General features: G+C 41.4%; 3 protein-coding genes across 6 annotated transcripts in view; all 3 read right to left on the reverse strand.

The window, feature by feature from the left end:
- The window catches only part of PHOSPHO1 (phosphoethanolamine/phosphocholine phosphatase 1), a 16,185-nt gene extending 13,155 nt beyond the window's left edge, over positions 1–3,030 (reverse strand). For 2 of the 3 annotated variants that reach the window (XM_044444596.1, XM_044444597.1), the window contains exon 1: positions 2,143–2,435. Coding sequence is in view for 1 of the 3 variants with exons in the window: in XM_044444595.1 (XP_044300530.1) it covers positions 2,830–3,013 (184 nt within the window). In the remaining 2 variants the exon portion in view is untranslated. Of the gene's footprint in view, positions 1–2,142; positions 2,436–2,829 lie in introns of those variants that run through there. The other variant, XM_044444595.1, reaches the window with a different exon arrangement.
- An 8,086-nt stretch (positions 3,031–11,116) lies between these two features.
- Positions 11,117–48,677, reverse strand: ZNF652 (zinc finger protein 652). 2 transcript variants are annotated; one of them, XM_044444497.1, is made up of 6 exons: positions 48,178–48,677; positions 28,424–29,546; positions 19,916–20,063; positions 16,775–16,890; positions 14,737–14,881; positions 11,117–13,931 (listed from the first exon to the last, which is right to left on the reverse strand). In XM_044444497.1, exons 2-6 carry the CDS (start codon positions 29,525–29,527, stop codon positions 13,420–13,422), a joined length of 2,025 nt encoding a protein of 674 aa, XP_044300432.1. In that variant the 5' UTR covers positions 29,528–29,546; positions 48,178–48,677; the 3' UTR covers positions 11,117–13,419. The 2 variants fall into 2 exon arrangements, with proteins under 2 accessions (XP_044300432.1, XP_044300433.1); XM_044444498.1 differs by lacking the exon at positions 48,178–48,677 and having other exon boundaries at positions 28,424–29,718.
- A 7,675-nt stretch (positions 48,678–56,352) lies between these two features.
- PHB (prohibitin) lies at positions 56,353–68,409 on the reverse strand. Its single transcript, XM_044444499.1, has 7 exons — positions 68,343–68,409; positions 66,275–66,408; positions 64,135–64,296; positions 62,353–62,495; positions 61,777–61,893; positions 58,906–59,001; positions 56,353–57,451 (listed from the first exon to the last, which is right to left on the reverse strand). Exons 2-7 carry the CDS (start codon positions 66,360–66,362, stop codon positions 57,239–57,241), a joined length of 819 nt encoding a protein of 272 aa, XP_044300434.1. The 5' UTR covers positions 66,363–66,408; positions 68,343–68,409; the 3' UTR covers positions 56,353–57,238.
- Positions 68,410–72,089: the final 3,680 nt, after the last annotated feature.

The raw sequence follows: 72,089 nt of genomic DNA on the forward strand, positions 1-72,089 counted from the left end.
GGCAGATAATTTAGCACGTCAGTCTACTTTTCAACATAAGAAACAAATTTCTAGCACTTCGGGATGAGAAAATTGGCGTATATAAGGGTTGTATATACCTCTATATCCTGCTCCATGAATACAGGCAAATACAGAACATAGGCAAATATGTAAATTGGCTTCATTTACATCACAGAATTCTGCAGTTCTAGGTCCCAAATCCTTCAGAGCACACAGAATTCCACTTATGACACAAAAATCAAGCAGGAAAATCTGACTGTACTCAGAGCTGCCATGGTACAAGCACAACCTTTTCTTCCTGCCTCTAGAAGTCCTATTCTACTGATCTGAGGCTCTGTGTTTGTCAGCTTCAAAATCCATCAGTGCTAATGACTTTAACTGGGAAAACAGTGCTGCAAAATTTACCAGCAGGAATGGGCTTGGGAGCTGCCATGGTTAAAGTTTTGCTCAAGGAGTATTAAGTCATTTCTCATTTATTTATTTCTATACTGCCCCATAGCCCACAGGCTGTCCGATAGGTTTACAGATTTACTTCTTGCCTTAGTTTGCTCATCTAGAAAATGGGATGAACAGTGATGGGCAGCAATTTTATTGAAGGGCAAGGGAAGGTGCTCACAATGTAATGTAAGCTATCTCCCTAACCGGGGCAAATGTGTGCACGCTCACTACCACTGGCAGGCTGTCCCCGCCACAGCAGTGCCCCTCCTAGAGCCCTCTTCCTCCTGATGCTGCAGAACAGGTATCCAGCCCCATATTTCATTGCCACCTCCAACCCACCCCCCCACCTCCCAGGCTCTTCAAATCTGCATGGTTCACTATAAAGACTTCCCGAACCAGTTTGACTGGCACTCATGGCTCAACCAGTGGAACTGTTTTTCCTGACTTTCCTCCTAAGCTTCCAAGTTGTCCCCGATATCGCATCCCTCGTACTCAGGCTCCCAAATCCTGGCTTTAGACCTCCCCCCCCCCCACCAAAAAGAAAAAGAAAAAGATCTTTGTGTTTCTTTCTGGATGTAGGATCAGAAACTGGCATGCCCTCTTCCCATGAAATGGCAACACGTTTATGTTTAGCTATTTGTATGTATTTAGTTCATTCTGGCATTTCTTCCAGGAAACTCAAGTCAGCACAAAGAGTTCCCAGGCAGATTTCTATCCAGGTACAGGCAGGGCACAGAACTGCTGAGTTTCAAGGAAGGTTGCTGTGTCATTTGCCTTCCAGCCTTCCCCAGTCTGGTATTCCCCAGATGCCTTCGACTACAGCTCCTATCACTGATTGGTGGTTGTGCTGATTGGGGCTGATGGGAGCTGTAGCCTGGAGCATCTTAGGCAAGGCTGCAGGGCAAGTCCCACTTGTCTCCCATTCTAATTTTATGAGTTCTTAGACATAGTAAGCATTCTACCCACTGAGGTCTTGCCTCCTTAATGGATAATGAATTTGAAAGAAAAGGGACAGCAACTTCATGAACTGCTTCTCCATGTTAAGGTGCCAGCACAAATACAAACAACAACAATTCAAAAAGCAACAACAGCAGTGATTGTGAGGTTAAGTCACTTCCTCCCAAAGCAAAGAGAAGAAGGCCACAGGAATTCCAGGATAACTTAAATGGCGTTTGAAATGGGCCAGGGAATGCAATCAATTCCTTCCTGCATTTTAGTATCTTCATATGGCAGCGGTATAACCTACACAGACACATCCCCTAATGGCTTGTGACGGTCCTTGGAGCATCTTCACCTCTTGTTCAGCTACCTCCTCCATACTGTCCTAACCTCTTCGAGAGGGGACAGTGTATAATGACAAAGTTGAAACACAGACTCATCATCTCTGGCTCCCAACCCCACGGCCACTCATTCTTGACTGCCCCCCACCCCCCTGTGCGCTTCCATGGCCACTTAGCATGCCCCTCCCTTCTGGCCCACGGTCCTCACCCCCACTCTTCATTAACTTCTAATCCAAATCGGGCCCCTCCCGCAACTTCGCATTGTCCCTTGCCACTCAACAGCACGTGGATTTCTTTGGAGCCTCCCCCCTCCCACAGATGCCTGAGCTCGAGAGGTCCCACCACTTCTACCTCCTCCCGTGTCCCCTTTGCCCTTGGCCAGTTCTGAACTCTTCTCCCCCTCCCCAAAGTGCAGCAGACTCACGTGCGATCTTGGATGGGATCCGGGTTGTGAAGGGGAGTGGAGGGAAAAGGGGGTCTAGTTTCGGTTCAGACTTCAACTTTGCTCACTGCATCGCTCTTTGACTTCGGTCAAATGGGAAAACGCTTTCCCCCACCCCGTCCAACTCGTTTGACAGCACTCCCCCCGCCCTGCAGCACTGGGCTGCCTTGCTCTTCTACAGGAGGGTCGGGAGGGGTGCGGGGAGAAAACAGGAGCGGGGTCTCTTTCGCTTCTCTCTCCCCCTCCCGACCCCCGCAGCGGAGAAGCCCCGCGATCGCCGGTCTCTCGAAAGAGACGGAAACTAAGCCCGGCGCTTGATACATAAGGACGACTGCAGTCCCCTCACGTCACAAGAGAGGCGAGCCAATAGGAACGGCTCCTGGGCACAGATCAAAAGCGAGGAGACCGCAACAGAGAAAGAGCATCCATTAGCACGCCGCCGGCTCTTCCCTCCCCTCCCCTCCCGCTCGCCTCGGGGGACGCTCCAAGGAAAGAGAAGCGCCCCCTTGAAGTTAGCCTGGTGGGAAGCAGCTTTTTTTTTTTTTTTTGGCACTTTGAAATCGGGGCCGCTTGCAGTCCACCCCACCGTCGCCTACTGCCTGCAAACGGAAGGCGACCGAAAACCCATTTAAGAGAAAAGCGAGGGGTGGAGGGAGAGGAGAAACCAACCTGCACTTGTGCCATCCTGAGCCGAGAGCCGCGCGACAAGAAGTGCGAGGGCCAAATGAGCTCTAACTGGGTCGCGAGGCCCATCCTTCACCCGGTCACGCAAGAACTTCTTGCGCCATCCTTGCTGCTTCTGAGGGCAACCCGAGAGGCTTCGAAAGGATTTCCTTCCGATAAGCCTTCCCATCTTTATTGCGACACCTTCATTATCTGCTTAGGTAACCACAACAAGAGAAACAAAACAGCCACCTCGTAAAAAAAAGCACCCTCTTGGAAATGCTGAATAATTGCTGGGGATTCCGGAAGAGCCAAGACAGCTTTCCAAGCACCTTTGTAGCGCTCTGCCAAAAAAGAAACTAGAAAATGTGAAGACTGAGCAATGCATGCTGAAATCTACAATGCCAAGGCAGGTGGCTCCACATCCCTTGCTGGCTCCAGCCATGCCTCCCAAAATTGAAATACAGCGGGGGAAGGAAGCTATGTGCATTTGCTCAGTGCTCATATGTCAAACAGGCAGTGGCAGGGTTCTCCCCAGTCTCCTGGGAACCAGAATGGACACACCATTTTAAGTGTCATTGGGAATGACTTATCATTGGTCATTCCCAATTAGGAGCACCACACGTGAACAAGAGGCTATTGCTAAGACTTAGAGTGTACACTTTTCATGCAGGCAGGCCCAGGTTCAGTTCCAGCACCTCCAGTTGAAGGTTCAAGGCTAAAGGGATGGGAAATCTCTCTGCTGGAGACCTTCCAATTAGTGGATTCAGCAGATCTGCACCATACATCTACACAAACAAACAAGAAAGTCTACCAGCACCAGTTCAAAGCGCTACAGTAGGATGAATGAGAATGCAAGCACAACACAGGTGCTCCCGTCTCCAGTGCCGTGCACACAACAGCAGGATGCAACTAGACCACAGCGAAAGGGCCATAAAACATCAAGTCTGACCTTATGTGGTGAAGCGGAGCTATTCATCTACCACAGATCAACTCTTGCCTTTCAGCCCACAGAACAATAAAACCTTTGTTTTTCTCAGGAATCTGAACCATATAAATGTGCAAGACTGAGTTCATTATAAAGGGGCTTTACTACTCCACAGAATTACAGATTCTTTCTTCCCAGAGCACCCTAGGAACTGTGTTTGCACATTAGGGATCTTGTTCTGACGAAACTAAATGCCACCACAACCATTTCCTTCTTCCAGTTTCAGTCCTTAAGATCTCTAGTACTGTCCTACTTCAAAAATTTGAGATACCATCTGTAAAAATGAAAATGACACAACTTGCCATGGACACTGTAGGAAGAAAGACAAGTTGGCTTACAGAATTAACTTAATCAAATCCAGTGTAACTGGTTCAAGCAACTGAAACATGCCACTCAATGAGACATCATCACATCCCTGCCAAATGCACACATACAAGTTTTAACAAGGTCCATAATCTGAGAAGACCCACTCCAAGACCTCAGATACAATGCTCAGCTGAACAAAGTCCTATCCCTATTTCAAAAACAATTCAGCTTTTAAAGCACAGCTTTTTAATGTTCTAGGTGGGAGAATACTCTCTGTATGTATGGAGAAGCAAATTACTTTTCTGGCTTTAACTACTACCATCATTCATAATTCTTCAACCCATCAAGGAAACATGTATTGGTAGAGATATCATGAACAGGCTTAAGACAACTGGTGCTATACCCAGTATGCAAGAGCAGCGCCACTGTTCAATTTTCTCTTTTCTTCAGTGTAGAATACTTTTCCCCTGGCATCTAATAGTTCTTTCCACTTTTACTTTTTAAAAATACTTCAGACTTTGCAAGGTAAGCATCTACGCCATACAGCCAATTTTAATACACTGTTTTCTGTGAAAGACTTGGAAACCAAAGAAACATAAATAGATTCATTTAAGAGAGAAAGAGTTGCCACAGCTGGAAAGCATCACACTGCTTTGGCTAACTATAGATTTTAGACTCTGCCACACAGAACATTAGATTATAGGGTTCTAAGCAAAGGGTGGCATGTCTAACAAGCCTCCCTCCACCCTAAAATACCATGCACAGCTGACTGAGGCAACACCTAAAGTACCTTTGGTTTTGCAGAGCCTTCTAATTCAGTGCCACATGCTTTGGAGAGATAAGGGAAACCAGTCATTAGAGCCCAGGGTGTGGTCTTTGCAAGGACTATTTTAGCCTTCTAGAAAACTGCATAGTTTGGGGGAGGGGGTGGGAATGTAATATTAACTATCAAAAATGTATGATCTGTCCTAAATTTAGGAGTGTCTCTGAAGGGATATAACGTCACATTGGACAGAAAAGCTAGCTAAGGCCTATCAGAAATTCTGCTCATGGTTATGCATTCCTCTGACAAGCTCCTCTACATATTTGCAAACCCAATTTCTCAAATGTGTGGTCACTCTTCATTCCACTATTCTTGTAAGTTCTCTATAAAGATCTTTCATTTTCACTCTAGTTCTTAAAAGACTTTTTGGAAATGGAAATGGACCCTCTGGCCATGTTTGCAAACATTTCATCACAGATGCCTTGCCCTAGAGAGCCATCAATGCAACACAAAGTTGTTGACTAGTGTTGAACATGCAAACTTGCACAACGGCTTCAACTGGTTCGCTGCATGGAAAAGTCTTATGTTCACAACAGTAAGTGGTATAGAATGGAAAAATAAGGCATTGTATGCTAAATGCTTCTTCAAAAAGCAACAAACTTCCATGCCTATTGTGTAGCAGTTTTGCAAGCAGAACCAGTTTCTTTGCATGGATTACATCCTTTATAGATCGAGGTAATAGTCTGCAGACCAATCATTTTCTTTTACAGACTCATAAAATGAACACACAAACTGAACTGTCAATGAGTTGACTGATTTTTTTCCTTCTCTATCACCAGCGCCCAATACCCAAGTGGCTATTTATTTGGAGGATGAGGTGGTAGATAGGCTTAGGTGAGACTTTCTCACGTAAGTGTCCCAACTTGAGTTTGCATTAATGCCTCAGATGTTTTTGTCTCAAATACAGTACATCCTAAAACATGTTCTAACAGCAACAGAGGAAAGGGTTATATAGATTATCTTTGTGTATGGGAAAAACATGTACAAAACGGCAGACCTTCAGTATCTTTCAGAAAATACACCTGCAAAACAGTTTATAAGGAATGTAAGAAGTGTTTACAAGTATTTCATATAGTTGGGTGTCAAAAGATGTACAACATAATTGCACATGAATGACATTTTGTATTGGGTGCAGAAAGCACAGTTCTTTAGTTTTGAAAATCGTGCTTCTTTCTGTTCAGGTGATACAGATCCACTTTTTCCAAACTTGTGCCTTCTAGATGTCTTGGACTATAAACCCCTGTTGAGGAATCCTGGGAGATGTAGTCCAACATATCAGGAAAATACCAAGTTGGAGAAGATTGATGCAGGTTTATATCAAAAGCAAATGCATGCAGTTTTATACCAAAAAGCAGGACAGAAAGAGCAGAACATAGAAAGAGCACAGATAAATTTCAGTTTGTTTTGATGCAAAGGAGGCAGTACTCACACAGCTTCTATCCATATATGAGTTTCAACTGTTGCGCTTTTTTCCGATGTCCCTTCTATCCAGTTTCACACTTCCCTGCCATTGTAGTCATCGAATAGGAATCATTTACCTATTGCAGGCGTAAGTTGACCCAGTTTGCATGTCACAGTGGCAAAGCTGGGTTAAGCCATGATTTTGTGGGATACATGCATGAGGCTAAACACCTAATAGTCTGGGTTTACACATCAGGCTGACAACCTCCAATCAAGCTGAGTGTTTGTTTCAACTGGCGGGTTGGGGATCCACAACTGAAGCATTTTCTAACCTGGGATGGATTATAGCTATGAATAGTATTGCAGGCACATCATCATGTGCCTGTAAAAGTCACATAAGAGAAATTTGACTGCTGAAGCTTTACTCATGTATGCATGGAAATCAGCACCCACTGAAATGCCCACTTCTGCAAAACTAGTAGCCTGTCTTCCCTAAATGGTCACTCTAAGGAGAAGTAGGAAGACGGATTGTGTAAGAACTCTGATGCAAGATTATAAAAGAAAACAGTTTGTTGCAGACCTTATGTAAAGGTGGTACCTGGTTATGACAAGGTTGATGACTAACGCTCTAGTGATTGCATTTACCCTTTCCTAGTAATTCTTTTGAGCAGCCTGTGTGCTATATTAGAACTGCTCCGAACAAAGCCATACACAACCTAAATACCAGGGGTGTCTAGTTGAGGCCTTGTGGTCTATCTGAAAAAAAAAACAAAAAACCCTGTGATAATTTAGACTCCATTGTGCCACAAACAGAACAAAGGCAGGAGACAGAATGCCCCATGCCTTGGTTCATTATCATATTTCATTCTATACAGAGATAAACTAGCAAGGTTATTTGTATTCATGATTACACAGATCAAGTCAAAGTAATTTCTCTCTTCCAGATACAGTCCTTCCTGACAAACATTTCGGGTTCAAGGAATCACTCCAAGATACGCAGTGCAATGTCTTTATCATTTTCAGGGCAGAAAATTCATAAGGAATTTTTTTCTGAAGAGATGCAACTGATTATGTGATCTAAAGTGTCTGTAGTAATCTTTTTCAAGTGTTTATTAAGCTCCTTCATTTCCTTGTAGTGTAATATTCAAACAGCAGGTTTTCTTGTTTCTTTCATGGCTAGTTTCACATTACATGTTTACAAGAAAACAAAAGAGAAAGGAGCTTTTGTATGGAATGTCAGCTGTTCAAGCAAAGGACAAAAATGTTACATCAACTTACAAATGTTGTGTCAGCTGAAGTTTAAGATCCAGAAATGTTATTGGGAGTGTCTGTTTTGAATGTAAAGGAACGTTGCTTTAAGTATTGCAGAGGCACAACAAAACAGTGAGGATGGATCCTGGCAGCACCACCATTTTTCCAAATCAACTAGAGATTGCATGGTAGCACTTAAAGAACTGGCTGCAGCTTGAGGATTTGTGTCATGTGTTCTGCAGCACAAGGATGAAAGAACTGTACATATCTGTAACCTCTTTGTGCAAAGTCATTCCCAGTTTGCAATTATCTGGAGGGCTGGACAGGCTCTGTAAGAACAGTAAGAACTCTGCACCAAGAACACCCACATCCCAATCCAGAATTTTACTCAAAGTTATGCGCATTATAGAAATGAGCATGATTCATGTAATTTAACAAAAACTATTTCCATTTCATCACTTGGATATTCATAGCTTTTGTTGTATTTTGGCAGAGGCACTGGTGGTAAAAAGGTCAAGAAAGGAGAGAGACTGGAGAAAATGAAATAGGAGGCTTGTGGAAGTGGGTGGTACAGAAACTTTGCATAGAAGCTCACATGCCTTTCGCCCTGTGAGCTAAAAAGTAGTAAAAGTTTCATTTCGGATCGAAGCCTTCAAATTCACAAACTTGCAGAGAATCCTCTAGAGTTTCCTCTAATAATTATACAATCCTACCTATTGATAAACACTGGCATGCAATGCAGCAATTTAATTTGCCTACAAATTACTGGAACTGGCTGTTATGCAGAAGTGACACAGTCTTAACCGAGAGGGCATAGGAAGCTTTCTCTCCTCCAGGTTTTCAAACACCCTAGAAGAGTAAGTGTGTGATACGACAGAAGGCAATTCCACACGAACATTTCATTGGGTTGTCTGAAGTATACACTAACATAGTATTTCAGTAGTGAGAATGGAAGGGGGACTGATACGAATTTTAACTCTAGGAACACATGGGGTTCAAGAATTTATGTGCCCTGAAGACACATACACTCCAATATATCCATTACACCTTCCTATCTGTGTACCCAATTCAGGCCCAAAGGGAAACCACAGACAGAAAGAAACACCTATCATCAGTCAGTTAATTCAGACAAAAGGGGAAAGCAAGCACTAGCGTTCAAAAAGCCCAGCACTCGTCTCCCATGAGATTGATCACTCAGTGCCACCAGTTCTCTCAGAGTAACTCAGTTATGCGCTTAACACAACCGGTTGGCAGCCTAGTGCCTAGCAGTGCAGAGTATACCCAACTAGAATGGCAAAGCAAAGCTATGCTCCTCTTAGTAGAAAGCAATCAAATTAAGCTAAAGAAATGCTAGCATGTGCCCAGCAGTCCACTGCTAGGACATTTAAATGCAAAGGCTACTGACAATGTTCAACTAAGCTCTTCAGTTATTGAAAGATTTCTATGAAAGTATGTAACTGTAAATTAGGAGGATTTTTAATGAGATTTCTGCCTAACTGTAAATACGCAACTACCTATTCTTTTGGGCAAGTCACTTTTCCTTGCAGTTTGTTTTTGTATGTATACTGTCTTTCCATGCTGAACAGTGCAAATCCTGATGGAATAAAACCTTATTATTAATAAGTACTTTTCAGCATGACTGGGAATACTTCTAATAATTCTTTGGAAAATCGTAAGAAAGGTTTTCTGGTCTCAAAGTTCCTGAGATTATGTTTCCTTTTTAAAAAAATACAGAAGTATATAAATACAAATGACAGGAAAAGAGCAGTGCTTTTATTGGCCAGTTCACAGTGGACCTGCCAGAGCAAAAAGGTTTCTTGTTAGGAAAAGCCCAGTAAAATCTGTTCTATAAGCAGCAACCTCATAAGTTTCTAATTTTACATGTTTGCCTAGAGTGCCAACCAACATGTGGTATTTCCAGCATTTATACCCAACTAGATACACATCTGCAGATGGAATTTGAATATGACATATTTGCACTTTTAAATATCCAGATAATCTATTTGTGCTACAATGGATTGACAAAATTATAACATGCCACAGTCAGCTTACCTCTTCAATTGGTTCTCCAGCTTTACTTGGGTTCTACCTGCTTTTTTACTTGGCTGCTACCATGCTGAAAGCCAAATTGTAAAAGCAAACAATCTCACTCAAAATCCTGCAATCGTTTATAATTGAAAGGAATAAAATACTGTATAGATTTCAAATTATTATGAATTGTTTGTGGAAGGAAAGGAGAGGAGGAGAGGGCATGGTTTCACCAATATTCCACTAGTATTTTTAATTCTGTTGAAATTTTTTTGTTGTTCTGCTCTAACATTTCTGAGACTAGAGCACACAATGTCTTTTTTTTTTTAAAGAAGGAAAGCAATTCAATATTCAGTTTAGGCAAAATATGATGATTTAATTTCTAGTCTAGACAAATCCATTTTTAATACAGTTTGCCATTAAATCATGGCAAAAAGCAAGCACTGTGCCAGGGCAAAAGCCATTCTGTGACACACAGATACTGTAAAGTAAGGTGGCACTTGTGTTTGCAACCTGATGGAATATGCATTTTACAAACAAGTTTTAAAGTATTGCATTTGAAGTGTATCTGCAAGCCTCAAAACTAAGTTATGTTGTCAGAATAGAAAAAGATGATCTCAGAAAGGATTGATTCCAAGATCAGTCATATAGAAATGTAGTGATGGCAAATTATTGGTGCCCTTTGTTATTGAAAACTACCACCATTTTTTTACTTAAATAGATGGGTTATCCTTGTTTCCATCAAAACCAATACTGTACTAAGTTAGAGCATCAAAAGAATTAATATACCCTGTTTAAGTCTGCTTTTCACCAGCTTCTGAAATTATTCTGGAAGAGATGTGATGCAAAGGATTCTTCTGCAGCTTCCTTAAAATACTGGTACAACCGTCTCTGAAAATTCCTTAATTGATCTGGTCTATGCAGGTGTCATTTTCCTGGGCCAACCCACATAGTTTCAGAAACATCTTGGAAAATTTTGAGAAAAGACCCTCGGGTTGTTCCTTGACAGTGTAATTACTAAAATCAAAGAATAGTTTACAGCTATTATGAAACCAAAGCTTGATGTGCTTTGATGTATGCACACACAGTATGCTGTCTGTGGCCGTCCCATTCTTTCTGATGTTAAGTGTCTGCTGAACATCTCCGATTCATGTAGAGAACAGACCAATTCCCTTTATGGATGTGTTTATGTGTGTTTTGGAACTAATATATCAGGACAAAATTTAATCAGTAGATTGTAGATCCATAGATGTCTTTATCTCTGCAAGATGTGATGTTATAATGACATATGTTGAGGGATGCCAACCTCCACACAAAGGGCTTAGCTACTGCAAAATGGTAGGTGCAAACCTATCCACGCAAATGTGCAGTAACTTGATCTGCCGACCAACTTCATCTGTTTTTATATTAGGAATATAACTCTTAATGTATATAACATTCCCAACATTCAAACACTGCACACTTTTGAAGAAGGAAAAATACACCCATCTCACATATTAGGATTCATAAATAGCAGCCAAATACTGTAATTTATTGAGAAAACCATTTTTGCAAAACTGGATTACAACTGATTTTACCAAGGTGTTTTTTCCCTTTAAATGTATAAAAGTAGATTTAACTGGCCAGATTGTTGGCCTGTAGCATATCTACACAAAATTGTGGGTTTGCAAACATGACATGGAATGTATAAAACCATCCAGGGTAGCAGAAGATGGCGAACTGTTAAGAATTAATGATTCACTTTTATAGCTAGCTTTACTACCTACAAAAGAGAAGGAACAGATAAATGTTATCACAGCATCTTTAAAATACTTCTTTTTCAGAAAAAGGATGGGGGGTTAAGAGGCTTTCATTCAAATATGACTAGGTATGAAAAAGACCTAATACTATATTTAATGCAAAACCAAAATTAATAGATGGTAGAAATATAATTAAGAACCTCAGCAGTGCAATGACAATGGTCTTTCATTTATTCTGATGTAATATCCCTTAGACAAAACACCTAATTTTTTAAAAGGAGAAATGACATGCTGGGGTCAGCATGATGGTCTTTGGGTGGCTGAATTAAGTTTAGGGAAATTTAAACTATTTAATCATGAGGTTATCTCTGCCTTCTCCTCAAGGTGCCAATAGCTATTTCAGCTGCTTAAATGGTACTGTATTTTAACTTCCATTATCTACATCTGAATAACTCATGACTCTTTGCATTCGAACTAGTTCGCCACAATTTAGCGCCACTGGAGATTGAAAAAACACAACTATCAACTTGCTTAACATTCAAACATTTCTTTCCCATATATCTGTGAAACCTGAAGTTAAACCTGAAAGCAGTTATCTATCCTATATAATATGCATCATCATCTACACAGAAGACAGCATCAATGTGTGCACATACTCTGTGGTAAACATTTTTCAGCCAACATGGCAACTGCTTTCCTACCAGATCCTCAAATTCAGGTTTATTATTATTTATTATTTATTTTTTACAAAGTCCAGCCAAACAGCACCTTATTTGTGGTTCTCCACTTATCGCCTAATGAACTCAAGAAAAAATAAGCAGCATCAAATATGATTCCCAAATCAAGTCATACCTTATACACACTTCTATATAATGAACTAAGTTCTAACGTATGCCCAAGAAATGATAGCATACTAATTTGAAAACGCCACTTCTGGTTGAGTCTCTTCCCTCTGCAGCTTCATATTTAAATCCCCCCCACCCCAACCCTGAAAATGAAGAGTATGTTCTTTCAAAACGTTTCACGCTTCAGCCCAGCAGAGCTGAGTGACAAACGTTTATGGGAATACAGTAGTTTAATGATTTTGTCTAATAAAGCCCACGTGACACAGAAAGATAACCGTCATGTTAAGAACAATCCCCCACCCCCACCTATGAATAAGTTATATAAAGTCCTGAAATCATCTCCACTTTTGAGGCAGCCTTACCAGAGACTTCTTGGGTTCCTTTCTCTCCCCTACAAAGCACCTTTTTAGAGTAGTACAGATGTAAGAATAAGTTTTACTATAGAAGCTATCTGCATCTTTTTTTTCCTTAAAGAATCACATTTGAATGATTATAAAAAATTATCTATTGTAACAACATAGGTCCAGCTACACTGAAAAAAATTACACCGCTTATTCGAAATACATTTCATTTTAGAAACAGGCTACTAAATAGGTCTATACAAAAACTCTAAAATAATTTTTCTGTATTAAAATAAAGAGTGTGTTAGGAGAACTACTCAAACGAGATTAAGTTTCGCTTACTGTCTTTTTGCTATAATGCTTGATATTCTGCAACCATGTGGCTGGCTCACTCAATAACCAGCACACCTACACCCATCCACACAAGCGTGCACACACACACGCACACACACACACACACACACACGAATGAAAGCTGAAAAGAAATTAACAATACACAGTGATAATTAATGCTCTGGGATTTAGTCTCACAGTCTTTCTGATTAGTACAAAGGAAACCAGGCCCATCTCCTCTTTGAGGAGAAAGTCCAGGATATAAAAGCAAGCATACCTCATCAGCTGATATGAAATTATAAAAAATTCCACAAGTCTCAGTTATTCTGAAATCTATAAAAGTCAACAGTAAAACGTGCAAGCCAATTTGGGCTTCTGTCCTATTGGTTCCCCTGATGACCACTCTGCTGTACAAACAAGATGAATGCAAAGTACTTTCCCTTGGGGCTGCAAAAGATGCCACAAGTTTTCTTCGGGGGGGCAGAAGAGCACAGTTCCAGGTTCTCAAGACCAAGAGAATGGCGGGCAGAAGACAAAGCAGTTAGTGGTGCTGTACTGAACTGTTTTTTTCTGCTAGGTGTCGCAGAAAACTGTCCTCACCTTGGCCCCTATGATTTAAAGGCTCGCTCTTAAACAGAGCAGGAGGTGGAGGTAAATGGGGAACAGGGGGGACAGGAACAGGGAGGTGATGTGGATGGTGTGGGTGGAAGTGCAGGTGAGAATACGGATGGCGGGCAGAAAGTGTGCTCACTGCGTTCATACTGATTGGTGGAGTAGGGGCAGGAGCATTTGGTGTGTTTGCAACAGAGGGTACAGTGGTGGCAGGAGAGGTTGTGGCAAGTGGGATCTGGACAGCAGGTGGCACATTAACAGGACTGGTAACACGGAAGCACTTCTCCTTGTGTGCTTTAAGCATGTTGGAAAAGCGGAATCGCTGGCCACACACATCACATGGATATGGCTTCTCCCCTGTGTGAGTTCTGCGATGTCTCTTCATGTTGGGACGACTGGTGAAGCTTTTGCCACAAATTTCACAGATAAAAGGCTTCTCTCCTAATAAAAATTAAAGACAGAACTGAGGGATTTTATTTCATTTTTTGGTGCGTTAAGCATCTCAACCAGACTCAAGACTTTCGTTTATATAATTTTAATAAAAAGCACAGAACACTGATCTCCGATTAAGAAAGTTCCAAAGATTGAGAAATATAGTACCTAATGAGATGGATGAATCATATTTTACATTCAGAAAAAATAACATTGTTTCTTAGCTAAGGAACACCAGCACACTACTTTGGCTTCCACACCAAGTACTTTTATACTCTCCTAATTTCCCCATTTTCCTGCCTCTCACTGTAAAACTGGAGGAATCTACTCTCTCTGTTCTGTATAATTTTTCCCCAGCATTGTCACCTTGTCCTTATCTTTTAGCACTTATACTCTGATACATAACTGAAACTATCCTTGTTCCCCAAACTCCCTCTCAGAACACCTGTATTATGTTAAGGACTTTCTCCTTAAAACCAACCTTTTCCTGAGAAACCATTTTTTATAAAACTTAATTCCCAAATGAAATGTAATCTGAACACAGAAAATTCTATTTTCTGAAATGCTACTCTTGTTTCCCCGCCTTCTCTCCTTTCCTACCTGCCAAAATTTAAAATGGCACAGCAATCTACTCTTGTTTACCTTGCCTTTCTTTCACCATTGTGTATTGAGACCACATCGTCGTCGTCGTCATCATCATCATCAAGCAGTGTTGTTGGCTGACAAAGTAAATCTGATTTCACTGCTACTATAGTTTACTTTGACCTGTTTCATGTTGCACAACTTGATCGAAAACAAAAATGCATTCTCTTACCAGTGTGGGTTTTCATGTGTTCATCAAAGTACTGTTTCATGTTGAAATCTTTACCGCACCACTGGCACATAAACTGCTTGTGTCCAATGTGAATGCTCATGTGGGAGCGAAGTTGGTACTTGTACTGAAACCTTTCATCACAGTTCTACAGCAGACAAAAAGAAACAAACCTTTCTTTGTTGGAATCACATGCAAGTTACAGGGCAGTCCACAGTTAAGAAATTCAATTAGTGCTCATTTAAATATATTTTATACATCACTTCACCACCCAAGTTTCAAAGTGGCTAACAATACATCTTAGCACAATTAAAATAAATATTAAAAATTGGAATGCAATGCTGCCCAATATGCAAATCAACTCTGGAGATTATCTGGTCTCAAAATGACAGCCACACTGTAAGTCAAAATCTTACAGGGTAACTGTTAACAAATGAATTAAAGAAAATTATTCCTCAAAGCAAGATGGAAAACAAAAAAGTGACTTGGATAAAAAGAAATGAAGAGATTTTAAAAGATATCTATTTAAAAGCCAACTTACCAAGACTTAAGCTCTTAGCATCAAAAGTAATTTACAATTGGACTGATGCACATACTCATACATAAAGTTAACAACCAAGTGCAGCTATAAGGCAGAGGAATACAAAACCTTGCTTACATTTTGTATGGCCCCTCATTCATTTGTGCAAATAAGAAAACAGTGGAGGAAGGAAGCAACATTTTTATAATACTTTTCTTTAAGCGGAGTCTCTGGCCAAGTTCACACAAGATGACAACCCACTCTTCAAGTAAGCTATGCAAAGCTAATGGAATAAACCATGGTATGCCTAACAAATGACTGGGCTCTACGTGGGTTGTCCCCCTTGCTCTTCGCGCAGGTATTCCAGCCACTGCACAATCCATCTGCTCTCCTCTCCCCACTCTGACTGTGAACACTTGAAACCTGAGTATGTTCCTGTCAAAACCCCCTGTCAAAAACACTGTTTGAAAGAAAGCCTTACTTCTAATAGCTTTCAAAATGAAGCCTTCCCATTAATGGGGTGGGTTTCATTTTTCCAATTTCCTGAACACTTAGAGTCTCAAGAAAGGGTGAAAAATGTGGAGAACACTGAGAACTATCTGATCCAACCTGAAACCTAGAAGATCTCACTGCAAACCTCGTTATCTACTCATTACCCCTAATATAAGCAAAGACCTTCTCATGACTTTGTTTTCACAGGAAGGCTTCATTTTTAAATGTTAACAAAGTAAAATAGTTGTAGCCTCTATGGATGCCAGCTATCATAACAGTAGGCACTTTTCAGGAAACTGATCAGGCAAGGCTTCAAATTTTAGGTACTGCAAGTTTGTAGAAGTGCACATTTCTGGAGCATAAAGAAGAATTTTTTTAATATCCAGGTGAATCAGCAAAATCCTCTTCAATGTGCCATTTGAGCACTTTGAGGGGTCTGACCCTTTAGAGTTTGTGAAAAGTGGAAATGGAGAAAGAACTGGGGAAAGTTGAGTTCTGATTACAGTGCGGGGAAATGAACCAGTGACAGTCATTCCAAAGAGCTGCTTGGGCACTTGATGTAAAAGCTGTCACTGGGAGTAGCCTGGGCAAGCTTTAAAAAATAGAGGTGCTGCTACTCTTGCCAAGTGACTTGCTTGCTACCTCCTTGGACCCACAAGGGGATCGGTGTTCTGAGTTTGGATGACATGCCGACCTACTGTGAAGCCAACAACCCTGAGAGCAAGTGATGCCTTATCAATGTGGCTTGCTGGCCCAGAATAAGCCCCCCTGCAGGAAGCAGTCCTGATTTCCAGTCACAGAAAACCCAGTGATTTGAATTTAAACAATCACCATGAGTCACCTCTCTATTAAGGGAAGGGCACCTCTGCACTCATAACCTGCCTATGGTGCTAGACTTGGACAGGGTTTTCATCTGATGTGGCAACATTCTTATCACATATCTGACCTCAGCATTCATTCACTACAATGTTCATGCTTTCCAAATTCCAAATCATTTCCATTTCCACACTGAACTGGCATAGTTCATACCTCACATCGGAAAGGCTTCTCTCCAGAATGTTGCAGGGAATGAACCTTCAGTGACATACTGCGTTTGAAGGATTTTCCACAGGTTTCACACGTAAATGGCATGTCTTTAGTATGTGCTGAAATGTCAGATTAGGGAACAAAAGTTTATATGCCAAAAAGCAGATAGCTTAGTTTACACAATCACTTATGGAATACTGTATCCTATGTTCTATCTACAATTCCACAAGAATGGGGTAGTAATTTTTACCTCTCTAGTGTGGTGGGTTAAAGCATGATGTAGGAAAGAACCGCAAACCCACACAATTCAATCTTAAATACTCAGGCAGGATCCACCATGCCAATGTGTGAATAATGCTAACTGATATTTTCATTAAAAGAAATATAGTAACCTTCAAGCCAAATTGATTAACAACAAATAATATCATTCTGATATAAATAAAATAAAAGTATCACAATAAAAATCAGTAATTAAAAGCTGCAGTTAAACTCAGAACCTAAAAGCTTGTTCCCGTGTCTTAAAGTTGGCATAATGTTGCATGTACCCATTAACAGAGGTATCCAGAGAACTGGCTGATCCAGTTATATTAGATGGATTTCAGCTCTTTAGGTATGAGGAGACACACAAGGTACTTGGATGAATTCAAACAACTACTTGCATGTTCAACCTTTAGCCCATCTAATAAAGAGCTCCTTTAAATTCCTCCTTAAGAGAGGGGGTGGTACCAGAGTCACTAAAAGTAGCAGCCATCATGTCATAACTACAAAAATTTAACCTAGACCAGAAGTGGAGAACAAGTCAGTAACATCTCTTTCTTAAGCAAGGTGCTTAAGCTCATGGTTGATCAACTTCATGTGTTCTTGGATGAAGCTGATTTTCTACAAGGATTTCAATCTGGCTTTAGGCCTGGACAGAAACTACCTTGGTTGCCCTGTGGGATGATCTTTGCTGAAACAGAGATGTTGGAATGGGACCCTAGTGGTTTTATGGGACCTCTCAGTGGTTTTGGATCTTGTTGAATATGGCTCCTTATGAAGTGGCTATCTAGGTTGAGAGTTGGGTGCCTTGTTTTACAGTGGATCCATTTCTCCTTGGATGGTCACTTCCGGAAGGTGGTGCTGGAGGACTGCTGCTTTTTTTCATGGCAATCACATCACAGTGTTCTATAGGGTTCAATTTGATCCCCCATGCCATTTATCATCTACATGAAACAGCTAGGAGAGGTTATCAAAGGATGTGGATTGAAGCACCATCAATATGCTGATGACATCCAGCTCCACCTCTCCTTTTCATCAAACCCAGGAAGGAAGACTGTCCAGAACTGGTGCCTGAACAAGGTAAAGGACAGGATGAAGGCGAGCAAATTGAAACTCAAACCAGCCAAAAAGGAGGTACTGTTGCAGGTAGCTAATCTGCTGGGCTGCGAGGGAGGGGGTCCTGTAGAGGGGGGTCTAGGTTCTCCCTGAAAGATCAGGCACAGAGTTTAGGGGTGCGCCTAGATCTACCATTGCCATTTGAAGCCCAGCTGATAAGTACTTTTTTTAGCATATCTCTGAAAAGAGATAGCCTGGCAACCTCCTGGTTAGATTTCTGTAGTGCACCATATGTAGGGCTATCTTTAAAGACAGTTCAGAAACTTAAACTACTTCAAAACAGAGCTGCTAGTTTACTAACTGGGGCAAGAAAATACGATCATGTGATGTCACTACACTGTCAGCTTCTAGTCCATTTTCAAACCAAATTCAAAGTGTTGGTGTTGTGTTTAAAGTCCTAAACAGTTTGGGACTGTTTCCTTCTATAAGTACCTGCTCAGACCCTTAAGTCTTCTTCAGATGCCCTCCTGTGGGTAACCCTGATGAAGGAACCTGGACAGGTGGCTACAAAATTGGGTGCTTTCTCAGTTATGAAATGAACTCCTCTAAAACGTATGCTTGATGCTTACATTGTTATACTGTCATCAGGCAAAGACCATTCTTTTCTCAAGCATTTTAGGGACCTATTCTAGATTTTTATGGCTGTTTGCTTTTTTATACTGCAATGTATTTTATATTTTTAATTGTTTGTTTAGCATTTTGATCTTTTAACTGTTTGCGATCTGCCCAGAGAACAATGATTAATGGATGCATTAGAAATGCAATAAATAATAAAAATCTGACACCAGTGTCAAAAGAACCTACAAGTTCATAGGACAATAGTTGATTTGGACAAAATGACTCAAATGAGCATACATCAAAAGTAGCAAAGATGAAAATCCTATACATTTGACTATAAGGGCTTCTTTCTGCCTCTAAATTAGGATAAAACCCGGAACATACATTAACTGCCCACTTAGATTTTTTAAAACCAAAGAGAAAAGCAGCTTTTTACCATCAAGCCCTCTCTACCCAACACCAATTCTATGCTCAAACTTCCTTGCCAACTTATTTTGTCAAACTAATCCCTCAGAACCACATCTTAAACAAGGGCCAGATTTTGCAGAGAAGAGGTTAAACTAAGAAGGCCACCATCCACTTTCCTTTGGACTCACTGAGAAGCAGATACTGGCAACCTTTGATGATATTCCTCTCCCCCAGTTATACTGACCACATTGTGCCACATTTGTGATGTAATTCTTCTTAAATTGTCTCTGGACCAAGATACTTGATCCACAGGCAGCAGGAAGGTTGTTAGTCCTAATCAGCAATATAATACAAATCTTGGTGATAATTTCATCATACAATAATTAACTGAACAACAGGATATCCTTTTTCAGCATATGCAGCTACATCAAGATATAGAATCTCTTGGCTACATGCAGGTTGAACCATAAAACTGCTTTCTCTCAGCTTCATTTACAGCTTTCACACATCACAGCTCCTGCACTGGGCAGATTTTACAAGCCAACTGAAAATGGACAGTCTGCCTTTAAAAATTCCAAACTGAGATGCCAATGGCTGATTGCTGTGCCTCCACAATTCTGGGCCTCAGCTGCAAATAAGGGTGGCAATGGATGAGGGCACAGTATTATGCAGAGTTATGAATACCATTTATTTATTTATAAACATGGCAGGGACTCACAAATACTACAGGGAAATCCATTGAATAGCCCCAGAATCCAGTAGCAGAAAAGTAAGAAAGCCTATATATTGGCTGCAAAAACTCACCAACCATGTGCTTTCGCACGTGAGCCATAGTGTAGAACTTCTTTTCGCATATCTCACAGGAAAATTTTTTCTCTGCATATCCATGGACAATCTTGATATGCTCATGGAGGGACCATAGCTTCTTGAACGATTTATTACAGGAAACACACTGAATGGATGGATGGAACAAAGAAGCACAATTCAAATGGCTTATTTCAGATGGTACAAGGAAGCTGTAACCAAACTGAAACAAATATACAAGAAAGGAGACCATATTTTTTATACATTATTTTGTAGCAGCCACTAAATACCACCCACTCCAGTTTTCTATATTTCTTAAGATATAACTTCAGTGGATAACCAAAAGTCCATCAATGTACAACGCCATCTGCTGATTCCTTGAGAGCAGAACAACAATTCAGATTTCAAGAACCTGGTGGTTATGCAATGGTTCAATCAATCTGGCTCTGATGGAGGAAAACATCTTCTAACACTGGTGCCAGAGTAGGAAATTAGACTGAATTAATTTAGTCTAAGTTTAAACCAGTTTAAACAGGTAAACTGACTCCTGTTTAATAACTAAATCTACCTTACTACTTCTGGGTTAGAAGCAATAATATTCTGATAGAAGTTTGGAAAGTCCGTATTATATGACCAAAATAGATTATTCAAAGTAAACTGTATCTGCATTTTTTATTCAGGGTGCAGAAATCAGGGTGCAGAAATCAGGTAGTTTGGATGAAGGATGGAATAGAGAAGACATTCAAATGTTTTCCTTTGATCAATGATTTATAGCGGACCACACATAAAAAGGATAATTTGATTTGCAACAATGAGACTGGTAATTAGTTGCAAAAGGGAGTAATTCTAACAATTCTGTATTTAATTAGTTAGTGGTTCATTACCTTTTTAACAATTTATATCTCACTTTTCTCCATTAAAAATGGATCCAAATGGGGTACAAAATTAAAATCAGATAAAAGCTGCAGGTCACACAACTAAATGCAAATAAAATATAATGATGCAATTTGCATCATCATGATATGCACTGAGAATGTATATAGCTGTTGTTGTTAGTCGTGAAGACGCGTCCGACCCATCTTAATACAACCTCTAATGGCCCAGATATGCATCGAACGAAAGGGTAGTCTAAACTCAAAACAATGAAAACTCTGTACCAAGAAAAACTGAATTGCCATTTGTATAGATTATTTAAAATACACATCAAGTATAGTTTGTACAAGTTGAAGAAGCACCATTTTTTTTAAAAAGACCAGTATTTGGAGAAAGTATGAAATAATAGCACTGAAAGTTTCTACCTCAATCACTAGCATTGTGGCTGGATTCTTCAAATGGATTGGCTTTCTACATAATCCAGATTAGTGTAATCTAACTTGTGACTCTCAGCTAATTTGTTTGCGCTTTCCCATCCAGACTGGGTGTTTATAGACAGAAGTTGCAGTTCCAACTGAAGAAAGCATGTGGTTTTTGAGCAAGAGGTTTGTCCAGGCTAAAACAGGGTATAACAAAGTTGGAGCTGGTAAAGCAGGAACTTCTGGGCCTCAACCCACTTGGCTCACACGTGCCAAAAATGTCACATCCACTTAATAGTCAGGATAGGTGTAAAATCAGAAACTGGCAAAGGATTCCTTGGAGGACTAAGTAAACACTCCAGTACTAGATCCCCAACAGTGATAATGAGCACAGACCCATCATAATATCTGAGGCATTCTGAAGCAAAAACAGATTCTTTGACTATGGTTTTTATCCTCAATGTGTATGAAGAACACCAGCCCAGTTAGTCTTCCTCTTGTGGAAAAATCACCATCTAACTGACAGAAGCTATAGAAAAGACCCACAATCAGAGCATCTGAAGGTTCCCCTGTAGTTCACAGATTATAATGATGAACAAGCTGCTGGCTTCAGAGTACTAGAATCCTCAGGTTGCAAAGCAAGCAGTTGCTAGTCCATGGTCTTGCTGATGCTAACCAACCTGTTGAGTCCATATTTTCATATTCTTCCACAGATACTGAAGATGAAACTCAAATACTTTGGCCACCTAATGAGAACAATTGACGGCAAAAAGAGAAGGGGACGGCAGAGGTTGAGGTGGCTAGATGGAGTCACTGGGGTGGTGGGTGTGGGCTTGGGTGGACTCCGAGGGATGGTGGAGGACAGAAGAGCCTGGAGGAATGTTGTACATGGGGTCATAATGGGTTGGGAACAACTTTGTGACTAAACAACAGCAAATCTCTACCGGGCTCCTTGGAACAACAATACCTGACCTTAATCCACCTCATAATCACAAATCCATCCCCTAACCCCAGAAAGAGGTAGATATAGCAGTTTCTTCCTAGAATTCATCCTTCACTGATATGGGAAGATTGCCCTAAAACGAACTGGCTCTCCAAGGGATGCAATTCTAGAAAAACCTGTCATGGTGTAGCAATCCTGGTAGAGTAACTCTGCACTACAACACATGACACAATGACCTCTCACACAGTTTCCAGATTAAAAGACATTATGGTAACTTTCATACATTTATCCAGTATCATTTTTAAAACCAACATGCTTAAGCAAATTCAAAGTGCTTATCAAAATATATTGGGTAGTTTTATCCAAAATGTTCCAGATACTTTAAACAATCACATTAGAATCTAGTAGAGGATAAAGCCACAATGCATCAAGTAGCACAAGATGAACATCAAGCATTACTTGCAACATTAATGGGTCAACCTGATTCATATTTACTCAGAAGTTTTCTACACTACTATGCAAAGTTTTCAAACTTAAATTATGTTTTAACAAGGTTCACATATATTCTTCATGCATTTGCTAAACAACTGTTCAAAAATGACTGCTAAACTATGAACATTTACAGCTACAGGAAGAATGCAACAGGACATTTATACCTCTGCCAGTTCTCTTACATCCCACCAATTGTATAAGTAGTTCCTATTACTTGCACAAGATTGATTTAATGCTTCCAGGGCAATCTGAAATGAGCAGAAACACCCATGACTGGAAAGAAATAGATAAGGTGATGCTCACATAAGGAAGCTCCACTGAACTGCCTCCTTCTAGCAACAAGTGCTTTCATCCATTTTGGCTTTCCTCTAAAAAGCACTAAATCCTCCTTACATAAACAGTGGGTTCCACTTGCACAACAAAATTGGCAAGACTCATTGCTTGCAGAAGGGAATTGGTGGGCCAGAAAGAATTGGCTGGAGTGTAAGCACTCCACTGGATTTTGTTCTATATCACTACTTACACGATTTTATGTTTATAACCAGATTCTGAATCTCTTCATTGTACTGGATATAGTTTGCATGTTTTCCTTTTTTAACTATAGAGGGAATGTCTTCAAAATATTTCTATACAGGTTTTTTTTAAAGATCAGATCCCATGACAGTTTGTGAAGTATGGAAGCACAGGCACCTGCAGAAATTATACCAGTTGGTCTTATTTTCAGTGTTACTACTGCTAGTGACTCAGCAGACTACAAGCAGTTTCATTCAAGAAGTGAACATGAAATACCCATGTTTAGTTGATAAAATTGTATATATTCGTACTTAAGAATGAACAAATGGAGAAAATTATGGTATATAGCATGCTGAAGACAGACTACATCCTGGCCTCTATGAACAATTTTATAATGAAGTGAAATCTAAGAAACATTTTTCTATGCTTGACTTACAGGCTTTTCACTGTAGTCTCTATGTTTTCAGTGATGTTCCAGAATTTTTTCAATATGTTTATAGATCTTTTTCCTGGTTAATCTGAGCCCATTTAGCAAAGCATATTTACACCTTTATAGTCCCAAACAAGATTTATTTTTTATACTTTTTTTTCACAATTAAGGTATTTCTCAGTGAAAGCTGTTAATTACCAATTGTCATGGTGGCTAACAATTATTACGGTCATAAGCTATCAAAAAAGGTTACCTCATTTAACCATTCCATTAAGAGTAACTATAACCCTTTTTCAGACTTTTTTTAACCCTTAGCCCATGGATTATTGTATAAAACTTAAACTAAATAATGAATCTAATTTCTGCTTAATATAACATTGCTGGCCAGTTTCATACACTATGACAACCCATAGTGAGAGGATGAATACGCAGAAGGGTGCCCAAAGGTGTCAATTTAAGTCACAATGATGCCAGTGACCTTAAGGCAACTATTCTCAAATGAAGGAATTTCAAAGGGAGGCCGCAAATACTGGATTACAGTTTATCTAGGGTTTCACTTCTATCTCCTGTGCTTGGTATCAAGATTTTTTTTCCACATTATGTGTTTATTAGCTTATCAAATGCCATGATATTTGGTTTACTAATAGCATTGTAAATAGCTATTGTTAAAAGGAACCACAGTCTGTATTCTTCGCATTTCTCATCTCAGTGCTTACAATTCTGCTCCATCCCAAAGACATGCCAACTTAGAATAAATCTTCATGCCTCCAATGACATGGACCCAATTTCATGAACATTTCTACCATAATATACCTATCTGTCTTTAAGATACTACAAGCTTGTTTTTGCTGAAACAGACCAACTCAAGTGTCCCTCTAGAAATAAGGCAGCATTATCAGGAAATTCATGCTTCATATATAAAAGGAGAAGTGACAAATTGTCAGAAAATGAGCAATAAAAAGTCTGAACATTTGCTAAAACGAAATGCAGATTTTATTTAGTTAAAACATTTCAGACAGGAGGATTAATACGCAAGGTTATCTATGCTGTAAGAAAGGTCTTCCCATGCATGTGTGTAGGCAGGCACCAAAGAATATGAATATATTTTCCATTTAAAAAGACTTGAGGAAAGGTTGCAATATGATATAGATTTTATATAGTTTAATATAGAAAAAACGTCAAGGAAAGAGATGGTAGAGGTCTATCATTGAATAGAGAAAATGGATATATTTTTCCTCCCTCTCTTACAATACTAAAACTCAGGGTCACCTAATGAAACTGACTGATAGGAGGAATCACTTTGTCACACAATGCATTTATAGAATTCATTGTTATAATATATAACAACTAGCTTACAATGACTTTGGCTGCGGGGTGTCAACAAATTCGTAGAGATGCAGTGATCGAGTTCACGTATCACCAATAACCGACTTAACAATCTGTAGGTTGTTTAGTGCAATGGAAATAGGTGCAGGAAGGAGGAACTAGTGTCCATGCTCACTCCTGCTGGGTTTTCAGCAATGCATGGTTTGTTAACAATGAGTTGCCGGTGACATGTGAACCAGATCAAAGGTTATTACTCATGACAGCTACGTGCATCCTCCAGCTTCCAAGGTAGTAACCACTTAACACCAACAGCTGGGAAGTACAATGAGAGTGGGCTGTAGTAGGTTTCTCAAAGACATTTTGTTTGCTTTGCTGGAACAAAATACCAGACTAGACAGGCCTTTAGCCTGATCCAGCAAGGCTCTTTGCATGTTCTCATGGCAACTTTTAGCATGCCAATTGTCTAATGGCACTGAATTGTCCCACTAGCACATTCCTGTTTTTATATATTCATTCCCATTTTGTTCGCATAACAGAGAAGGGATCCATTTATCTGAATTTGACAAGCTTACTTTTCAGGAGTGCAGAGAAGTCAAAACTCAGTGTTTCAGGTTCTGTATAGAATCTGGATGGAAGAAACAAAGATTTGCTTCCTATGAGTCTGAGCAAATATACTTGAGCTGTGCAGTGAAGAGAAAATATTTCCTGAGCTGCTTTTAAAATTCCTCGCTGTATTTACTGAATATGTGTTTTTAAAAAAGGGAAAGAATTTGAACTGTCAAAAAATCACTGCAATTTTGGAAGGAGGAAATGTCCTGAAAGAATTTTTGAATGAGTTTTTGTTTTCTTTTACATGTATCCTATGGTTCTGCTAGTGGGGTGCACAGTATTTTTGAGATTTATTTTGTATGTTTAATATTTTATGTTTTTATTTTAGCTGTAGTTCTTCCTTAGTGGTATTATATATTGTAAAACTAATTTAAAAATAATTTTAAAATCCCCTCACTGTGATAGGAGCTGGGAGTCTAGCATAGCAATCTGTTCCTGCTTTGTAGCACCTTGAAGTGTTTCATCCTAGATTAATTTGTACACAGCTCTGGAATGCAGGTTGGGCTGAATGTAGATCTAAACTTAAGTGTGAGGTCTCTGGTGATCTACAGTAGTTAATTATTTTTGAGTCACTATTATTTAACAATCTGCTAACTGGAGCTACAGTATATCACAGAAGTGAGTACACCCCTCACATTTTGTAAGTATTTTATTATATCTTTTCATGTTGACAACCCTGAAGAAATGACACTTTGCTACAATGCAAAGTAGTGAGTATACAGCTTGTATAACAGTGTAAATTTGCTGTCCCCTCAAAATAACACAACGCACAGCCATTAATGACTAAACCAGCAACAAAAATGAGTACACCCCTAAGTGAAACTGTCCTAATTGGGCCCAAAGTGTCAATATTTTGTGTGGCCACCATTATTTTCCAGCACTGCCTTAACCCTCTTGGGCATGGAGTTCACCAGAGCTTCACAGGTTGCCACAGGAGTCCTCTTCCACTCCTCCATGATGACATCATGGAGCTGGTGGATGTTAGAGACCTTGCGCTCCTCCACCTTCCGTTTCAGGATGCCCCACAGATGCTCGATAGGGTTTAGGTCTGGAGACATGCTTGGTCAGTCCATCACCTTTACCCTCAGCTTCTTTAGCAAGGCAGTGGTCATCTTGGAGGTATGTTTGGGGTCATTATCATGTTGGAATACTGCCCTGCGGCCCAGTCTCCGAAGGGAGGGATCATGCTCTGCTTCAGTATGTCACAGTACATGTTGGCATTCATGGTTCCCTGAATGAATTGTAGCTCCCCAGTGCTGGCAGCACTCATGCAGCCCCAGACCATGATGCTCCCACCACCATGCTTGACTGCAGGCAAGACACACTTGTCATTGTACTCCTCACCTGGTTGTCACCACACACACTTGACACCATCTGAACCAAATAAGTTTATCTTGGTCTCATCAGACCACAGGACATGGTTCCAGTAATCCATGTCCTTAGTCTGCCTGTCTTCAGCAAACTGTTTGCAGACTTTCCTGTGCATCATCTTTAGAAGAGGCTTCCATCTGGGACGACAGCCCTGCAGACCAATTTGATGCAGTGTGCAGCATATGGTCTGAGCACTGACAGGCTGACCCACCACCCCTTCAACCTCTGCAGCAGCGCTGGCGGCACTCATACATCTATTTCCCAAAGCCAACCTCTGGATATGATGCGGAGCACGTGCACTCAACTTCTTTGGTCGACCATGGTGAGGCCTGTTCTGAGTGGAACCTGTCCTGTTAAACCGCTGTATGGTCTTGGCCACTGTGCTGCAGCTCAGTTTCAGGGTTTTGGCAATCTTCTTATAGCCTAGGCCATCTTTATGTAGAGCAACAATTCTTTTTTTCAGATCCTCAGAGAGTTCTTTGCCATGAGGTGCCATGTTGAACTCCAGTGACCAGTATGAGAGAGTGAGAGAGATAACACCAAATTTAACACACCTGTTCCCCATTCACACCTGAGACCTTGTAACACTAACGAGTCACATGACACCAGGGAGGGAAAATGGCTAATAATGCCCAATTTGGACAGCTTCACTTAGGGGTGTACTCACTTTTGTTGCCAGCGGTTTAGACATTAATGAATGTGTGTTATTTTGAGGGGACAGCAAATTTACACTGTTATACAAGCTGTATACTCACTTCTTTACATTGTAGCAAAGCGTCATTTCTTCAGGGTTGTCACATGAAAAGATATAATAAAATATTTACAAAATGTGAGGGGTGTACTCACTTCTGTGATATACTGTATATGCAAAAATATACACTTAGTATTAAACAAGTCTGCCTACCACTAATGTAAGGTGTATAAAAATGTGTATTCGAAAGGGTGCATATAAAAGCAAGAAGCCACCCAGTACCTGTGTGGTTCAAACCCCTTCCATTTGCTATACACTATGATTTTATTTACAGCTTTCCTACATGAAAGTGATTTCCATGCAAAAAAATATTCAATTGGGAAGTAACACCCAGTTTCATACCTCTCCTTAAGTGCTCACCAACGTAAGTTTTTCCCCTTCCTTATCAAAGCAAGCCATGTCTTGCGATGACCCACATTCTGCAAGCCATATTACCAAAATGCTTTAGTACACTGTTAGAACCTGAATTGCCTGGAAGCACAGAAAACTCAACTTTACATTTACACTCATGAACACTGGAAATCAATTTCTGCTCATACTAACAAGTGCACATTTGGCAAATTCCCCTGCAGTATCACATAGAAAAATCCTAAAAGTCAGCAGTTATGCCCTCCCCTCCCCCACATTCATGCAGATTAGTTTGCTCAGGTGTGCAAAAGGAAATGCTGATAGAAGTAGAAAGGCTTGGGACCTTGCTCTTCTCAAAGGATTTCCCCCCTTTCAAAGTGTCCAGGGGACAGCAGAAGGTAGGGAAATCTGGCAAGCAGGCAAGAGAACCTACCTGAATGTTTTTTTCACAGTCTGTTTGCTGGTGAAGGGAGAGCTCACTTTCTAGAACAAATTTCTTCCCACACTTGTCGCAGATCTGCATGCGCCTGTGAGTGACGTTCATGTGCTTCTCCAGATACCAGCGTGTGTTAAACACCCTGGGGCACTTCTCACAGGTCAAAGTCTCCTTTTCTTCACACTTTGATTTCTGCACAGGTGCCTTGGGCTCCTTTGCAGCTTTCTTCTTACGCTTGGGGGGCTCAATGCTTTTTCTACGGCCCCTTGTAGTTCTGGAAGTAGGGGAAGTTGTGGCGGCTGCAGCAGATGCAGCTCTCCTTGTCCTCCTTTGTGCAACACTATCTTTCTCCTCTCTTTGCTCTTTTTTCTTCTGCCTCTCATTTTCCTCATCATCATTACTGTCTTCAGTGGCCTCTTCCTCCCCACTGTCACCCTCCTCTTCCTCACTGCTGGTCTTAAGAACAGCAGTTTCTTTGGATTGGGAGGGGACCCCCTTCTCCCCTTTTGATACATTTAATGTTTGGTTGTTAAGGTTTACCTCTACTATTATCTGCTCCCTTTTGTAAGTCACTTCATCTTCCTCCTCGTCCTCCTCCTGCAAGTCGTCAGAGTTCTCCCTGTCTTCTTTCACGGCTCGGACCTCTCCTACTGTTCTGTCCTCCCTGAAATATGGCTGCTCTTCTCTTTCATGGAGATGTGGTTTACTTGCTTTTGGATCCACTAGTACGGAGTAAGGGCTCCCAGATTCCCGTTTGTACACTTTGGTGGACAAATCAAGTTCCTGGCTGGCACCATGATAGAAAGTGGGTGGCACTTGACCTCTGTCCTCTTGCGCCATCCCTGCTACAGGTGTGGTGCAGTTTTTAGCCATCTGCTGGCAAGAGCTGGCTGCTTCATTCATGGGGGCTCCCGATTCATTGAGCACCCTGTATTCCCAAATAGCAATGAAGTAACTCCTCTGGAACAAGATGAATTGTCGGAAATAACTAACACATGACCGCCTTTGGGGAGCAGAACACCAAAGCACGTGTAGGTCAAGGAACTCTGGTTTTACAGCACAAGGATTTCGGCAGCAGTTCGCAGGAAGAAAGCTGCCCATCAACAGCTGAACATTTTGTCTAGAAAAGAAGGAGAAAATTAAGTCAGTGGCTTAAACATAATTGAAGGAACTTATCCCTGAAATCATTTATTGCCTAATCTAAGCAGAGTACAGGATTTGCTGCACAAGTAGTTAACCATTTTCATTAATAATGGCCTATTCATCTTATTGCCTGGAGAGCAGAAGAAAGGTTTAATTCTTCTGGCAAGAATGTACCTTTCATCTGATCCTCAGAGCAATGGAAGGCTTTGAAATACAGTTCCAAAGAAAAGGTTCTGTCTGATTTAAAGATGGCATATCACAATTTAGTTAAAGCTAGCACATAAGAAATAGTTTTTCCTACCTTAGTCATTAGGCCTAATAATAAACATGCACATCAACATTGCATTCTCCCTATTCAATGTTTTTAACATAATAAAAGCTTGCCTACTTTTACAGGTCTACAACCAAATTGCAACAAATGCTACACAACTGAACTTGACTAACTGGGATGCTGAAGTTTCTTTTTTCAGTTTATATAATCAATCAAATCAATTCTTCTTTATTGAAAATACTTGAAAATATATTAGTTTACCCTGCAAAAAAATTTGGCAAGTAAAACAAACAAAAAAGAGAACTTTTCACATTAGAGAGCCAAAAATGCTATGCAGATTCTATGTAATCACACAATCAAAATGCAGAATTTAATATATTGTATAAAACGCAGCATATCCTGTAAATATTGGTTTTCATTTTTAGATGCTAAGATCACTTAATACTGATAGATAGTGTCTAGTCCAGAAAAAAGGTATGCTACAAATATCCTGATCTACATCCCACTTCCCCAACCTCTGGTCACGTCGGTTGAAGCTAATGGAAATGCCACTCCAAAGCACCGAGGGGTGGTCAGCATGTTACTTGCCTCTGTCCTTCGGAAATAGGAACTTAGGAAGCTATCATAGATCAGGTCATGCTATCTGTCCATCCAGCCCAGTACTATCTGCTCTGATTGGCATCAGGTGCCCAGATTCTTGGACATGGGGCTTTTCCCTCACTTGTTTCCTAATCCCTTTCACTGTAAATTCTAGGTATTGAACTTGGGACCATCTGCATGCAAGGCATATGCCGTACTACTAAGTCACAGAGAACAGGAGTGGGTGGAAATTCCAGTGGTAAGGAATGAAACAGGTTTTTGGTCCCCTCCACTGTTCCTCTCTTAGTCTGGCAGATACACAGATAATCAAATGCATGAATATTAACTTAATGTGCATAGTCTGTGTGTAGATTGTGGAATTTCTTATCTCCAATTTGCTATACTACTTTTTTACAGCTCAAAGAAAAAGCCAGACAGCAATTCCTAGAGTTAATCATCACAGTTTATGTAATTAAACACAGACACACCATTTATACAATTAAAAACACAGAGACCATACAATAAAATATAGTACAGCAAAATATAGAGAAGAGCAAAGATCAAACAATTTTCAAAAACCAACTGAAACAAGATATTTTTTTTAAGTAATGGGGGAAGATCTCAATCTTGAAACAGCAGGTATGGCCAGTGTACCAGCTAATGGCACTCTGGGCCATAGTTTGAATTTAGAAGCAGTGCTGGACCCTACAGTACCACTAAGCTACAAGCTTACAGGGGAGTACACCCAGTACCAACACATCTGAATCCAATCAATCTATCAGGTCTCCTCACCACCAACAGCTGCATGATTTGCACTGAGCTTAAGTTTATTCATCCTCATCGCTGACCAGACATGTGCATTCAGGAATCACAGTTTCTTGCCTGGGTTTCATAAAAGGATAAAAATAGAACTTGGTATCATCTGTGTAATGCGACATTAAAGTGGTTTAATGAGGCACAAATCAGAGGTGTAGAGCCAACCTGCCTTTAGAGACTTATATGGCTATCTCAAGGTACAAAGACACTCACCATGCAACCATTTCCTTTATAGAATGTAGGAATTTATGTAGAGGAAACATCATGAAAAGTGACTCTTAAGCAAGGGGAAAAGGGCACATTTGCTCCATCACTAAGGCAAAGCCATTCTTCATCAAGGCTGTACAGCAGCCCTGCAGAGGAATAACTCAAATGGAAATGCTGCAAAAAAGTACTGGTCAAGTACCAGAGAGTTAATTTCTGGCCATGATATAATAAGGGGTCCAGATTAATTCTGCCCGGCATGTACAAACCTGCCCCCTGCCAACTGCTAGTGCAATCTCTTCCCTTCAGCAACTGCAGCATTACAGTGTTTCCAAATAACTACCTTGCAGCACACCCATTCACAAACAGCTTAAGCTTTTACCTTGCAAAGTAAATCATGCTACATAACACTATTTGTTTACTGCTTGTTTCTAGATCAGGTAACATATAGCTTTAAACAGAACTGCATGTGCTCTGTGTGCCAAAAAATGCACAAATGAATTATTCAAATATAGCAGATTGCATTTTTGAGGGCATATACATGAATGGGCTTCTAGCAATGGTCAGTGAGTTTTTTAAAAAGTAGATGGTCATGAACATCAGGAACAATGGGTATTTGAAACAGAGTAAGATATTCTCGTCTTCTGAGAAAGACAGAGAGCTAAGTTCAGTTTTCCTAACCAAATAATCTATCTGTTCAATAGGTAGTTTGTTTCTCTGGAAATGTAAATCCTACAATTCTCACCATGCTGGGAGTTTTCAGTTGAATCATGCACAGGATACTTAAAGCAAATGATTTGCTTCTCATCCAATTTCTTTCAATAATAAATAGCCAAGGCACTGTGATTTAGCAGTGTAGTTTGTGCTTGCTTAGTTACTGGCCTAGAAAGATGACCCAGAGACTATGTTGTTCCCAAACATCTGCACTAGACTAGGATGAGGGGAATGCTAGATGGATTTCTAATAGCATTCCAAACCCTTATGTTCAAAATGATTTACACAACTTTCCCACTGGGCTGGTTCACATTATCAAAACAAACCACTGTGGCTTCTTGGGTGTTGTGGCATGTGGCAGGGCCTATCTGCATAATCACCACTTGGCTGTGGCTTCTGTGGCTTATCACGTCATCCAACTATGCACAGCATGTCTTGCTAGAAGACTTAAATGTTCATTACTATTCAACAGTCCATAGGTCATTTGAGGGTTATTTTACCCTTCAGCAAGCTGTACCAGTTGGGTTTGGAAAAGCTGTAGCTGGATGCTGGTTACACAAATCATGCCTGGCATATGACATGGCTAACAAGAAGTCACAGAGCCTTGTTTTCATTATGCAAACTGGGTCGTTCTCCCTTCTTCTTGCCTTTCTAAATTATGAATTCTAGTAATTAATTTTGTCCAACAAAAAATTCAAACTGAGCTGCTTTCCAGTGCATGGGATCTTAAGACCTCAAAATTAGGAATCTGAGTCCAAAACCAAACTCTAAATCACCCAGCTAAACTATTACTCCAATTCTAAGGATATATGTCATCCTATACCAAGGGGAGAAGGGGTTTTGTCAATACCACAGTAATGAAGGGGAAAGTTAAAGACTCTTTCCACCATCCTAACACTGAACTTACTTGGCATGGTCCTGATCCTGAATGTCCTCTCTAAATGCTATTCAATAAAAACAGAAACAAGCCTAAACATATCCCATGGATTTCTGTAGTTTGGTCTTCATTCCCTGTGAAAAACCTGAACGATGATCTATTGTACAGCATTTTTAAAGCACCTGGCACATTAAACAATGCATTATACTCTATGCTGAAGCCTTTGATGTCTGTGAAACTGTTTGGAGAATAAGCAAGTTGGTAGAAGGTACCCTAAATATTATTTTCCCCATGGAATACTTGTTAGAAACCATCCTTCAAGGCAAAATGAAGGGTGATGTATTTATTTGTATTAAGTATAATAAAATCCACATTATTTAGTTAATGATTCATTATTATTGTATCAAGTACATTATTATATAATAAAACTTATAATAAAATCCCTACATTGTGATCCACTAGACAAATTTTCTGCCTACTTCTGTTAGCACATGCAAAAATCTGAAGTAAGAGACTTACATTTAGCCTTGTTGAATAGCTTTAATAGGCCTTGAGGACATATCACCACCACCACCACCATCATCTCTATACCACCCCATAGCTCAAGTTCTCTGGGTGGTTTACAACAATGCCTCAAAACAGTACAATAAAATCCAATAAAATACCATAACATCTTATCAGAAGAAACACAGAACATTTAAAACAGTTAAAAATATATAGTGAACAATGCCCGTTAATAAAAAACGACTGGGGCAGGTAGTACACTCAAGCCCTTGGATAACCAAGCATATCTTTCAAAGCTTTGACATAAAGGACCATTTTAACCTGGCACTAAAAAGTTGACAAAGTGGGTGCCAGGCAGGCTGCAGTAACAAGGTCATTTCATAGCCCACCCCCTTGTTGCCACCCTTAGTTATTAAGGTCTTCCAGATCAAGGGAAGATTTCTTAAGAAGTGGTCTCACGACTGCCTCTTTCAGGAGGCATGGGATCACTCCATCTTGCAAGCAGGCATTAATAACTTCACTGGCCTAAGTGGATGTTCCTTCCTATAAGCCAGGAGGAACAAGGATCCAAAACAAAGGAGGTTGCACAAACCTGACCACACACCTTGTTAGCATTCTCAAGCTGCATCAACTGAAACACAACCAATAAAACTGGACCAAGCTGTATTCATATCATCTCAGCAGGTTCCACTGCTTTAACGCTGGAGCCTAAGCCCCAGTGCAGGCAAAACATATTTTTTCCCTAGATGTGCCCAAAAACTAAATTAGAGCAAGCCTCAGATGTCTCTAAGATGTCCTTGAGACCAGCATGTAAAAGCTCCCAGAATACCCTAAGAAGCTATGCTGGATGGCCTTCAAATCCTGGTACATGCCTACAACTGGGTATATTTAGAGGCAGTGGGGTTGGAAAAGAAACAATACCTACAGCTTGAATGTAAGGCATTTCTCATTCCATATAGAGTGAAACACCTTGCATCTTTGTTGCAACATCTTGAGCATTACATCACTTGCATGGGAAATTAGTACAATCCTCCTATAGTTGTTGAAATCTTTTGTATCTCCTTTCTTGAACACTGGAATGTATACCAAACATTACCAGTCTGTGGGGCATTGTTTTGTTTTCCATAGTTATTGGCACATTCTTGTTAGGATTTGGACCCATTCAGTCTCTACAACTTAGAATAATTATATTGTTACCTTGTCTACTCAGGAAACTGTATTCCTTCCAAGTGTTTACAGAGCACCTTTCACTTCACTTTCTAATCCTGAAGGTTCTGACCCTATTTCTTTCAACTTCTGCTTTTTCTTCTCAGTTATCCTTAGCAATTGTATTTCTTCCATCGTCCATCTTAGCCCTTCATTTATTTTTCTGTAAGAGCTGTCTATTTGCATACTCCTATAGTGGTATCTTTGGTTTCAGTCCATAGTTCTTCTGACTTTTGGTCAACTGAGTTGTGTACACAAATTCATTCTCTATGTGGACTTTAAATTCCTCAGGAATGTTATTTAAGTTGCATCTTGGCACTATGCTTCTGATAGTGATCTTTTTCAGTTTTGCTCTGATTTTCGATATTAACAATTTATGGCCACACTCCCACAATCTTCTCTAAGTCATGCTTTGACAGCAAGAATACAACTTGTACACCCATTACTTCCGATTATATAGTTTCTTTGATTTCTATTTGGCCATCTGGTGAGTTCTCTGTGTAGTTTTCTGTTTGGTTGCCTGAAGTTTGTATTTGCAATAAAGAGATGGCTGGCTTCAAAGAACACTATGAGTTTTCTTCATGTGTTTCTTATCTCGAGGCCAAATTCTCCCAGAACATTTCTAATCTGCTTCTTTCTTGTTCCAGTCACCTAGGATTATAAGCATTATCTATTGTTTTGGTGTATTATCTATTGCCTCTTGGATGTTTGTATAGTTTTCAATTTCTCCTTCTTCAGCATCTGTTGTTGGAACATAGATTTGAACATTGGTTATGTTGATAGTTTTCCAAGAATTCTGGTATGATTTGGTCAGATTTTGCATTATAGCCTCTCACTGCCTGTGCTACCACACTAGTGCTTCAGTATTAGAGCCATTCCGTTTCTTCTGAGTTTGTAATTTCCAGAGTAAAACACTTTGTGTTTGACTGAAAGTGTCCCATTCTAGTCCACTTTAGTTCACTCCTATCAAGTACTGTGATTGTTTAACTGTTGCATTTCTTGCTTTAGTTACCATTTTGTCTTCATTCATACTTCTTACATTTCATGTTTTATGTTCCAGTTGCATGCGTTGCACAGCATCAGCCTTTTCACATTTGTGCATGTCTACCACTAGATTTTCTTTTTGCTTTGATCTAGTTGTGCCACTATATTGTTGTTAGTTGCGAAGTCGTGTCCAACCCGTCGTGACCCCATGGACAACATTTTTCCAGGCCTTCCTGTTCTCCACCATCCCCCAGAGTCCACCTAAGCTCACACTGACTGTTTCAGTAACTCCATCTAGCCACCTCATCCCCTGTTGTCCCCTTCTTTATTTGCCCTCAATTGTACCCAGCATTAGGCTCTTCTCCAGGGAGTCCTTCCTTCTCATTAGGTGGCCAAAGTATTTGAGTTTCATCTTCAGGATCTGGCCTTCTAAAGAGCAGTCAGGGTTGATCTAAATTATACTATCTCATGGTTGGCAAAGTAAAAACTTATGAAGAAACTATTCCTGTCAACCACTTTTATTACCTTCATGATAAAGTCAGGTTGCCTACCTGTAACTCTTGTTCTTTGAGTGGTCAAAGAACTGAACATTCAAACAAGCCATCCACTGGCCCTGCATCAATGTCAGCCAGCTTCAATACCATGAATTCTCCATGACCCTGTGTCCTTTCAGTATGGGGTCAGCCATTCACTGGCCTCCCCTCAGTTTGGATTCAAGGGAACTGAGAAAATGGGTAGGAAACCCTCCTAGATATAAACAGGAGGTGGAAGAGATGGGATTCCCATCGAAATGAGTCTAGCTTGGAAATCTTCCTGACAACAGGACCCACAGAGGTGCAAAACCCATGTGTGTGATGCACAGAGACCACAAAGAAGAATTTATGGTGATGTTTAAAAACTTTTTCTCCCATTTGAAAGGGAAAAAAAATACTTGACTAAGTAAATAGCTCAAATTCAAAATAATAGTCTACCTAATACTCTCCAGTAACAGCTAAAAAATTTCCTGTCCTGTTTCAGCAGTCCATAGTTTAGCATGACAAGAATGACCTGTGGCTCACATGCTTGCACTCCCCTCTCCTCCATGTGTGAGGGAAGAAGAAATACTTCCCTTCCATTTTCAATTACCCTAGTCCAAATGAGAAATGGTTGTATTTAATACTGGAAATGGAAGCTTTCAATCTCACCCTCTTGTACCTAACCCTAACCCCTGCAAACATTAATCTGAAACCAACATATTTAAGTGTTCCCAATGGCTGTTGTTATATAACCCATGGCTGTTGTTAAACAAAACAGGGCTGTTGAGGCATGCAAACTGGGCTGCAGACAAACCTGACTTTGTTATATTTTGAACTAACATTTTAAAAGAATCAAAATCTATAATGATTAATAATGTACCAGGATGAAGTACACAGAAGCTTGGGGACACAGAAGCAATCAGAGTAACAAAGCACAATTCAGGCACCTTTCATCATGCTTGGACACCGCCTCAGCTGAGAGTCCAGTCTTTCCAGTTACCAATGGCCACTGCTGAGGCCAGCAGAGGGAAAGACAACAGCAACTCTTCTTCTGTGCTTTAATGAAGCTCCATGAACTGCTGAATTTATTACTTGTTAATCTTTGTAAGCAAGATGGTAGAATTTGAGCTCCTCCTTTCCTTTCTTTTTCCCTCTTAGTTTCTTTTCTTTTTGTGTTGTATGGTAAGCCTATGGGCACGAATTATCTTTTTTCCACTGATATAGTACTTTATTTTTCCACAGAAAGCTTTCTCTTCCATAAATTGTTAACAACAAAGATGCCAACAACAAATGGAGTATTATTTAAACTTGGTGGTTTCAAAGATTTTCAGGTGACTTTCTTATAAAGTGAGAGAATACATACATGTCACTGAAATACATATATGTCTCAGTATGAAATGGAACTAATAAGCAGTAATGAGCAACTGAAGGTTCCAAACAACCTCAGTGGAAGAGAACTGAACTCTGTCAAAAAGGATGTATGAAGGTTGGCTTATCATTCACTGTTCTTTGGGTTGTTACAATGTATTAGTGCATCAAAAGTTTTCAGTATCTTTATTTCCCAACTCTAAGTTTCAATGTAAGCAAAGTAGATGCATTTGTCTTTTCATTTTTTTACAAATGCATTAATAAAAATCTCTACATGTCACATTTAAATCACAAAAAGCATGCCTTGATATTTTTCCTTAAAGTCTTCTGGTGTATTGGGACAAAAAATAACATGGAATACTTTATTGTTTCCTAAATACAAGCCAAATAAACATGTTAAATTAGATCATCTGCTAACGCAGGAACAGGCGACTAGTAGCCCTTCACATTTTGGCCTACAATTTTCATCAATCCTAAACAGCATAGGTAATGGATGATAGGAGTTATTGCACAAAACATCTAGAGGTCCACAAGTCACCCACCACTGCTCTAGGTATCCAGAAGTTTGTAGATGCAAACAGCATCTTTTGATTTGGAGTAACTGATTCTATTAATATATGCAAATTAGTTAAATTCAAAAAATTTCAGAAAACCATCAACTATTTATTAGTGATACCTTTAAGCTGTTCTAGGAGCCTTTTTAGCTGAAGAGTACAATAAAATGCCTTAAATAAATACAAGAAATATGGAGTGATTGAAATGCACACTCCTACTCTTAAGAAGCATATTTCTTGGTGTATTTTATACAAATAGAGGGAAGTGGATATTTAATTATTACTACTTACATGGTGGGGGTGACAATGACATATTATAGATTACTAAAGGTCATTATAGGAGATAATGCTTAAACTTTGTTCTGAATATGTAATTTCAAGTTTATAACATATTTTCTTAATCACTTTGCTATACAACTCATGCAGACCAAGTTTGCACATAATGCCATTTGAATTCTGGGTTGTCATAAGTTAAAACCTAGCCATGCTAACAAACCATAGTTTGCTAAGTATAAATGCAGAAAGTGAATCCATAGTCTGTTGCTTGTGCACTCTGGATTGTTAAAAACATGGATTGTTATGTGTGAACCTAGAACTATGGGTTGTTTTGTCAGGCTACAGAGTATAAACGGTTAAAAAACCCCAGTCACTCTATGTTCCAAAACTACAGTATTACAGAGGCACTTAGGATACAAGAATGGAGTAGGTAAAAGAGGAAGGAAACAAACAAACTAGGAATTGACAATGCAACAACTGGCAAGCGATTGTTCAATCATCTTCCAGACACCTTCATCAGGTTCCCACACCATAGCAATGCAAAACCCTTTTCAGAATATGGATTATCAGACCAAAAGTTCATCTAGTCCAGCATTCTGTTAACATGGTAGCTTACCAGCTGTCCACAAAATACCACAAGCAGGACATGAATGTAACACTCCCCTCCTGTTCAAATTCCCCAGCAACTGCCTTTGATACTATAAGGCGCATTTAGCCTTACAGCACTAACCTTCTCTTCTGTGAATTTGTTCAATCCCCTCTATCCAAAATGGTTGCCAATGAAACCTAGAGTTCATAATCCAACAAAATCCAAGAATTTTCTTCCTGGGTGCTGGGTTCATACAACCTAACAACCCACACGCAAAGTTAAGTATGAGTTGAGTGTGAGTTGTCAAAAAGTCATGAACTGTATTGTGCGAATCTAGCTGCACTAACAAATCATGGTTTATTAGTGTGCTGTGTTCATACAACAACCACCCACATTTCAATAACCATTCATGGTTCAACAACAATCCACACACAAACCTGAGTGTGGATTTGTGGTATGTGTACCCCATCAATGACAACATATAGTTCAATAAGAACAACTCATAAGATAATGCAAGCCATACTCAAGTTTGTTATATGTGAACCAGGTCTCTGCACAGGGTAACAAACCATGGGTTAGCACTTTGTTTATAACTATCCTTTCTTTGAGACTCTAGGAAGGTAACAGTCCTATAATAAGAACAAATAACATTTCACTAAGTTGCTATCATTGTGCACCACCTTTCCATGCTTAAACTGAACCTTTCCTATGTACACTATTGCGCTGCAGCCCATGGTCAGATTTGCATGTATCCTACAACTCTCCAGGAACATGAGAAATGCAGAAAGTTCAGCTTCTTGGGAATCTTAGCTTTCATTTTTAAAAAGCTTCTGTGTTTTTAGGCTTGCATAACAATCAATATAGGAACCACCTGTTATTATTTTCACCGCTTTCTCTCACATTTTGCCTATCCATAAATATAGGGGAATGTGGGGATGAGTTAAATTTAAACCAAAACCATTATCCAAAGATGCAAAATCAGATCCTAGCAGTTTTAAGGCAAGTAAAAAATTTGGATGGAGGGTGGCATCACTGGTTGTTCTTAGTAGAGAATTTGAAGAAGGAAGCTGTCTTATACAAAATCAAACCATTGATTCATGTGGCTCACTACAGACCACCACAGCCTTCCCTAACATAATGCCCGCTAGATGTCTTGGAGTGTAGCTTCTATCAGTCCCAGCTGGCATAATCACAGATGACAAGAGTGAGAGTTCTAAATATCTGAAGGACATCACATTTGACTAAGAGCAATTTCAAGTAGAAACTTTTCCCAGCTATTATGTGAAAATGTCAGGGACCTTTTCAATGCAAAGCATGTGTTCTACCTCTGAGCTACAACTCTTCTCCATTTCTACCCAGACGCTAAATTTGCACGCTTTTATGGCAGAGCATCCACAACCTTCCCATAGTATTGGACTAGATCAACATTTTTTCTAAAATGGTATGGCTTTTGAATGCTGTTTTTAACTCTAAAAGACTCACTGAAGACAAATTCATACATTATCCTCTTGATGATGTTTTCAGATGCTAAAGCCCATGTTATCTTTACTTAGTGGAGGAAAAAGTGGAATTGCTCTCCTGCCCTCCACATATTCAGAGATCTGAGAAGAGGAGTCTGCTCTACATGTGTAGACTCCCTCCCTCTGCCCCAATTTAGAGTCTGTATTTGAGACCTGCATCAAAATTGTGGTCAGCAGGAGATGTACAACTGTGGACAAAAGACATAACTCCATTTTTATTCTTTAAATAAACAGAGGAACATCCAGGTACATGCACACTTATGCCTGTACTCCAGCCTCCAGGAAAAATGCACAAGTTTCTTTCTCCTTTAATGACTGTTGGTCTGTTTTTCTTTGTACAGTTTTTAAAAAAGAGAAAGAATTGTTTCTTCCTTTCACAACACTGGAACTGAACATCACCCAGGAAAGACCATGGCCCAACAAAAGTTCTCTACCAGAAACAGCAGATTATTTTTAATATTCACTGCCATACCACGCCATTTAGTTTTCTATTACAGTGGTGCTTCGTAGTTTGAATGACTCTAACTTCAAACGATCATTTCCTAAGTTTACGAGTAACAATGAATGGATGCCAACTGCAAATACAGTATTTGGCAAGCTTAGCAGTTTCAAAGTTGCAATTAAAGCTTTTCAGGTGATTATCTCAAACATATGTATGAGCGAATACATGTCTACAAATACACATATGCCCGAGTAACCTGGTTCGGATGATGGAACAAACCATAGTAAACAAATCATACCTGCTTGTACACATGCAGGAATGAGAATGCTCATTCTCAACTGATTTTGCTTTGCTGAATAACCTAGAATTTTCTGTTCTTTGGTGGTTTGACATGACAACCAAATCTAGAACTCTAGGTCACTAAAGGAGGAATGACTGAGAGTTTTAACCCATGGTTTAATGTTGGGTTAAAACACTTGTTATTCCCTTACCAACCCAGAATTCCAGGTTCAGACACCACAGCAAACAACCTTTGAATGGGGACATTCCTCAGTTGTTCAGCAATGCAGATGATTAGAAGCTAACATGCTAACAGTTAATAAACCAAAGATTGTTTAACTGTCCAAACCAGTTTAATGTTAACTAGTAAGTAGTGACAGTGAAACTGATGGTTCCCCAACATCCTCAATGGAGGAGATGAACTCGAAATATTTCAGTGGTTATCAGGACACCATGCCCAGTTCACTACATTGCTAAATTTTTTAGTGTATGAACAGATATCAGTACCTTTATCATTTCTTAAATTTAAGCAGGATTAAGAACATGCTATTGTCTTTACATTTTTAAACACTTTTCAAGAAAAAAATCTTCAAAATATAAAACAGTTTAATCACATTAATTTTAATGAACCCTTGAAATATTTCAGGTCATGCACTTGTAGAGTACTGGGACAAAATGTTAACAAAGGGTAATTCTTTTAGCTTTGTTATTTAATACAAGCAAGATAAACATGCTAAATTAGACCACTCTAGAGCACCAGAAATTTTTGCTAATTCCAGCTGAAAATATTCCATGCAAGTTACCCAAATTTTCCAGAAAATTTTCCAATTCAGATTTTTTCAGGAATCCAATCAGTACACAACAATGAAACAGTGACTGCCACTATAAAAAAGTCTCACTCAAACCAAAGTGTTGCTGTATTATTCACTAAGACTGCCATGCAGTGGCTGGAATTCTCCTTCACAAACAAGTTCAGATAGGTACATATGAGCCAATCAGACCTTCCATGTCATGTAATGTTTGCTTTACTTTGTAAACTACAAAACTGGAAGCATGCTAGCTGCTTATCCTCTGCTTCTGCCAGTTCAACACTCACCTGTGAAATACTGGGCAAGAAAAGAAATACAGTTTGTGCACATTGAGCAGCTTCCAAAGCTAAAAGAAAAAGCAAACCAGAGCATAGCAGTGGGGGCACAAACAATGCAAAGGGGACATTCCATGGAAAACTATCCTTTATTGATACAAGGGAAAATAACCCACCATGGGCCATGTGTTGTGGAAGCTGACAACAACAAATGCAATAAATCCAGCAACCCAACTACAGAAGTCTGTGCAAAACTGTAGAACATTAGTTCATAATCTTGATGTAATCTCAGTATTGTTTTATTGAACCCATAATAAAAGATAAAAGAAAAAATATCCTCTACACTGCCCCTCCCTACACACAGCAAAATTAGGTGATCTCAGAAAACAGAAACAGATCACTATTATGGGTATCCTGTAAAGAAATGCTCTCTATAACCACATAAATCAAAGACAGGGAATGCTACTATTTTCTGTCATAATATCCTATTCTTTTAATCCTGAAAAACAGTCACTGTAGCTTAAAATAAAAAATAGTAAAATGAATATACCCCATAAAATGGTGAAATTACATAAAATATGTAAAAAACAACAGAAACACCAAAGCAAAAGTATTGGGGCTGAACCTAGTTGCAGGTTAATGGCAGACTCTTAATTGTGGATTAGCTTATAGTTTGGGATATCATGTTGCAACCCTTAATTGGGAACTGGATATTCAAACCTACTGTGAAGCATGCCTTGCACACACCAGGGCAAATAATGGATTAATTAAGACACTTTTTGCTGCTGTTACATGTGAACTGGGCCATTATCTGCTGAGGAACCTCTGCATGCCTGCCATGTAACTCCTGGGTATTGCAAAGCATTCTGACATGTTCTGAGGCACATACTCTGTTCATTCCAGGTTTTGGCCAGAATTCTTAAACCTCATCCTCTCTGTATGTGAACCAATAAAACATCCTAGAATGTATGCAAGTTTTCTCCATGTTTGCACATTGCAAAAGAAACATTTTAGTGGTGAGCACATTTGAAAGTTTTCTGCCATTACTGATCTTATTGAGGAACTTTTTTCTAAACACAGATGTAAGGGATAATGAAATAATGTTGCAGCACTTTATTCTGTTTCTCACACTTATACTATTCTTCTTCCCAAGAGCTCAGGAAAGCTTACATAAAGTTATTCCATTTTCTCCTCAATGCTTTTCTGAGATAGGTTAAATTCAAGAGATAGCAAGTGGGTCAACCATAACGTAAACTTCACAGCTGAACTGGAAATTAAACCTTTATCTCCTCAGTCAGAATCCAACATTCATTCCATTTCACCATGCCGGTACTCTAGCACACATACCTAGCACAGCTTTTACATAATATACAAATAGCATGCACTTCACACACAGAAGATTCAAGTTCCTGTATCTTCATTGCAGGTGTCCATGGTGACCATTTTAATATGTAAAACAAAGATTTATGTCAAAAATAATTGTTAAATGCCCCCGAGAACAGCTTTGTCAAAGCTGCCAAACATGGCTTTATGATTTTTTTTAAAGACAGGGCTTTCCTATTCAAACATTACAACAGTCACTGTATTGTGTCTGCTGTAAATATCCCACTAATCTAAAGGAGAAAAATAAAATAGGATTATTTTAATCAAATTTCTCCATGCTATTTTATAAACTTCACTAACAGCTTGCTTCTTCCCAACTGCCAAATGAAAAGCAAAGTAACAAATTAACCTGTTTGTAGCCTTGCTTTGTCATTGACCATAGATGGTGCCTTCTGTAGTTTGAGAGCAGACATCATCCAAGGGATTGACAAGCGACAGTCATAGTAGCATACCTGTGTACCTCTGTGAAAATCTTGGGCACACAAAAACTACAAAAGGTAGCAAACCAGCTGCTCCAGTGTGCTAGGCACTTTGAGGGCCTATCAGTGAATGTCATTATAGAGGTTACAAAAAGTAATCTCTGGGGGGGGAAGATGGATTAAACTGAAAGAAAAAAAAGCTGTGGCAACTACAAAAGGAGTAAAAGTTGGCATAAGAGACTGAGCCAGTGATGGTAGTTCCAAAGGGCCACCTGGACACTTGCTGGAGTGACTGTCACTGGCAGAGGCCTGGGCAAGCTCAGCAAAAGTGGCAAGGATTTTTTGCCATTCTTGCTAAGCAGTTTGCTCACAGTTCTGATGAATCTACAATGAGACCAGCTGTCTAGGTTTCGACAACATAATAACTCAACATGGGTACAACAACCCCTAGAACAAGTCATAGCTTGTCAGGGTGGCTTGCTCCCCATAAACAAGCCACTCTGCAGAAAGCAATCCAAATTTGCACAATATGATATTCCACCATGGCTAGTGACCCATGATGGGTTGTTATGTCCTGCAAACCCAGTCATTGTATTTTGCTCCTGCTACAGTTTTCTATATTAGGGCCATGGAACATAATACAGTACAGAGTTGAAGGGGGTGGAGAAGTGAAAGTAACTATATTTTGGACTGCAGAGATTGCTTTTATTAGGCATTTTAGCTTTTATGAACCTTTCTGCAGTTGTTACAAGATCAGTTCATAATAATGCAGTATATATTCATTTCATATGGACATTTTCAAACCTTGTCATCATGCTGGGTGTAAACAGTCAAGACAGAGTGACTGCAGCAGTCAAGTCAAATGACAGACCAGTCAGAAATCAATACATGCCACTATTCAATTCATGTGATCATCAAATACATACCAGTGCAAGTCCTAGAAAAATTAAGTACGTATTTAGGTAGAGGCATGGAGAGAAGAAAATTGGCATACAACATGAGCTTACACAAGCCTGCACCTTCTGCATCCCCTTTTAAACTACTCATGTTTGATGCAATCCATGAACCGCAACAGAAACTCAAATGAAGTTCAGAAACAATGCTGCAATAGATTAAAGAGAAAGTTTATCTCAAAGTATAATCACTACAGTCTCACTGTCAGCATTGCCAAAACATTCCCAGGACTGAATGCTGCGCACAATCCTGCCCCGAACAATTCCAGGCATGCTCACTGTACAATTTGTTACTCTAGCAGTGTCTATGAGTATTACCAACATGGCTAATAATACAAGGTATACAGCCCCCCAGCATCAGGAAGCAACACAAGAGAAAGTACTATTTACCCTCACTCCTAAATTTCCCAGGTTGCAGAAAATAAATGTCTCATTTCACCCCATGGGATGCATCCTTCCACAGCATGTCCCCATACTAAAAGATATTCCAGCAAATGAAGATATAGCCCAGCCTCCCAAACCTTCTTAGTCCATCCATACTTTGTCTAACCTGGGTATTACAGTAATTGTTCTCGTAAATGAATAATACAACACAACCACTGTCCATCCTAAAATCTTCCTTAGCACAATGTGTTAGTAAATAAACAGTTTCCACCAGTGCAGCAGCTGAAAGATCCAGTGCATTTAGCTAACATGCAGAGGCTGGCATTGTTTTCTGCTAACCCTGGAAGTATAATTGACTGTCTTTGCTTTCCCCAAAACATAGCTGATGTAAACCCAGGACACAAATGAAACATTATCTCAAAATTTCACCTGCTTGTAGTCTTTTTCCCCCCAGTTCTACTCAGCTCACTATATATACCATCAATATAGTACCATCTGTGCATTTACTGTCAGTCTTCCAGGGAATGCTGTTTCCCCTGGCAAAAATAGCACTACCCACAAACCCACTGACCTCAATAGATTGTTCACTTCCCACATATTACTGCCCTTAGAGATAGTGAGACAACTATCTCATTTTCTAGTGTGGCAAATGATGCGTTTTGACTACTATTGCTTACCAGTACCACTCTATGCAATGTTTTGAAACTTGCAATGTATAACAGATACATGGAACAAAACAATACAAGCATTGTAAACCCTTCCTATTAGAAATATGGATGCAGAATCTGAACTAGGCTATCAATTGCCTCCCATGTGATTGCTATGCACCAGGCATAAACACCAGGAAGAATGGAAGAAAAGAAAGAAAGAAAAATCTAGTGAAACTATGACTAGATGAGATGATCTCTGGGATGTCATATACTCCTGAATGCATGCATATACCTTCATACCAGCCTACACCAATCTTAATCCTGTTCGCCAGCCACTACCACAAAACTGATGCTATGAACCCCAATGCATATATCCCATAGCTTATCGAAGAACAACACCTCTTCTCTAACACCACTACCAGATTCCACTCCTCCCTGTAGGACACACAAGTGATGCTTTGAGCAATCCTTTCTCCATTCTCATGCTTAAGGTATCACAACTGTTGCCAACTCCATCCATTGTGTAAATACTTTGGATTATTTTCCTAGTTGCACAAATGTTTTTCTGGGGCACAGAATGACTCCAACACACCCTCCCTGGCTATTTGTGCTTCAGTAATCACTTAACATCCAGAGAGCAACTTACTTGGATAAACCATGCTAGTCTTTTCTCACATCAAGGAGAGTGAATGTTCACGTTAAACACAGTACTGTTTATTCCAGAACAATTCAACTGTGTTGAATCTTCATAATTTTCCAACCTATCACTACCACAGCAGCATTTCAAGAATAAGAAGTATGATCAGATTAAGAGTGTTTGAAATTTTAAAAAATATGAAGCTGTGGCATTGTTTAGAAACATAAGACAATTTTTTAAAACTTTCCTAGGAGTTCAAATAATATTGTATAGATACATCACCCCCAAGGGATGCTTCAAACTACAAGGCCATATTCTATGAAGGCATCAAACACAATTTCCCGGTTGCATTAACTACACATACTATGCACATGATCTGTACATAATTTCTCATGCAGAAATTGAAAATAAGTTTTTTTTATCACTTTTACACATCTGCAGCATATTTTCAGAACTGGGGCTGGGTGACTATCACAGATACCTAGGCTTCTTGTAACAACCCTATTTTAACCATAGTAAACCACTTAATTAGCAGTGGTTTGGCTGCAATTCTGTATACACTTATCAGGGAGCAAGTCCTACTGAAATCTGTGGCGCTTACTTCTGAGTTGACATGTATAGGAATGTGCTATTTGTGGCCTGGAAAAGAAAGAGACACTGCATCTGTCGGAAATGATATTTTAACTCTAGCACAAGAAGAGGTAATAATTCAAATATCCATAGCATTTAACAGATAGAGACATCCAGAACATGTATTCTGCATTATGGTATTTTATTTTATTTTTAAACTGCTAACATAAAGGTGTAAGGAGCACTTGAAACTGCTTCTCACTCTCAATTCCTATGATACCAAACGTCAAAAAGTATTTCAAATGGGGCAACATATGCATCCACTCTAATCCTTTAAAAAACAAAGCAGGTGCCTATCAAAGGGTGTCTGTCTACACCTACTGCTCTCTTCAAACATCTTCTATCTTGCCTTTCCTAAATTCACACCCACTCCAAATTCAATTCTTCCAAAGAAGGGAGCATCCAACCGCCTCCTTGGTTACCTTCTCTCCACCCAGAAAGAATGCGACGGTGGAGAAAAATGTTGTCTCCGACCCGTAACAATTTCAACATCAGCCACAAGCCTGCCTCAAAGCTATGCTTTCTGACCTAAAATCATGTCAACTTTATCCCGATCAAATCGAGTTCCGCACTAGTCACCCAGCCTGGAAGGACACTTTGCACACGCTCAGATGCATGATAAAGAACTGGCTTTATCATTGCTTACGCCTCCAGAAGTGTACCCTAGCACTTTACGGAAAAGCGGGAGATGCGCTTAATTAAAGGAATAACCAAAGGAAGATCTCTTCCTGCCTTTTGCCAGCTGGGCCTCTTTCCCTGCGCGGACTCACCCAGGCCGGGAGCCTCCTGCGCTGCTGCCACCGCTGTTGCTGCTCCATCGCCGCCGCCGCCGCGCCGCCGCCGCCGCCGCCTCCACCGCGGTCCATGCCTTGGCGGGGGAGGGGAGGGGGGAAGGTGGAGGGCGACCAGGCCCTCCTTCCTTCCTGCCCTCCCCTCGTTTGAGCCCCCTTCCCCGCCGACTGTTCCTCGGCACCAGGCCTTGGTCCCTCAGCAGCTGCCTCGACCGCGGACCTCCCTGTCGCCTGCCTTCCTCCCGGCCGCGCCGCCGCCGCCGCCGCCGCGCCGCCGCAGCGCTACGTGGCCGTCACCGCAGCCAACCAAGTCAGTCAGGCAGTCAGCCTCGCGATTACCCCCCCTTTCGCTTTTCCTTAAGCGTCGCTCGCTGGCTCGTCGTAAGGAAGACACCGAATGCGCTTGCGTAGAGGTCCTACCGCGAGAGCGCGCGGCTTTCCCTGGCTTCCTTTTCCAGGGAATACTCTTTCTCTCTTCCCTCCACCCTCCTGTCGCGCCCCCACCGCTCTCCGGGTCCTGCGCGCGCATAGGCGCGAGGCCCAGAGCGAGCGCCAGTTAAAAACCGTCTTCTCTGTCCCCTCCCCCACCCCCGGGCGAGTGATCCCGCTCGCGTGAGAAAGAAAAAAAATGTTGGCTGGTTGGTTGGGCAGATGGCGCGTGCGTAGTAGGAATTAACGTCTCCGCGCTCGTTCAGTCGGCGCCGCTCCCTTCGCCTCAGGTGAGAGGAAAAGTGGAGCAGAGGAAGAAAGCGAAACAAACAAACGGAAAAAGCGGGCGAACGCTTTTACGCATGCGTGTCGAGGATCGCTCACAGTCCCGCAGAATTTCGGCATAGCTTCATGGGCATAGGTGCAAACGATGGGCTTGATAGTCGTTATTTGTTGATTTATATTTATTTACATGGGGATCTCCGCCCCCCCCGTTACAAGTTTGTTTTTAAAGGCGGATCTCAGTTCTTCGCAGAATAAACCGCCTTTTTGAGCATTTTGTCACTAAAGCTAGCTGCTTATTGTGGGTGGTTTGAAAGGGTAGCGAACCGTTTTTAGAGCAGCTTTTCTCTCCTTGACCGGAATTGCTTGGATTTGGGGAAGAGGTGGGTAATAGTATTAATCTAGGAATGGGTGGAAAACGATGCTTCAGTGACTTCCTGAGGAGCTGGGCAGAAGGTAGATTTACCTTTACTTCAGGAGAAAGATCTCTTAAAAAGCCCTGGTGGGCAGTGTGTAATTCTATGCATGCTTAGAAAAGTAGCTGTTTGGGGCACACTGGGATTTGTAAGACTTTTTCTATCGCACCCCTCATGTCATTATTTAATACGTCTTTTATCATCATAGCTTTCTAGTATATATCTAAATGGCACCTTAAGTCCACAGTCCTATACATGTATAGACAGAAAATTGTCAGCACTCCCCAGGCTGCATGGTTGACTGCGTATGCTGGAATTTGTAAGATTTTTTGTTTGCTTGCTTGTACATGCAAAGCCTTACTTGCTTTCCCTTACTTATTACAATTATTTTTATTAAAGAAATCAAAATTACCAATAATCAGATTGCAGTTCCTGGCCCTTGGATATTTCTCAAGGTGTTTTTCTCTGGTCATTCAGTTTCCATATCATGAAGTGAAAATGGGTATTTGTGCTTCAGGCAGGCCAAGAGGTCCTCTAAGCTTCTAATTCTTGATGTGGACTGCACTTTTCCCTATCTAGTGACCACATCCTGTTTATATCGCCAGTGGACTAATCCACACAACATACAAATTCAGACATGCATGTTGCACCCACTGTAAGTTCATCTCTTCCTGCAATTTGATATAGTGAAGTAACCTTTTGAATGCCGAGACCATTTTCAAGATGACTCATTTCCCAGCTCAATTCACTTTTTAAGATTTCTGAGGTGAAGTGAAACCTGTTTTTCATTCAGGCCACAACTCTGAGAAGCCCACTTGGTAGCACAAAATTTTCTTGTAGCAACAACTTGTGGTGAGTTTGTAGTATTAACACAAATACTAGTGCGAATGAACGCTAAGCACCCCCAAACCCTACAGTAAAGGTAACATATGAATACTTGAACTCATGGTTTGTATGCAGAAGGGTCCCTGGCAGCTCCTGGTAGGGCTTGGAAAGATCCCTTCCTGACACTCTGAAGAGTTGGTTAATGTGAACTAAAGGTAGTTCCCAGGTTATGGATGAGTTCTATTACTGAGATCACACTTAAGTTGAATTTGTATGTAAGTCAGATCACGTATATAAAAAATATATAAAACACAGGAAACACTTCCATTTACACTAAAACATCTTAAACACAATACTGCATTTTAATAATGATAATACAGTAATAAAGTATAGGTACTGAAGAGAAAGAGACTATGCAGGTATACAGTACAGTTCTTAAAACTGTTTATATAGATAGAAAAAATAGTAAAAAAATCATTAAAGGATAACACTTCCTGAGCGAACATTAAGTCAAACACTAGCTGGATGATGGAGATGGGACTGGTGCTGAAGAGTCAGGGTTTGATTGTGCTGCTGCAGTTGCAGGGAGGTAGTTAACACTGGAGTTGCTTTCTAGTTCTGACTTGCGGCTCGCTAGTGCCACTTTCTCCCTCCTCCTCCCTTTCTCTTTCCTTCCTACCTCTCCTCAGCCCAGCGACCTTGCCTGACAGAGTGACAGAAAGTAGGTGCCTATGAATGCTGCTGCCACTTGAAGATGAAACAGGTCTGTGTTTGCTCATTCGTAAGTTCAGGTTGTTTGTAAATTGAACTTTCCTGACCTGGGGAATAGGCAGTCTCTTGTGCATATTCAGAGCTTTTATTAATGCTTTATTGTTTTGTGCTTTTGATTCTTCCATAGTGTTATGAATTACAATAGTGTAAAAAAGCATCTTATATGTATATTTTAATATATTAAGAACTTATATCTTCAGATTTAAGTATATTGATTCCAAATAAACTTGTCTCTCTTAAAAAGCAATGATGTGGAATGTTAGGAGAACATACCAATTGTTTCCACGAGAAACAGAAGCTCTCTCGGTTCTTTGAGAAGAATTCCTGATTAATATGGACATTAAATAATGATAAGAATATAAGAAAAGCTATGCTGGATCAGACCAATGGTCCATCCAGTCCAGAACTCTGTTCACACAGTAGCAATCCAGCTTTCTACTGAATCCCTCAAGCAGGTTGGGTACAAGAGTTCTGCATGTCCATGCTCTCCAGCAACTGGTATATGCATGTACACCACCTCTGATATTGGAGGTAGCACACAGCCAGTGACCCTGGTAGAAATTGATAGCCTCCTCCTCCTTCATGAATTTGTCCAATCCCCTTTTAAAGTCATCCAAATAGGTGGCCATCAGGCCTTCCTGTGGCAGTGAATTCCATAGTTTAAATATCCATTGTGCTAAGAAGGGCCTTCCTTTTATCTGAATTACCAGCAAGCAGCTTCATCAGATGACCCTGAGTTCTAGTATTAACTGAGAGGGGGAAAATGTCTCCTCCTCCATTTTCTCCACACCATGCATAGTTTTAAACACCTCTTCATGTTTCCCCTTACATTTTTTCTAAGTTAAACTATGCCAGTTGTTGTAGCTGTTCCTCATAGGGGAGCTGCATCAACCTCTTGATCATTTTAGTTGTACTTCCCTGCACTTTTCCCAACTCAGTAATGTCCTTTATGATGGCACTATCAGCTTGACCACTTCAGTAGTGCACTGAAGCAGTCTGTTGATTAATGTGACTGGCGCATGTCTGGTGCACATCTGACCACATTGAGGAAAATGTATACATCACATCAATGCTCAATTTCAGAATGTCACCTTGTACTCAAGTTATGGCTAGCCAGGGTTCAGACAAGCCTGGGTAGTTATGAGTGAGTGGGAAAACTGGTCCTCAAGTGGCCACCTGTTACTGCACTAAACAGCCTGGGACACTCCATCCCTGGGTTGTACAAAGCATCTAAATATAGAACTGTGAGTTGGGGGGCGGGGCAGGAAGTATGGAACAACACACAGTTGTAACCCAGTGGAAAGCCATGGGCTGAGACGTTGCTCCCCCATCAACCCAGAATTCCAAATTCAGATATTCTGGGCAGCTAACCAAGGATGGAGAATCTCTACATTGTTTAGTTCACCAGGAGTGGGTGGCCAGAAGCCAGCTGCTCTGATTGCTGCTCTGATTGCTGCTCATTCACTGCCACCCAGAGTTTAAATCCTGGGTGGCCATGACATGCAATCCAGGCCTGTGCTTCCTTCAGCGACCAACTTCCTTCTACAAGGCATGCTTCTTTCAAAGCATGCTTCAGATTCCTATTACTACTACTACTACTACTACTACTACTAATAATAATAATAACCAGTTAATGAGGGTTGCCAATCCATCCATGAATTGATAATTCCAAAAATACTGTCTGGATCTCCTGATATCCTTCCTCATACTCCTTTAAATGTATCTTAACATGCTTCATTGTGAAAACTTACAGAACACCCTGATGAATAGAAGCAGTTCTGTTCTGCCCAGTGTCCTGGCAGAGGCCACAACTGGGACCAGGCACTCCAAGCAGGGCCATTCAGCTAGAAATAACTGCTCTTTAAAAACTCCTACAGGGGCCTGAGCAGTGCTCTGGGGCATTCTGGAAAATTACAGGAACGGCTATGTTTTGCTGCCAGTGCTGCTTGGAGCACTACTGCCTGAACCAAGACAGACCTTCAGGGCCCACTGACCAAAAAGGGCGCCCACTAGAAAATACTTTGCCCTGAGCTTCCTTGATCCTGGAGGTGGCCCTGCCTGTAATCCAAACTGCCAACATGTGTTCAAAGTGTCCCATGGGTGATAATGCAGTTCCTGTTGTCACAAGGCTGTTTCGGTTGCCTGCTATTTCCCCCTACCCCACCCCCTGCATGCTTTGATCTCAGTTTTGACATGAAAGGGCATGTTGCCTGGGCAGAGAAAGACAGGACAATCCATGGCAAACCCACACCTGTCCTTGTGCTCCAGCAATTTGCCAACACAGCAACATGTCTGTGTCTTAGCTGCAGATCTTTATCAATTCTGCAATTTCCCTGTCGTCTCCTTAATGCTTGGAAGTTAACAATGACCTAATCCACCTTCTGCAGAGATGGTTCCTGGCCCCTGAATATTTCTCAAGGCATTTTTCTCCTCAGGCATCCTGGCCATGATCCCAACAGATATTCTACCTTCCATATCCTCCCTGTGGTTTCACTTGGCAACTGCATCAAGCCTTAAGTTCTTGTCCTAAACTGCTCCATGTGTTTGTTTGCCAAGCAACAGCCGTCCCTGCTCTAGTGCTTCTATAAATGCAGAAGCTGGCAGTATTTTCTCTGGGGCACATTGGAAACTGTCTTAGAACAGCTCAGACTACCTAACCATCTGGCCTAGTATTGTCTAATTTTAACAGCAGTGAGTTTCTGGTGTTCTCCCTGTTATGAACAACATACTCCTTTTAACTAGAGATGCCAAGAATTGAACCTGTGATAAGGGATGCACAAATGAGCAAAACCTGAGCTTGCAGAAGTTCTCAGAATTGCTACCCAAAGCTCATTCCAACTCAGATCTGCACAATTTATTTATTTAGCCTGACAATCCATGTGCATTTTCATTTGCATTTTTTCAAATGTATGTGTTGATTGTGCACATCTTTGGAATGCATGCATTTTCTAGCATTGATTATGTGCATTTTTGAAAAGTATGCATTTTGTGTGCATTTTCAAATGTATGCATGGTTTTGAATGCAATTTTATATGCTCATTTTTTAAATGTATGCATGCTAAGTATTCCCCCCACAAATCACATTACAAGCTAGGTGGCACAGTGCTTTAAACCACTGTGCTGCTGGGCTGGTTGACTGAAAGGTCACCGGTTCGAATCTGCACAATGGGGTGGGTTCCCATTGCTCCATCCCAGCTCCTGCCAACCTTGCAGTTCAAAAGCATGCAAATACAAGTAGATAAAAAGGTACCACTTTGGTGGGAAGGTAACAGCGTTCTGTGCACCTCAGTGTTTAGTCATGCCGGCCAAATGACCATGTAGACTGTCTGCGGACAAACGCTGCCTCCCTTGGCTAGGAAATGGGAGATGACCACCGCCCCTTAGAGTCAGACGTGACTGGACTTAACGTCAAGGAGAAACCTTTAACACCTAAGCATCTGTATCCATGTTTGGTTTAGGACAGGGTGGTCCAACATGCAGTCCATGGGCCACATGTGTCCCCCCCCCAAGGCCTTGTCCTGCAGTCCTCTTGCTGCATGGAGCCCCCTCCAATTCCTCTCCATCTGGATCCCAGCAATGGCATGGACATGATTGTGTCAAGCTTATCCAAGGCCACTGGCCCATTTTGCTCTCTTTCTGAGGATCAGAAAGACAGCAAAACCCCATTTCTTGCACTGACCCATTCGTCTGCTACTCGTATATTTGCTGTTAAAAACATGGGAAGAGCCATGCTGGATTGAAGTAAGGAATCATCTTGCCCAACATTCTGCTCATGCAGTAGGTAAGACAATCAGTTGCCTATGGAATCCCCCAATCAGAACATGGATGCAACAGCACCCCCCCACAAATCTATGAATGTTTCCCACTTAAAAAAGAGGTTGGACAAAGAACAAAAATTGCCTACATTCCTATATATGCATTTCCCTGGAGTAAGCCATATTTAACATAGCAAGACCTACTTCTGTATAAACATGCATAGGATTATGCCTGTGTCTTTATGCCATGCATAACATCTGTGAGGCTGCTGTGAACACTTGGTCAAAGCCGTCCACGTATGGATTTCGGACATTTCAGCTAGCATAACTTCTTACCAGGGAAAAGCCACCAACCACTCTCTTGGCTTTCAGAAAGCAAACAAAATTCATATTTACACTGAATTCAAAATTCATATTCACATGTGCTAAGTAATGTGTTTAACAATTTTAAACTTTTTATTAAATTGTGCACTGCAGTGTTTAATGCAAATGAGTAAACACTGCCAAGGCCACTGAAAGAAGGTGCCTGTATTTCTTGTCTTGCATTGTCTTCCAGTTGGCATCAGCCTTCCTAATCCAAGCAATCTAGCCATCACCAGATCCTAGATAGTGTGTTTACCTTTAAAGCCCTACATTTAAAGAGGTTGGATCCTTGGTACCTTAAGGCAGGAATGGGGGTAATTTACCTCTCCAGATGTTTAGGACTTCAATGCTCAGCACACCTGAACATCTGCCCTGATGTCTCATAAAATCATCAAGGACAATGAGACCATCCTCTTTGTAGTGGGGTGGGTCTGTTCCCAGACTGCTTTTGCAAAGAGACCCACCTGGTCACTTTCCTAATTGCATTCTGCTAACAGGAAGCATCCCTGCCATGTTTTTGTTTTGTTTCTCATAGACGTATGCCCTTGCTCATACAAAACTATTTCTGGGTGGTGCTAGTCTAGCAATTATGCTTTCTGAACATGTGTGGAGTTTTAAGAATATAATTTGGCCCTTGCCCTTGCCCAAGGATCACACACCTTCCTTTTTTGCATCACCAGTTCTGTGAGGAGACAAAACTTGAAGACTATGTGGCTTGTTTCTTGGCAGAAAGGCTTTACTACCTGCCTTCCTACCACCCACCAGAGCAATCTGGCAGGTAGGGGACATGCTACCAAAGCCCAATGGTGGTCCACTTAGTTTTCACATAAGGCAGAAGTGCTAATGGTGCAGCAACAGAGAAAGCCGCCTATGCCAGGTCAGGTCATCAAGCTCAGTACAGTTCAGAATGACTGCCCTATTGGAAATTGAAGCTGTAAACTTGGGCATGCAATCATGCATTCTACTTCTGAGCCACAGACCCTTCTCCAAACCACTGGGAAGCATTGCCTACTGCAGCAAACATGAAATTGCAGGAAGCAGTGGCTTGAGAGGAAAGAAGCAGCGACTGGGAAGAGTGTTTCCTTTTATGCCTTGTATTCAAAATGCACCCTGGAGACCTGCTGCAGTGCCGGTGCTTGAAAACAGGCCTGGAATGGGAACTAGTGCCAGCTTCCTTAGCATATACTGGATAGAAAGGGGCAGTGGGGAAACACTCTTTCCCAGCCTGGTAACCACCAGATGTTTTGAGACTGGCAAAAATCAAACACTGATGTTAGTTGACATTGCCTTATTGTAAATGCAAAACCACACAGTTAAGAAGGGACACTTTATTCGTTAGTTTACTGAAGGCTGGTTAATACAATCTAAACCTTTGCAGCTCCATTACTTAGTGAACATCTTTTAAAGGAATTAAAAGAGCCTTGATAACACACTACTGAATGAATCGGACCATCAGTGGAATAAACCTTCTCTTACAGTCAGGGTGAGAATGTGAAACAGATGCCTGCTATTTGCATCATCAGTCTTTTCCTGTACAGTGGCAGATAACATCAGCATGGAAGGCCAGAGGAGAGCTGATCCCAAGAAAGGAGATTTAGGTGAAGGGCAGAAAACCTGTAATTCCATGCAGAAATGTTCTGCTCTCAGCTGAAGAGGCCTGAAACCATTTTGCATGTTATACTTGGCCCTGCTGCAGGTTAACATGGGTTTTACGCATTTTGAAATTCAGCAAAGGTAGCTTTTTATGCTGATATGCCCACGTGTGATACTCAATCTGACAGGAAAGAAGGGGTCGAAGAAAAACTGCTCCACTCTTTTCCATAAACGGCAGCACACCAAAGTTGGCTTAGTGCTGAAGGTATGAGCCAGAATTAACTTAAAATGAACTGAGAGGGCAAATTCTGGCTAAAAATAGATGTTCTCTCCATAGGATGCACTAGGATCAAGTTAGGCAGCACAAAAACACACACACCCCACTTAGCTTCCAACTCCCCACTTCTTTGTTCCAAATACTGTTCTGCCAAACAGAATAGGGTGAGAGAAAGATTGTTTTTTTTTAAGATCAAGGGATTTTCAATTCATTTTTTATTTCCTTTTCCTGTATTTTCAGCCCCCATACTGGGAAACCTCAGTGATTGCTTTTGGCTAATTGGTTATTTTATAGTAGAAAAATGGTGGGGATGAAGACAATCAGGACACTCATTGGGGTAGCTGGAGCAACATGGACTGCCCTGATGGCAGGTAGGTGATATTACGAGACCGTGAGAGCTGGTAAGCGATGTCTTCTGCTGCCTCAAGCTTGCGCAATTCGATGAGGCCATCACCTGCGGAAGCCAACGAGTTGGCAATCAGCTCAGCCGCTTTTGAGTCCCCCTCAGCTGAAATGATAGCTGCTTTCTTTTGCTGCTCTGCCTGGGGAAGGAGAGGAGAGAACAGACAATGGCATTAGGAAAAGGGGGAGGGGATGATCTCTGTAGCACCTACTTCTAACAGTGAACTCTCATGGTGAGCAAGAGAATTTTAGCTAAAATGGAGCAAGTGAGAAGATGGGGGGTGGATATTTGTAGGCTTGAAGTACATCAAGATTTGCAAAAGTAATACTTAAAGGATGCACACGCAACTCTTTAAATCAGCAGTCTGGTCAGGGCAAAGAACGCTCAAGAACCGCTGGTATTGACAATCAGCTAGAAAAAGAATGGTGGGATGAGATGAGATGAATGGAGGTAGACAAGGCTGGCAGGAGCCCTGAACAGCAGAACTCCCAACAGGAAGCGAGAATTTGCTGCAACCTTTTGTTGCAGCTTCTACTCATCTCCATTAACAGCCAAGGAATTTCTACAACCTCATAAAGTGTGGCTATGGGCAGGGAAGCACTGAATGAGTTGACAAGACAAGGTAAGCAAGAGAGAATTTTATACCTATGATGGGCTGTTACATCATGCAAACCCTAACTGATTCCCTTAGGATGGGTTGCTTGAAGGCAACAAGCCCCACCCCTCACCAATAATCCATGGATTGCAATAAGGGTTGCTGTACTGACAAACCCATGGTATCAGCAGGTGCCACGGTTTAGAAAAGTACCCAAATGGCACCTCTGAGCAGGAGACAAGCTCATTTTCTTCTCTGGTTCCATCTGACAGCTATCAAAGGATTCCTCTCCTTATTTGTACTTGTTCTGCCATGAGATTCTCTTAAGTTTTTTATCTCACCCTTCTAAGCTCCTGCACCCCATCATGCTTCATGCTTCTAGTCTTCACTTTTAGAACAGTCCGCCTATTCCCACAACTATTTTGCCTGGCTGTCCCCAATGATGCTCCCTCATAAGCTTGCTGTTAGTCTACCTTGCATCTTTCTCCCATTCTTTCCTTCAGACTTCTGTTCCCTATTTGTCAAGTTATCTCTCTCTTTGTCTCCTCCAACCCTCTTCCCTAGAAAAAGTATTAACTTAAATGACTCTAAAAGTTAGACTTTGCTCCATGGATGTGACTAGACGGAAGGTTTCAGAGTCATCACCAGTTGCCTGGGAACTTGCTCCTAGCTACCCTGGGTAACTGGTTGGTGGACAAGATGGGTCTTTGGCCTTATTCAGCAGGGCTTTTCTTATGTTCCCAAGTTCCTGAAACCCAGGTGCTCTCCAGTCTGAAACTACAATTCCCATTCCCTGACCACTGGCCATACTAGCTGGGACTGATTAGTGTTTTAGTCCAAAATACCCAGAAGGCACCAGATCCCTGCTATAAAGTATTTGTACAGTAGAAAAAGTGTGTGAGAGGTGGTAAGATCCTACAAATGAGCAGTGGATAAGGAGGTGAACCATCTCTCCATGGGAAGATGCCAAGACCATCTGGCAAGTTCAATGTCCTCACCTTTTCCACTATGAACCTGGCCCTCTCGGCTTCTTGCTGGGCTACTTGCTTCATTTCTACAGCTTCTGTGAACTCTTTACCAAATGTCAGATGTGTCTAAGAGGGAAAAAAGAAACACACTCCATAAACTATGACAATATGCCCTCAATAAAGAAGGAGAAACATGATCAATTCCAAAGGCAGTTGGGACCCCAGCTGATGTGCAGCTTTCATTTAAGCATCAATCACATGAAAACTTGCTTGGCTGCAGCTGCTGGAATTGTTATGTACTCAAAGCCATCAACCAAGGACAGGATTTGGAAATTCTTCATGACAAAAGCCAGTCAAGCTCAGATGATCATATCCTGGCTTAATAAACTAAGACATACACATTAACTCCTATAGCATGAGTCCAAATAAATCACAAAGGCCTTTGTTAATATGGTTTCTTGTTACATATAACCTGATAAAATACGGTTAGTAATTTTAGAACAAGGCAAGACACTGGTTACAGTGCTGGACTAGGAACTGGGAGACTGGGGTTCTAGTTCCCATTCAGCCATGATGAAGCTCGGCTGACTTTGGCCTAGTCACTGACTCTCACCTTAACCTTCCCTGTAAGGTTGTGAAAATATAATAGAGAAGAGAAAAGGATGATTAAAGCACCATGTTTCCTTGCAGGAAAAATGGAGGGATATAAATATAATAAACAAAACTATGGCTTCATATCTGGGCATTTCAGAAGCCACGAATCACAGTTTCCTGGTTTGGATATAACAGAAAATCATAGGTAACTGAAGACATCCTGGTTTGTCACTTGCTGTGCAAAGGGAGAGGACAACATTCCTCCAGGCCTTCCTGTCCTCCACCGGCAATTTTAATTCCAACTGGTGATTCATCTAGCCCCGCCTTTCTCATGATGTGCTCTGCATAGATGTTAAATAGGCAGGGTGACAGTATACAGCCTTGCCGAACTCCTGTCTCAATTTTGAACCAATCAGTGGTTCTGTGTCCAGTTCTCACTGTTGCTTCTTGACCCACATACAGGTTTCTCAAGAGACAAATAAGATGGTCTGGTACTCCCATCTCTTTAAGAACTTGCCACAATTTGTTGTGATCCACACAATCAAAGGCTTTAGCATAATTAATGATTTTACGTTGTATTTATTACGTGTTTTATATTGTAAGTTGTCCAGAGATGAACCGAAATGGACTGGTTAGAAATACCCTAATCAGAATGCAATGATTTGAATGCTGATGTGTTTCCCACAAGAGGCAAGATGCACAATGGACAAAGGATGTGTGTCTTGGTATGTTCATCTTGTTTGCATAGCTTTCCCCAGGACTGATGGCTACTCAGAATTGGAAGCAATTAGGGCATAAGCAGAGATTTTGATACTTGAGGGGCTTGGCTTCCCTTACATTTGCTTATAATTTTTGGACTAATAATATACATTTGCTCCAAATTGGTGCACCCTTTATTCTGGCTCTCATTACTGCCTTAATCTTCTGAACATTTATTACAATTATGTGTAGCAAAAGAATTCTGTGAACTTAGTAGTTTTATGAGTGCAACAAACATTCTTCAAGAGAAATTCCTAGCCTTTCATGGGTTCCCAGCAGGGTGAAAGTTAAGACAGTTAAAATGGTTTTTATTTGTAATACAGATTAATGTCCACCCAGTAACCCATTTTAGCATCACCACGACCAAGCATAAAACCATCCAAGTATTGAAATGCATAAAAATACAAAATCCACCCTTTTTATTACAGTAAACAACTATCCAAAACAACCACACATCATCCAAAAGCTTGCTGGATATTTTCAGAATGATATTGTACATTCTGAAAAAATCTAGAATGGATATCGTTCATCAATGTCCAATGAGTGTAAAAAAAAGAAGCACTTCTATACTTCTATAAAGAATGAGTACAGAATAAGTTCATTGAACACAGTGCTGGACTGCATAGAATTTCTTTAAGATCAACATTGTCGGGCTGCAAATCACAGGGTTGCATCCAGACTCAGCTGAAATCAATGGGATGAGACTTTATCTAACCACACAATCCTAGAGATGTTGACACAGAAATAAAAGCATTAGGTTGAACTCTAAATTTCATGTTCTACACTAGAACCACCACTGAAATGCTGCACTTGCTCTCCAAGACAGAAGCAGTAATAATAGTAATTTCTAAACTCCATCATTCAACTGTCCAGTTCTGAAACTTTCACAAGGCTGTTTTTCAGATTTGAGACACATGCACAACATTTGACAGAAACTTCATCTCCAGCCAAACATTTCATTATCACCAGCAGAGGGAGCCCGTGAACTTGCTCTTCCCGAATTGTTGTACTGTAAGCATCCTTCAAAATAAATGATCCGTGTCTCTGCTCAGCTCAGTTTTCTCCAACCTGGCACCCTCCAGAGGTATAGGTTCATCATTACTATAACAGCATAATGAGAACTGCAGTCCAACAGATCCGAAGCACACCAGGTAGGGAAAGGCTGGCATGCATTGTGCAGGCTGACTGCAATGCCCAACTGCATTCGTAATTAAAAAATCAGGTTCTATGCTGAGACAATAATCCTTTTTCAGCATTTGCTCCTAATAGAGACCTTCTTACTACATCTGGGCTCTTGCTGCAGCCCCTGGGTCCCAAGTGTGGCATTTAAAGGTCCCTCTCCTCTAGCCTAGTGGTGAGCACCTTGTGGCTCCCCAGACGTTGTGGGACTCCAACTCTCATCAGTCCCAGCCAGTACTGGCAATCATGTAGGATGGTGGGAACTGTAGCCCAGCGACATCCAGAGGGCCACAGATTCCCCCACACTTCCTAGTTTTGACCATAATCCACTTTCCATCAGCAACGCCTCTAGCACAGGAGGTCTCTTACCAAAGAAACATCATCTAGGATGAGTCCAAATGTTGCTGCTCTTTCTGTGAGGTCTTCGCTCACTTGTCTGGAAACAAGCTCTCTCTGCGTGATCAACTCACCAGCATCGAAACGAGCCTGAAACAACAAAATGTGTAAACAGCTTGAAGAGGCGCTGTGAGGCCTTGCACTCTTGCAACCTGTCCAGTAAGGGCTGCTTGTCAGAGTGGGATAAAGGGCCACCTGGTCAGCTGATATCCTGTGGGGTCAGCCATAGGCTTTAGCCCTACCACACCCTGCTGACGCCATAAGAACACAGGCACCAATCAGCACCACTGGAAAGCTGAGGAAGACTTGCATTTCTTGCTATTCCCAGCTCTTCTCCTTTTACTGCCAACAACCTCCTTTGCAGCAGACATTAGGAAGCCTGCTGCAGAGGATCTAGACAGAATAATAGGAAACAAGGAAAAATAGCCTTCTCCCTTTCCAGTGACTCCCTAAATTAAGTACTCAGGCCAAGAGAGATGCCTACAAAAGCTCAGAAGTGTGCAAGAAGCACAAGGTAGTTTGCATGGGCATCATCCCATCAGCACTTACCACCACAGATTTGAGAATCTCAGTGGTGATGGAGGGCAACACTCGCTCGTCATAGTCCTCGCCAATAGTGGTGAAAATCCGAGGAAGCTGTAAAGTCACTGGTCTGAACAAGATTCGCAGAGTGATGTTGACATTCTGTAGATCTACCAGGTAGAGAGGAAGAAAGGTAGAGCAAGTAAGCACCTTGACAAATTAACATTCTTTCTCAGCTCTCACTACAAGCTGCTATTCCAACAGGCTGTAAAAAAGCGAAAGGAAAAGAAGGGTCAGTAGCCCTGCTGAAGGACTATTTTTAGTTCTTCCCCTTCCACCCCATTTTCCTCATATGTTGTATCTTTTTAGATTGTAATCCCATAGGCAGTGGGAATTTTTTCTACTGACTGTGCATAAAACACTTTGGAGTCCTTTTGGCTGAGAGATGCGATAACAATAGTCTAATCAGATAATAAGCAGTAAGCTCCTCTGAGCTAATACAAGTGCTACCAAGCCAGAACAGGAAAGAGCGAATGCACTATATTTATGAGTAAACAGTTCCCAGGCTCAGCCTTTCTATCCTTAGAGAAAGGAAAGACAGGTTGTACATTGCTTTTTTAAGGAGACAACTGCATCTGCTAAAGTTTAGGTGTTATTCCTTTGCTACAGAAAGTCTGACTCCAGCAGGATTTAGGAGCCAGGAAAGGGGCGGGGGGGGGGGGGCACACCAAAAACTGGGTAATCATTTTCTACATCTGCAGACTTGTCTTGTTTCTCCTCAACAGAACTGTTCCCAGGGTGGTGAAAAGTCCTTGTGATGCAACCCCTGTGCATTACAAAGGATTCTGGGACATTCTAGAGGGTGACAGCCAGGCATGCTGGGTCTCACACCCACTACTACCCTGTGGCATTATGGTGGCCCATTGTCTTTCTGGGAACATTGTCATTACCAGCTTCCTCACTGAGGGATCCTTGATAAATTTCTGAGGAACCTGAATATTCCCTGGGACACTTTGGTAACCACGACCACATGGAATAAGGCCAAAACTTCTAGTAAAAACAAACAAACAAACCTGCTGCCTTTGAATACACCACTTGCCCTTCTCGTGAGTTCTGCCATGCAGAAAGTATCTACTCTCCCCACTGTCTTTCTCCTGTTCCATGTCTGGAAGATGCTCTTCTCCGCAGCTAGTTGTTTCTACTTCTGTAGAGTGGCCTGGCCTTCCTGCCTGCCTGCCACAGTGGAGGGGAACCAAATGCTGACCACCAGGCCTTTGGGCTTGGCCCACGGGATGCTCCCCAAGCCATGCCCCCTCTAGTACCCTGCCACAGTCTTGGTAACTACTTTGCTCAGGACTGGAAGATAATGAGACAAGTTGGGGGGCTGTGCAGGGTCTGCTCAAAGGAACGGGAAAAGTCTCCAGATGTGGGGATGTGAACAAGCAGCACAGAGGCCTTGTAGGGCCCTGAAGAGCCTTGAACATGTTCTATTGAAAAAAGGACAGTTGATGACCAGACAGGGCAAGCGCACAGCAAGTAGTGAAGGGAACCTTGCACACATGAAACAGAAGGTCTTGTTTGACATTTTGGTTTACTGTTGCCTTGAAAATGTTGTGTTGTTAAGACTAAGCAACTTTGAAAACCATTGAGGAAAAAACTGTGGGCATGTATAAACAAGAGCATTAGAATGCTATTATTTTTTTCACTGCTATTTCCATAACAGAGCCCCAGTGGAATAATTTATCTTTGTGTTTCAGTATCCCTTTCAGCCTTTGACTCTAAAAAACTTGAATCTGTTCCCCTGCTCACCTTTGCTCCCAGTGATTACAGGAACATTGCGTGGTCGAGAGCGGCAATCAAAGATTATCGGCTTCTGCACCCAAGGGATGAGAAAATGGGTCCCTTCTCCCACCACTATGTCCTGAACACCTCGGAATCGGTCGAAGATGACAGCCCTGTGGCCTGCATCCACTAGAGAAGGGGCAAAAAACAGGCAGATGCACACACACCATCAGCAACGTTGCACTGGCAAATACTATTGAACTGTTATGTCACCATCATTAATCCTGGAAGCAACATCCATTCTGAGTCATATACATGTACACAATGACAAGCTTGTGGGCCACATATGACCAAATGCCCTGTGAAGAAGGCTGGAGAGATGAGCTGAGGCATCACCTTGGTGGAGATGCCTGAACTAGGCAGGGCTGAACATTCAGGGACCTGGTTCACGTATAATGCTGGGGGTTTTAATTGCTGACGTTTTGGGAATTGTTTGGTAAATGTGTTATGTTTGTAAACTGTAGGAGGACTATTCCTGAAAGGTGGCATGCACATTTTTTAAGCCAAGCAAATGAAGCAAGCTGGGGAAGATCATAGCACTGTGCAAAACTCTGGATCCACTGGGTGATCCTCTCTCAGTAGTTTTAGATGTGCAACTGGCCCATGTGACAGGCTGAACATGAAAGACCATTTTCTTCCATCCCAGGAGATTGAGATGCAGAATTTCAGGACTGGGAGCCAAACCAAGCCCTCCAAGGGGCTAGTTTGTCCCTCTAGAAGTCTCCAGAAAGTCATCCCTGCTTTCCCCAGCCAATTCTAAATGGCTGAAATGCCCCTCCTAAGGCCTGCTTACTGGCTGTAAGAACATTAAGGTAACACAGGCTGAGGATTTTAAACCCGGCTTCACCTGTTTTGTCTTTGGCCCCTCTCACCACTGGCATACAGCTCCCAAGCACTTCTTTTCCATGGATTTCAGCCCTTGGGCTGAACAAGGTTCTGTGTCTCTGAAGATGATTATATTCAGAGTTACGGTATGTGTGTTCACCCCTTCTGGCAACATTTCTCTCTTAATTTCTGACTCTGGACCCTATTAAGCATATGGACCAATCTATTTTATATACCATCAATATTATTTCATTTAGTATATACACTATTTTATTTATTTATTTATTAAAACATTTCTATGCCGCCCTTTGCCAAGGCCTCGGGGCGGCTTACAACATCGAATACAAAATACATTGTCTGATATGATAGTCAACAGACAATCCAACTTACAAACTTAATACTAACAAAAAATAAAGTCAGTACTACACAACCTAGTGACAGATTTTACTTTCCTGGGCTCCAAGATCACTGCAGACGGGGACTGCAGCCAAGAAATTAAAAGACACTTGCTCCTGGGGAGGAAAGCTATGGCAAATCTAGATAGCATACTAAAAAGCAGAGACATCACCCTGCCAACAAAAGTGCGTATAGTCAAGGCTATGGTTTTCCCAGTTGCAATATATGACTGTGAAAGCTGGACCATAAGGAAGGCTGAGCGCCGAAGGATTGAAGCCTTTGAATTGTGGTGCTGGAGGAGACTCCTGCAAGTCCCTTGGACCACAAGGCTATCAAACCGGTCAGTCCTAGAGGAGATCAACCCTGACTGCTCTTTAGAAGGCCAGATCCTGAAGATGAAACTCAAATACTTTGGCCACCTAATGAGAAGGAAGGACTCCCTGGTGAAGAGCCTAATGCTGGGAACAATAGATGGCAAAAGAAGAAGGGGATGGCAGAGAATGAGGTGGTTAGATGGAGTCACTGAAGCAGTTGGTGTGAGCTTAAGTGGACTCTGGGGGACGGTGGAAGACAGGAAGGCCTGGAGAAATGTTGTCCATGAGGTCACGATGGGTCGGACACGACTTTGCAACTAACAACAACAACACACAACCTGAGCCTAAAGAAAGAGTTTGGCTTCCTGTTAATTCCAATCTTAATAGCTATCCCAGTCATGATAAACAGATCCAGCATATTCCCATTTGCTCAAGATGATATACAGCTTATTTGTCTCTACCATGCAATCCTTTATCCTCTGTTCAAGAATTCCAGGAGCCCCTCAGTCAGTCACAAACAACCAAAGTGTTCCACTGAATGGGTGAATATTACAGAAGACTGGCCTGCTCACCATTATAAAGAGCAGAGTTGACGATTCCACCAGCAACTGCCAGGCCCAGGCCAAGTTTGCCAACGGTCTCAAGGACCTTGGCAGCCATCAGGATCAGATGAAACCCTCCTTCTGCGTTTCCAAGAAAATCACACCTTCAAAAACAGATAGGAAAGGAATAGCAGTATTAGACACTGGATATAGTGAAACAGGTGGCTAGGAATCAAGGAAATTGCAGTGCAACACATCTGGAGGAACTCTGCCCTGACAAACAGTATCATTCTTGCTATTTTAAGGCACAAGCCTATTTCAATGGCCACAAGGTCCTGAGCTTGGGGGCTTACAAGTATTCAGTGTAGAGTGGGAAGAGCAGTGGAGGTGATCTTAGCCTCCCCATCCCCCGCTACCCTGCATTTTTGTTGGATTAACATGCCCCATAGCTGGAATGCTCTGGAGAGAGGGCAAAAGAGACGGGAGAGACCTCAGAATAACTTGTACCCTGGCCTCTTTAGTCACCTCTCTTTCTTTGAAATGGCTTTCCCAACATCGGAGAGCAGTCAGTGTAGTCCTTTCTACTCCAGCTGCAAGGGGCAAGTCTGGAGCTCTGTCTCTGACCTCAGATCTGAAAATATAAAGTATCCGCTGACCCCTAAGGGTGCACATTGCTCCCTTAACATGCAATGAGCCTGAGCGCTTTTTTTTCTTTGGCGTCCTTTTTTTTTTTTTTTTGGTGAAATGCAATTAAATTTTTATAAATAAGCTACATCAATAGTCGCAGATGGAGCTCTTGCCTGAAGGAGGATTTCTATTTTGCAGAATTGAGCATTATGTTTTTCTTTTTTATCTTTACAAGGAAACAGGAAAGTGAACATGAAAATGTCAACTATGACTAGACTAGGAGGAAGAAAAGTTATCAGTTCATTTGGGCAGGATGTGAAGGCAGGCGAATGCCTCTGCTACTCATATAAACTCCTACTGTCACCATTTGCATTATTTTCTACATTGAAAACTATGCGGATACTCAACATTTTAAAGATTAAAATTGAAACAAATGATGAAAATGCTGGGAGTCTGGCTAGATTGGTGGACTCTATATCAGGTGTCATTTTGTTTAGTATGATTTCTTAACTCCTAGATTCAAAACCGATCATCCACCCTGCTTAAAGGCAAATACCTAATTCCTAGTTAAATCCAGATAAACTGAGTTTCTGACACCTGGACAGAGGAGAGATTGGCACAGCTGAGATAGTCACCAAAGCACTGTGTTCAAATCTGTTCAAATACATGGGAACACACAAAAGCATGTGTGTGCAGGTTCTCCCCCCCCCCCCCCGGTCCTTTTTTTCTGGTCAGTGACAAGAAGCAACTGCAGCAAGGGGAGGAATCAACTAGCAAACTATTAATCAAGCCTACTTGCCTCAGAAACTCCCAGCAGTCACTGCAGCATTAACCTTCATGCTTCCTTCGATTTGGTTTTCAGATACTTCCTTGGGGAACCCCTCCCCCCACATTAGCTTCCCACAGTTGCTGCAGAAGGATGCATTGTTCCGGGGAACATCAGATGAACATCAGATCCAGTGCCACTGCACCTTTATTTTAGCAAATGCCATGAAAAGCAAGGTGGTGGGGCAGATGGCCTGCCAGAGATTCCGGGCTTCTAATAAAAGATTCAGGCTCCTGCCCCACCGGGTCACTGCCCTTGCCCCCCTCGCCTTCCAGAACTGGCCCACTTCCAGGAGTCTTCCCAATCATTGCCACCCACACCACCCTACTCCACCTCTCTATTGTTCCTATTGCTATGCAACTTTGGCGAGCGTCTAGGTGCTGCACCAGTTTGCAATTTTTCCTCTCGCCAAGAACGGGATGGAGAAAATCAGGACCTCCTTCCAGCCACCGTATTTTTCCCATCTCCGTCTTTTCCAAACCTTTCCCCTACTTCTTCCACTTTCTCCCCTTTTTCTGCAGTTTTTCTGCACTTGGCGAGTCTTTGCATACCGCTGAAGGGAGGGAGGAAGAGGGGAAAGAAACGGCGGAAAGCGAAGGAAACAGAATACGCCCAAAGGTCGCCTGATCGACCAACCTAACTCACCTCGCGCTGCAGCGCTGACCTCCACATGAATGCCCAGCCAAACCACCTGGTCCCTCTGCGCTTACGCACAATCCATGCGCCCGTTCTTTCGCGCGCGCGCGTTCACCATGCGTGTCGCAAAGCTTGACGGGATTCGTAGTTCTTCCAACGGCGCCCGGCTGAGGACGGTGAATAGCGATGCAAAACCTCGTGCCGAGGACGAAGTTTAATAGAACTGCCGATCCCGAAGAGCATCACGATGCTCAGGCTCCGTTTTTTCCTATCGGCTTGTCGCCGCGGGGCTTTGTGGGAATTGCTGTCCGCTGTATAAGAGAAGCCTCGAGAAAAGTTGTGAAGCGATTTAGGGAAATTAGTGATGCTTCGAGGTCTGTTTTGAGACGAAGGCTAAAGGACTGCTTTTAAACGCCATAGCTGGTTCGAGACCGTATCAAACAATTTTAGAGATGAAAGCGTTTCTGAGTGTGTGCAGAATGCTTTTCTCACGCCTCTGAGAGTTCTGCGTACATCTGGAATTAAAGGACAGGCTTCGAGAGTAACTTTGTAAATAAACTTAGACTGAGTTAGGAAACTTCCACCTTTAAAAATCAGCCACTATTTTATTAGATGCTAATTCTTAGTTTTCATGACGAGCTTGTTGTAGGAATTACTGAAAAAAATATTTGTGAGGAAGTTTGAAATGCTAAGCAAATGAGATCTAGTGACCATCCAGCTGAGCATCCTCTTAGCCCCAGTGACCACCCTGATGTCTCCCAGAAGCCCAAGAGCACTGAGCCTCTCTTCTTCCTTTGATCTTCAGCAACTTGTATTCATAGGATGAACCTGGATGCTCAGTGTAACTGCCACAAGTAATTTTTTTTGTTTAGTCACTAAATCGTGACTGACCCTTCATGACCCCATGGACAACATTCCTCCAGGCTTTCCTGTCCGCTGTACCTCTGAGTCCACCCAAGCCCACACCAACTGCCCCCGTGACCCCATCTAGCCACCTCATTCTCTGCTGTCCCCTTTTCCTTTTGCCTTCAATCGTTCCCAGCATTAAGGTCTCCTCCAGTGAGTCCTTCCTTCTCATTAAATGGCCAAAATATTTGAGTTTCATCTTCAGTATCTGACTTTCTAAAGAACAGGCAGGATTGATTTCCTTTAAGATTGTCTGATTTGAGTTCTTTGCAGTCCAAGGGACTCTCAGGAATTTTCTCCAGCACCTCACTTCAAAGGCATCAATTTGTAGGCGCTCAGTTTTCCTTAGGGACCAGTTCTCAAAGCCATACATTGTAACTGGGAAAACCATAGCTCTGACTATACAAACTTTTGTTGGCAGGGTGATGTCTTTGCTTTTTAGTATGCTGTCTAGATTTGCCATAGTTTTCCTCCCAAAGAGCAAGCGTCTTTTAATTTCTTGGCTGCAGTCACCATCTGCGGTGATCTTGGAGCCCAGGAAAATAAAATCTGTCACTACCTCCATTTCTTCCCCATCTATTTGCCAGGGAGTGATAGGACTGGATGCCATGATCTTAGTTTTCTTAATGTTGAGTTTCAAGCTAACTTTTGCACTCTCCTCTTTCACCCACATCAAGAGTATCTTTAGTTTCTCTTCTCTTTCTACCATTAGAGTGGTATCATCTGCATATCTGAGGTTGTTGATATTTCTCCTGGCAGTCTTAATTCCAACTGGTGATTCATCTAGCCCTGCCTTTCATATAATGTACTCTGCATATAAGTTAAATAGGCAGGGTGGCAATATCCAGCCTTGCTATCCTCCTTTCCCAATTTTGAACCAATCAGTAGTTCCAAGACCAGTTCTCACAGTTGCTTCTTGACCCACATAGAGGTTTCTCAATAGACAAATGAGATGGTCTGATACTCCCATCTCTTTAAGAACTTGCTACAATTTGTTGTGATCCACACAATCAAAGGCTTTAGTGAACACAATGAAACAGAACTAGAAGTTTTTCTGGAACTCCCTACCTTTCTCCGTGAACCAGTGTATCCTGGCAATTTGATCTCTAGCTCCTCTTCCTCTTTGAAACCCTGCCTGCATTTCTGGTAGTTTTCGGTCCACATACTGCTGAGGCCAGCTTGTAGGATGTTGAGCATAACTTTGCTAGCATGTGAAATGAGCACAATTGTTCAGTAGCTTGAACATTCTTTGACATTGCCCTTCTTTGGAATTGGAATGTAAACTGACCTTTTCCAATCCTGTGGCCACTGGTGAGTTTTCCAATTTTGCTGGCATATTGAGTGTAGCAGTTTAACTGCATTGTCTTTTAGGATTTTGAATAGCTCAACTGGAATACTGTCACTCCACTAGCTTTGTTGTTGCTAAGACTTCCTAAGGCCCATTTGATTTCACACTCCAGAATGTCTGGCTCAAGGTCAGTGACCACACCATTGTGGTTATCAGGGACATTAAGATCTTTCTTGTACAGTTCTTCCATGTACTCTTGCTACCTCTTCTTAATCTCTTCTGCCTCTGTTAGGTCCCTGCCATTTTGGTCCTCTATCATGCTCATCTTTGCATGAAACGTTCCCTTCATATCTCCAGTTTTCTTGAAGTGCTCTCTAGTCTTTCCCATTCTATTGTTTTCCTGTGTTTCTTTGCATTGTTCATTTAAGAAGGCCTTCTTATCTTTTCTAGTTATTCTCTGGAATTCTGCATTCAGTTGGGTGTATCTTTCCCTTTCCCCCTTGCCTTTTGCTTCCCTTCTTTCCTCAGCTATTTGTAAAGCCTCCTCAGACAGCCATTTTGTTTTCTTGCATTTCTTTTTCTTTGGGATGTTTTTAGTTTCTACCTCTTGTACAATGTTGTGAACCTCCATCCATAGTTCTTCAGGCACTCTGTCTATCAGATCTAATTCCTTAAATCCATTTGTCACCTCTACTGTATATTCATCAGGGATATGATTTAGGTCATACCTGAGTGGCCTAGTGCTTTTCCCTACTTTCTTCAACTTAAGCCTAAATTTTGCAACCAGAAGCTCATGATCTGAGCCACAGTCAGCTCCTGGTCTAGTTTTTACTGACTGTATAGAGCTTCTCCATCTTTGGCTGCAGAGCACATAGTCAGTCTGATTTCTGTGTTGACCGTCTGGTGATGTCCATGTGTAGAGTCTTCTCTTGGGTTGTTGGAAAAGAGTGTTTGCTATGACTATCGTATTCTCGTGACAAAATTCTACCAGCCTCTGCCCTGCTTCATTTTGTACTCCAAGGCCAAACTTGCCTGTTATTCTGGTTATCTTTTGGCTTCCTACTTTAGCATTCCAATCCCCCATGATGATAAGGACATCATTTTTTGGTGTTAATTCTAGAAGGTGTTGTAGGCCTTCATAGAACTGGTCAACTTCAGCCTCTTTAGCACCAGTGGTTGGGGCATAGACTTGGACTATTGTGATGTTGAATGGTTTGCCTTGGATTCGAACTGAGATCATTCTCAGTTATGCCATGGAGTACCACAGGGCTCCATTCTATCCCCTCTGCTATTTAACATCTATATGAAACCGCTGGGAGAGGTCATCAGGAGGTGTGGGCTGCGGAATCATCAATATGCTGATGATACCCAGCTCTACCTCTCGTTTTCCACTAATCCAGGTGAGGCAGTGGCTGTGCTGAACCAGTGCTTGGCCGAGGTAAGGGAATGGATGAGGGCCAATAAACTGAAACTCAACCCAGACAAGACGGAGGTCCTGTTGGTTGGCAGATCAGGTTTCGGAGAGGGTGGATTTGACCTGGTCCTGAATGGTGCAACACTCC

The sequence above is a fragment of the Varanus komodoensis genome, unplaced genomic scaffold, assembly GCF_004798865.1.
Source record: "Varanus komodoensis strain SLA01 unplaced genomic scaffold, ASM479886v1 scaffold45, whole genome shotgun sequence".
Lineage (NCBI taxonomy): Eukaryota > Metazoa > Chordata > Lepidosauria > Squamata > Varanidae > Varanus > Varanus komodoensis.

Bases quoted from the DNA above. Each gene is read 5' to 3' on its own strand.
- ZNF652 (XM_044444497.1), bottom strand. From the start codon at position 29,527: ATGGGCAGCTTTCTTCCTGCGAACTGCTGCCGAAATCCTTGTGCTGTA. The intron at 20,064-28,423 runs GTAGGTTCTCTT...CCATCCATTCAG, and splicing joins ACTGTGAAAAAAACATTCAG to TGTGTTTCCTGTAATAAATC. The intron at 16,891-19,915 runs GTGAGTTTTTGC...CTGACATTTCAG, and splicing joins CGTGCGAAAGCACATGGTTG to CACATACTAAAGACATGCCA.
- PHB (XM_044444499.1), bottom strand. From the start codon at position 66,362: ATGGCTGCCAAGGTCCTTGAGACCGTTGGCAAACTTGGCCTGGGCCTG. The intron at 62,496-64,134 runs GTGAGCAGGGGA...TCTACCTGGTAG, and splicing joins TGTAATCACTGGGAGCAAAG to ATCTACAGAATGTCAACATC. The intron at 59,002-61,776 runs GTAAGAGACCTC...TTTCCCTCTTAG, and splicing joins TCCTAGATGATGTTTCTTTG to ACACATCTGACATTTGGTAA.